The 72,089-nt window shown below is 36.8% G+C and overlaps 1 protein-coding gene across 1 annotated transcript; it reads left to right on the top strand.

The window, feature by feature from the left end:
• Positions 1-22,838: 22,838 nt before the first annotated feature.
• On the top strand, positions 22,839-71,053 carry AGTR1 (angiotensin II receptor type 1). Its single transcript, XM_074191119.1, has 2 exons — positions 22,839-22,961; positions 68,223-71,053. Exon 2 carries the CDS (start codon positions 68,272-68,274, stop codon positions 69,340-69,342), a length of 1,071 nt encoding a protein of 356 aa, XP_074047220.1. The 5' UTR covers positions 22,839-22,961; positions 68,223-68,271; the 3' UTR covers positions 69,343-71,053.
• The last annotated feature ends 1,036 nt before the right edge of the window (positions 71,054-72,089 follow it).

Here is a 72,089-nt window from a genome sequence, read left to right as displayed (position 1 = left end):
AGTTTAGGATTTTTGCTCTGTACATAGTGATTAAGAAAAAACTTTTCCATTTATTCATTCATTTTCCCCTTGAATTTGGCCCATCTCTCCCTAATCCAATTGACTTCAATTTGGTTTCAGTCATTAGTTGCTTCCTTAGATAGAATATTTCCAGTTCTGGTCCCAGGACCTCATTTACACTGACTTGATAACTAGCTGATGTTGATGTCTTTGACATGTACAAGCCTCCTAAAACCCTTCTGACCAAAGCTACTGGTTATTAACTCCTTGTCTCTCCTTGTGTTTTGGCCGGGTTCTGACACAAACTAGAGTTCCCTCCCAGTGTCTTCTCTTACACATTTCATAGATCTCAGCATAATTAGTCCCATCCTTACTAAACAGAATTTTTTGCAGCCCCCTATTGTCTATTCCAATCTCCAAATAACTAAATCTCTCTGTAGGGAATAGATAGAAGTTTTTAATAAACCTGTGGCCCCAGAGAATCAGGAATTGGAATTTCTAAATCCCACCAGTTCAGTGGGCTTTGTAACAAGTAGCCTAATCCCATCCTATAGTAAAAACCACAACCAATACATTCTCAACTAGACACTGAAAAGTCAAGTCTCTATGAAGTGTCATTAACATAAGATGAAAAGTCGATATTCTGACTCTCATCTAGCAATGGCTAGACTGACGCTGTGATTCAAAGCAATCCAAAAGGATGGACATTCAGAGTTAGCTTTTGTTTCTGGACCTCTTTTAATTTATTTGTCTTATCAAGGCAAGACTTTATTAATATGGCACAAAAATACTCAGTATCCTGGGAAATTGTCCCATCATTGCTTTAAATATTCACTTCTTTCAATTCTTTGTATTTGAACCTAGGGATCTTTATGTGTTGAATGCATTTTCTAAATAAATTAAGGAAATTACTGGCGTGGTAGGTGGCTCAATTTAACTGATGATAACTTGTTTACGGTGACATCCTACTTTCAAGATAAAACGGTTTTTCCAATTTACAGATGTATCATGCATGTGGAGAATACGATGGTATGAATTAGTAGGAAGCAAATATATCAAAGAACAAAAATGATTTAAGTAATTTATGAAAAACAAGATTCAGATTCTTCACGCTTCACTGATGACCATACTGACAGTCCTGTTGCTTGGGGGCTTTTGCAATTGTTTATTCATTGAGTTGTAGTTGCTGACCAGTTCCTGAGTTTAAATAGAAGAAAAGCAAGATGACAGGATGACGGCTTGAATTCAAGCAAGATCAATGTTAACGGTTAGGATTTTGTTGATACTTGTTTTTATTTTAATGAGCCTACTCCACACCACCAAAAGAAAATATGATATATTTACTTCTATATAACCATATATATATATATATATATATATATATATATATATATATATATATATATATGTGTGTGTGTGTGTGTGTGTGTGTGTGTGTGTGTGTGTGTGTGTTTAGGTATATATATGTAAACTATGCATTAATCTACATTTAATAGATCAGACACATGTAAAAATGACTTTAATCCTTTCCAACAAAGTAAGAATGTATCTATATATTAATTAAATGTATTCTGATTAAATATAGCATGGGTTAAATTTCCATGATTGGGGTTTAATTCATGGATCCCTTAGCAGTCTGGGTAAAAAGCACTACGCTCAATGCCAAAAATAATAAAATATTTATTTCTTCCCTTCTCAGAGCAATGTTTTTAAAAACATGGAATAAAATAAAAAAGATTGCAAAGAAAATAAATTGTAATGAAATATAGTCATCAAAATAGTAAAAAAAATAAAAACAAGTTTACAGAAAGACTCCTTGATCGAAGCAGTACTAATAAAATGATAGTTTTAGTGTAACTTCATTATTTGAGGGAGGTTTCGGTGCATTCTTTAATATATAAAATATCTTACAGACTTAAATCATTTATTTAACTTTTACCACTCAGAATTATTAAAAGACTTTCTTTAGATGTATGTATGTACATGTGATTTTTACATGCATCCTCTCCATTGCCAAGCCTTTATCCAACCTGATTGAAAATATATTTGGGAGTAGCTATAACACTTAAAACAAAACAGCTGCATGGAATTTTTTCACTACTTCCTAATAAAGGTCACTAGCTTTCATACAAGTCTGTGTCTCTAACAATTTTGAAAATTACTGGAAAAAAAATAACTAGCTATTAAGACATCATATATAGATTTAGACAGAGATAAATTATCTGTTTATTTTGCAAGATATCAGAGTTTCTCAGATTAAGACTCTTAAAAATATATTCTAGCAAGTTTGTTGATACTGTTTAGAATAGATACTGCAAAAACAATGGTAATTTTTAAAACACAAATAAATATATTGGAAAAAATCTATGTGTAGTGACAATACTAATTTGAAGGTAAGAACTAAAGACATTTTGATAGGATCATAGATAGAACTTGAATGTCCCTTAGAGACCACTGAACCTAATCCTTAGTTTTACAGATAAGGAAACTGATATATGGAATGATGATATGATTTGCCCAGGGTCATCTAGCTAAGAAATATTTGAGACAAATATGAAAGCAGGTCATCCAGACTACAGGATGTCCTGTCACCTGGTATGCTTCCCCAACAACAAAGAACACTAAATAGGGTCCATCCCATCACCCAGAATCCCTCATTAAACTAACTGGATTAAACAATTAATTAAAATATTCTGGTCTGTAATGACCACAGACAAATAAACATAAGAGTTATTTACTTCTCTTCCTAGCCTCCTTTGTGATTAGACCTATTTGGACAAGATTAAGTCAGAGGACAGCTGAGCCACAGTCTTAAAAATGATTTTTCTTCTGAACCTTCTTTCTCTATCTATTCAAGATACTGTGTTAGCACACCTCTCATTCCTTATTTCCTCCCTTCCGCTTCCAAACACAAACTGGTTTGTTAATCTTTACATGCTTAATTGCTCGCTCCAAGCACTGGTCTCTGGCCAAATCCGCCCATTTTTCCCCCATCAATAATTATGGGACAAGGTTCAGAGTTGGTAATGAAATAAAGAATAATTATAGCAAATGAGGTAAGAGTGGGCAGGTGAGAACTCTGACGAAGGAGAGTTTCACCAAAAGTCAACCTCTTCGACTCCATTCCTTGGCCCCCCACTATATACGAATTGTCCAAGAAAATTTACTCTCCGTTGACTTTGTCAGTATTTTATGTGTTTGATGTCGAGATGTCCTTTATATTAAAATACTCTAATGTTCCTTTCTCAGGTCTTTCAGTTGATCTATTATCATATAAAAATTGTAAATCAATAAGTCATTATCCCTCATTCTAACCTAGTAGAACTATAAATAGTATGTTTGAAACAGCAAGTTTATTGGTGTAAGGATATCAAAGTGACACAACTCCCTCCAGTAATACAGAGAAGCATAGCCATAGAAAGTTGCCCGGGACCCTTGTGAAGCTAAATGATCTGTCCTTTCTCCCCAAATCAGAATGGATCAGAAATAAAACTAGAACACAGATCTCCCTCACTCTGAGGTTTGTTTGCTATCCATTGGATCACAGTGCCTCATCCTCCTCATTTTCATCTTCATCTTCATTAAAAATGAATCAATCGGGGCAGCTAGGTGGTACAGTGGCCCAGGAGTCAGGAGTACCTGAGTTCAAATCCAGGCTCAGACACTTAATAATTGCCTAGCCGTGTGGCCTTGGGCAAGCCATTTAACCCCTTTGCCTTGCAAAAAAACCTAAAAAAAAAAGATGGGAAAAAAAGAGAAAAATACATCAATCACATTTACATAGTATTTTGAGGTTTATAAAATATAGAATATAAGGTACTTAAGAGAAAGGCTAATTTCTTTTTGTCATATGCTTAGCTGTGGCACAGAAACTTGCTTCTGATTAATGCTTCTAACTTGGGTTAGATAATTAAGAAACTAAGAAAATTCTCTGAGATGCAGTTCATGGTCACACTTAGTTTTTCTGGCAATAGGTTTAGCTTTCAAAGGAGAAACATGATAACCTTTCTGTTAAAAATGGTGGCTCGTTGATTCTTTCTTTGAGCACCAATGAATATTATTGAAACATCTTTAAGTCCCTGAGAAACAAGTGTGCACATAAAGGAGTCAGGGAGAGCTAGAAGCAAGTCCTATCTAAAGTAGAAACTGTCATGTACACTCTTTCCACCCCTAGAAAATTCTCCAGTGGACTTGGAGTCAGAAAGACTCAGGAAAACCTGAGTTCAATTCCACTGGTCACACTTCTGTCTCTATTACCATGGGCAAGTCACTTAAATCATCTGATCCTTGAGTTCATTTGTAAAATTGGGGGAATCTGGCAGATAATCTTTGAAGTCCCTTCTGACTGTAAATCTGTGATTCTATGCTCCTAAATTCCCTACATTTATCAGTGGAACAATTTGTCCACACTGGAAGTTCCATCACCAATGAAATTAAAGGTCCAAACCTAAAAAAAAATAAATATATGAAGAAAATAAATAGATAAATAAGTGGATAAACAAATAAATGAACCAAGAACAGCCTACTAGCCTACTGAGGCAATCACCATGATGCCATTATCTCCAGATGTCAAAGAATCACACTACATAGAGCAATTAATTCACAGAATCTCACAAGGAACAAATGAGTACACACTGAATAAGAATTCCCTTTCCATCATAAGCAACAAGTAAGACTAAAACTATGGAACTTTCTGCTTACCATTTCTATAAGGCAACTCCAAAAGTTAAAATTAAAATTAAAAATAAACATAAATCATTAAAAACAAAAGAAAATTTCAAGATACAGCAGTGCCACAAATGGATTTGCATTGCAGTATACTTTAAAACCCATTAAAGTTCCTTCCCTTTTCCCCTAGGTACAAATGTCTACTGTAATGTGTTATTAGCACAAATTGTATTTAAATTTGCTCTCTAAAAAACCCCATGCTTTATGTGAGAAAAGGACAGTCTTTAAATGATTAACTATACATTAGTCCCATACCGATTTCAGACACTATTAAGCAATGCAAACAACATCTTAGTGGTTGAGAAATCGCCCCAACCACAACTTACCCCACAGAATCCACTCTTTACAATTACCAGAACTGAAAATCACAACTGCTTTGTGCCACATGTTAAAAAAAAAAAAGAAACAAGAGGAAAATCAGTCAGATTGTTAAGATAGCAAGGATGCCTTTTAAATCAATGATAAACAGAATGAACTTCCCCTATGAAATTTATTTCTCCTTCAGTTTTCTTCAACTATAAAAAGGTATGAAAGAGTGACTATGGAGATGCAGTGATTCAAGCATTTGAGACATAAAATTTTGTTAGCTAAAACAAACATGTTCTTAGAGGTAAGTGGTCATCCTATTTTCTTGTATTCTGAATAAGCTATAGAGTTTAGGTTAAGGGTGGTTACTTGGCAAAATGAGTAAAGAACTGACCATGGAGTCCTGAAGATCTGAATCCAAATCCTCCCTCTGACTTAGCTGTATGACTCTACACAAGCCTCTAATTACCCAGGCAACACTATAAATTTCAAACAGTTGCAACTTTGCATGTAACTCATCATGGAGATCACATATTAGAAGAATACACCCAGCTCCAAGACCCTGGAGTTGCTTACGTTTCTGTAGTTGCTACCTAGTCTTAGAAGTTGGGGCTCACTTTCCCTCCTAGCTCTATCCTCAAACTGGAAATAATTCTAGGAAAGCTTGCATATTTCATTTCCATATTCCAAGAGCCAAATAAAAAAAATCTTAGACTGAAAACAGTACATTTTTAAAGAGAACAAAGATAATTCAATTTACCTATGCTTTATGGAGCTTTCTCTCTGTTCAAGGAGTGATGCCAAGCAAACATGGCCATCTAACTCTAGGGAAAGAAAATCAGTAAAAGACATTTTGTCTTTTTTTAAGATTGCTGAAAAATATTGGAGTCAGTCAGGGATGAAACTAAATTTAGAGCCCCCTTTTCTAGATCAATGGTTCATTTTATAATAAAATACCATATATATGTATATATATGGTATTTTATATATATATATATATATATACATATATATATATATATACTTTCCTTTCATCCTTCATGTCCAACACACACACAACCACACACATACACACACACACACACACACACACACACCTTAAGAAATATATGGAAATGTGACTACAATTTCAAAATAATATAACCACATATTTTAAATATATACAAATATATAGCTATAACCTCAAAATAAATAAAAATATGATCACAGTTTTAAAGCTGGAGGAGATATTAAAACCCCCCCCTGACCAAGCCTTATTTTGCAGAGAATGGTGAAGTCTGGAAAGGTCCAATCCAAAGATACAAAAGTGGTAAATGACAGAAATAAAATTTGAATCTGGGTTCTCTGATTCTAAATTCAGTTTACTGATGTCCTTCCTAAGATGTGGAGCCCCCAAAAGTAAATACAATACTCTAAATGTGATTTGATCAGAGCAAAGTACAATGGGATCTTCGTCTCCTCATCCCTCCTCCTCTTAAACAGCAACCTTTCTGACTTGTATTAGATGCTGACTCAAATGGAGGTTAAAGTCCATTTAAATCTCTAAATGGTTGGGTTTTTTGTGAGGGGAAAGCCATTTTACTGATGTTTTCAGGTAAAGTACTAATTAGCCATGACCTTCCCTCTCATTTTTTATTCCTCTTAATTTTCTCCCTAATTTAGCCCAACACTCCAACCTCTCAAGATCTTTCAAAACCCTATTAGTCTCAATCATTGAGTTGATTTGGGGACTTCTATAATTGACATGACATTGTATAAATGGAAATGATAGAAGTTACCATTGACAGGGTAACTCAACTATGTCTAAAAATCTAGATCCCAATTCCATTTCTATAACTAACTGTAACTGTAAAAAACTAGCAAGTTTGAACAAAACACCTCTCTCTAAGCCTTCATTTCCTCATCTAGAAAGTAAGAGTTAAGCTCAATCATGTTAAGGTATTTTATGTAATTCATCAGAAGGGAAATGATGCTGAATATGGAATTAGGGAAGCTTAGCCATTTAAAACCTTTGTCATCCTGGATAAGTCATTTGTTTCTTGATTTCTTTATGTATTAAATGAAGTTGGATTAGATGATCTCTAAAGTTCTTCCAGCTTTCAAGCCCATGGTAATGACTAAGTTGGCACCTTTAAAAAAAACACAAATAGTCAATCACATTTTACTTTAGGCAGGTAGTTCTGTTTTGCTTGTTTGTTTGTTTTTCCAAAATCCTCTATCATTTTGCTTTATATAGAGATTTCATTTGGTCAGTCATACCATCTGGCTATGGTTAACTGAGGAACACTAATTAAGTACAGGGAAATCTTGGTTAATTAATCCTCTGGGGATGGAGTACCTTATATTCCAAAGTTGGCCACATTAAGCTAACAAACAAAAAAAATCTTCATAAATCACCCAAAAGAGCATTGGCGTACTGCAATGAGATTAATGCTTCTGCCTTGACAGTACAGCATGTATGTGATAAAAATACCTTCATTCACAGCTTTCCTCTGCCAGGGTACAGTGGAAGGTAAACAGTAGCTGATGCTAGGCATGACTGTGAAGTCAGCATAGTTTGTCTTCAGCCCTGCTGGCTGGCCCTTTCTGAAGTCTTCCTCCCTCCTCTTGCTCAGATCTCTCCTCCATCTTCAGCTTCTCAGTACTCTCCAGTTTGTTCATTCTCTAAGATCCTAAAGTAGCTAATGGAGAAGCAGCCAGTTGTAGTCAGGATGAAAGAGTTGAAGAACCTTTGTGATCTTAGGAAAAGTCCCTTTTCTCTCATTTTCCGTTTCCTAGAATGAAGGGACTGGATTAAATGATCCCTAACCTTCTTCCTAGCTGTGACTTTGCAGTGACTATGTAGACATGAAGACATATGAAACACAAAAAATGGAGACACATAGATGTCAAGTTCACTGATTTTCAGTTGTTAAGGATATTTCAGGCTATCTGGTCCAACTGCCTCCATTTACAGTTGAGGAAACTAAGGTTCAAAGGAATTAGGTGATTAGTCAGGATCACATGGTACATCTTTGAGACAGAATTTGAACCAGGGTCATTTAATCTCCAAACTAGTTCTCTTTCCACTTGAGAAGCTATCTCTCTAGAAGTGAGTTAAAACCCCAATTAGATATTGTGCGGATGGGGAACCTTGGACAAGTGCTGCAACTTCTCTCAGCCTCAGTTTCGTCTTCTATAAAATGAAAATAATAACAGCACGTATTTCACAAAATGGTGGTGCGCATCATATGTAGATATGCATGTGTGTAGACATGCATGTATAAACATATGTGTAAATATAAGTAGAGATATTCACGGATAAACATATATGTGGCCGTGGAATTGATTTCATATACATAATCATACATACACATATTTATAATATATATTTTTCTGACTTTATCCTAAATCTAGAATGCTCTCTTTCCCCAACTCCACTGACTATCTTTGATGTAGTTCAGTCATGTCCAAATTTTCATGATCCCATGGTCTTGTCCATGAGGTTTTCTTGGAAAAGAGACTGAAGTGGTTTGTCATTTCCTCGTCCAGTATATGCCTACATTTTTTAACAGATGAGGAACTGAGACAAATAGGAGTTAAATGACCTGCCCAAGGCCACACTGGTAGTCTGGACAGATTTGAACTCAGATCTTCCTGACCTCAGACCTAGTAGCACTACCTAACTGCCCTGGCTAACTTCGGGTCCCAACTAAAATCAATTACCAATATATTTGAGAAACCAGGCTAAGGAAACTGTACTTTTCCATTGTGCTTCATAAGGAAACTATTTTAATAATTTCTTCACTTTCTTATACATAGTAATACTAATGAGTATGAAAAATAGAGTTTATATAGATGTTAATGCTTTTATTTTTTTACAAACTACCTCTGATTTAGCATTTTAGCCCATTTTAAAGTAATTTTAAATGAAAAGTTAATTTCCTTTTTCTGAGAACCATTTATGAATATTATCCTCACCATAAGATGTTTACTTTTTATGAATAATATGTTTACAAGAGATTCTATTTAAGTCAGAAGCACTGAAGAAAATAGAAAATGATGAATGGACTTCAAAGAGAGTCAAGAAAATAATTATTACAATAATCATTCCAATTTTCAAGATGTGCCAAAGGGGAGATCCAGGAAATTATCAGCCAGTTAGCTTAACATCAATACTGAAAAAAAGGAGAAGAAGTAATGATGGAATTGATCTGGACAAGAACAACTTAATGAGCAATGAGCAACAAGGTTTCAGGAAAACAAACCTGAACAAATTGTTCTTAGCTTTTTTTCGTTATAATTTAAAATATAGCAATAGTAGCATCAAATGGGTAGGTCATCGTTCTTGGAATTAGGCAGATTAGTGCTTACATTCTATCTTTGAAAAAGAATATCTCTGAGAACACAAAGCTTTTCATCATGAATAATCAGTGCTCCTGGGAAACTCTCAGCAACTATAAGTTGCATTGGAGTTGCCAATCTACATTTATGAAGGAAGTTTCCATACTGTAATTTTCTATATTGATGAAATCAAAGATGTGTTAAAACCTTTATTTTGTTCTGGTCTCCTGACTACCTCCCCATACAAACAAACACACATTTTCTTTTTTCTTTTCCTTATTTTTTTCAATTGAAATTATATTTTATTTTTTCTAGTTACTTACAATGGCAGTTTTCAACATTGATCCATTTGCAAATTTGACTTCCACATTTTTTTCTACCACCCTCCCTTCTCTCCCCCCACCATGACAACAAACAAATTGATAAAAATTGCACATGCGGAATCATACTTAACATATTTCCATATTATATAGTAAAAAAGAAATTAGAATTAATGGAAAGGGAAAAAATGAGAAAGAAAGAAAGAAAAATATCTAAAAGAGCTTTTTAAAAAGTGAACATAGTATGCTTTGATCTGCATTCAGACTCCATAGCTTTCTTCATCTGGATGTGGATGGCAATACCCATAGCAGGTCTCTCAGGATTGTCTTTGATCATTGAACTGCTGAGAGGAGTTGCATCCATCTTTGTTGATCATCTCACAATGTTGTTAATGTGTACAATGATCTATTGGTTCTGCTCCCTTCACTCAGCATCAGTTCTTGTAAGTCTTTCCATTCTTCTCTAAAGTCCAGTCACTCCAAATTTCTTACAGAATATTAATACCCTATAATATTCATATGCCATAACTTGTTTAATCATTCCCCAATTGACTGAGATTCCCTCAAATTTCAATTGTTTAATTTCTTCATTTGAAACCTGCCTTTTCATATCCTTCGACCATACATCAATTGGAGAATGACTAGTAATTTTATATATTTTCTTCAGTTCTCTCTACATATTTTAGAAATGATCCCTCTATCAGAAAACTAGCTATTGAAAATTACTTCCCAACTTTCTGCATTCTTTTTAATCTTTGCTACATTGGTTTTATTTGTGCAAAAAAACCATCCATTTTGCAATTTATAATGTTCTCTGTATCTTCTTTTGCCATAAATTTTTCTCCTCTCCATGGATTCAACAGATAGAGTATTTCTTGTTCTCTTAATTGGTCCATGATTTCACCCCTTATGTCTAAATACTAAACCCATTTTGACCCTATTTGATATAAGATGTGAGATGTGGGTCTTTGCCATACTATTTTCCAGTTTTCCCAACATTTTTTGTCAATTGTCTTATCCAAGAAGGTAATGTCTTTGGGTTTGTCAAACAAAGTTGCTATAGTCATTTATTCCTATTTCTTTCATATACCTACTCCAATTCCATTGGTCCATTACTCTATTTCTTAACAAATACTAGGAAGTTTGATGACTGTTACTTTATAAATACAGTTTTAGATCTGGTACAGATAACTGACCTTCCTTTGCACTTTTATTCATCAATTCCGTTGATTTTCTTGATCTTTTGTTAGTGGAGATGAATTTTGTTCTGGCTCTATAAAATAGGGATTTTGGTAGTTTGAGTGTTAGCATCCTGAATAAGTCATTTAATTTGGGTAAATTATCATTTTTATTATATTAGTTCAACCTAACCTTGAGCAATTGATATTTTTCCAATTAGTTTCTGAGTTTGCTTGGGAAGTTGATTCCCAATTATTTTATATTGTCTACAATTACTTTAAAGGGAATTTCTTTTTCTATCTCTTGTCCTTGGACTTTATTGTTCATATATAGAAATGCTGATGATTTTTGTGTGTTTGTTTTATATCCTGTAACTTTACTGAAGTTGGTAATTATTTCAAGTAGGTTTTAGTTGATTTTCTAGGGTTCTCTAAGTATCCATCATATCATCTGCAAAGAATTAAACTTTTGCTTCCTTATTGCCAATTATAATTCCTTCGATTTCTTTTTCTTTTCTTATTTCTTTTTTTTAAGGTTTTTGCAAGGAAAACGGGGTTAAGTGGCTTGCCCAAGGCCACACAGCTAGGCAATTATTAAATGTCTGAGACTGGATTTGAACCCACGTACTCCTGACTTCAGGGCCAGTGCTTTATCCACTACGCCACCTAGCCGCCCCTTCTTTTCTTATTTCTAAAGCTAACATTGCTAACATGATATTGCATAGTAATGGCAGACACATACTTTCTAATCCAAATAGTAAGTAATTTATATATAGCCCATATAATGGGGCAATATCAGGAAATGAGCTTGCAAAGGGAAACCTGGAATTTATTTACAAACTCCCAAAAATCAAAGGAGCATAGTTTATAGCTTGTATCACATAATGTCCAAAATTTGTATCCTGCTATATGTGTTGAATTGGATAAACTATCTTGGCATAGATATCAAGGTTTCTGGCCCTGTAATATGAAAATTCTAGACATATTGAGACATCCACAATAAAGACCAGTAGAACATCAAAAAGTGCTGATAATTTTCAGCTAAAACTTTAAAGTTTTACCAATATCTTTGGGTGATTTGGATATGTTAATGAACTAACCCTAAAATGGCACCAAAAGGAGTTGGTCTATTCCCCTCCCCCCCCAAACATAGAAAGGAGACTTCAAACCTTCCATATTCATCAGGTCCATGATACTGCTCCCAACTCTTATCCATATTTCCACAAGTGATAGTCTATCTTCCCCCCCCCCATATTACCCTCTTCCTCACACTATATTTTTTCACCATCCCATTCCCCCATATCCAAACCACTCCATTTAATTCTGTATGTTTTTTACTACTTACCTCTGTCTTTATAATCTTTTTGCCCTTAATACTTCTATATTTAATTAAATTGTGATTATCATCCCATCTCTCGTGGCCAGTTGCAGTCTTTCCTTGTGACTTTCCTAAGAACCAGGATAAGATATTGAATACTGAGGTCTTTTCTCAAGCTAAACTGCCAAACATTCAAACAGAGAGAGCAACTCCAATGAGCTGGTCCTGTTGTTCAAATGCCAGCAGTACACTTGCCAAAAAGACTATTTCATGGAGAACTCACTCAGGGCAAGTGTTCACAGTGGGGGTCAGCAAAATGATAAAAGGACACTCTCTTTCCTAAGATCTTTCTTAAGAACTTTGGAATTGATTTTGCAGCACAGGAAACACTGGCACATGACCACCCAGCATGGTGTGCCCTCATCAGAGGATGCTGTACTCTATAAGCAAGGCAGAATGGAAGCAGCGCCAAGGAACCATGAGATAGATGTACAAGTTTAGAGAACCTACCCCAAGTGTTCACGTGGATTTTCTGTGCCCAACCTGTGTAGAGCACTCCAAGTTCATATTGTTCTGATTAGCCACAGTCAGATACACTGTAACTTGTCTCTAACATAGTGATTGTCTTCTTTGATGACAAAGAGCAAGAAATAAAAATATCCATCCTAAGAGCTAGACATGTTTGCCTCCCATTTCATAATTCCATAAATGAATTACTAATTCAAGAGATATTAACTAAAAAATTAAAATAAAGTGATCACAAATATGATCATTTTAGATTATTATGGTCTTATTTCAGTAAGAATCTAACACAAAATAGAAGGACATACTTAAAATGAAAAATATGATGATTAGATTTGGATGTCAATCAAACTTCATTCTAATTAAAAACTGAGTTTGCCTCTACCTTCACCCTCCCCCCAAAAGAGAATTAATATGGGTATATGAGTGAGTTTTTCATGGAAGCAAATTACATAACAAAATATTATATGAAACTATATTATAGAATTGATTGCATTCTGTAATGTGAAAACAAAAAAAATTATTTGAAACAATTAATTAGCATTAAGCTGGGGCAGCTAGGTGGCACAGTGGATAGAGCACTGGTCCTGGAGTCAGGAGTACCTGAGTTCAAATCCGACCTCAGATACTTAATAATAACCTAGCTGTGTGGCCTTGGGCAAGCCACTTAACCTCATTTGTCTTGCAAAAACAGAAAAAAAAATAACATTAAGCTAAAGGTAGACTCTTCACATGTTCTGCCTTTGCCCATACCTTTCACTGGTGAATGACTATAGAGATTTATGGCAGTTACTGACAATACAGAAAAGTGCTTTCCAAAACATTCTGGCTTAAGCAAACTGGTGTGTCCACTGGAAATGCTATACTTTCTTGGACCTACAGGCGAGAGTAAAATGACAGGATAAACCATGTTAGGGATAACTGACAGACTTCAAACCCATCAGTGAGTTAGAGAATGTATACCCTAAACATATGAAGATGCCCTCTGACAGAATGGGCACATAACTTGTTCCATCAGCGATGAAGGTGACTGAAACAGGGGCTTAGTCAAACATTCAGAATACTGAGGTCATCCACAGAATCCTGTCATAAGAAGTCATCTTGACTTTGATAATTCTGGAAAAGAGAGTGAAACTGATGACTTTATGCAATTTTGCCTCACTAAAATTTAGTTCACATGAGACATGAGAGATAAAACCAATCTATGATGCCACTGACCCTCTTTGAAAACAAAGGATGAACTTGTACAAAAATATTCATAGCAGCCCTATTTGTGGTGGCAAAGAAACCAGGAGGGATGGGAATTCAAGGAAGCCTGGAGGGATTTGCATGAACTGATGCTGAGTGAGATGAGCAGAACCAGAAAAACATTGCACACCCTAACAGCAACATGGGGGTGTTGATCAACCTTGAGGGACTCCCTCATTCTATCAGTGCAGCAATCAGGGATAATTTGGGGCTATCTGCAATGGAGAATATCATCTGTATCCAGAGAAAGAACTGTGGAGTTTGAACAAAGACCAAGGACTATTACCTTTAATTTAGGAAAAAAACCTGACATCTTATTGTCTGATCTTGCTATCTCTTATACTTTATGTTTCTTCCTTAAGGTTATGATTTCTCTCTCATCACACTCAATCTGGATCAATGTATACCATGGAAACAATGTAAAGACTGGCAAGTTGACTTCTAGGGATTGGAGGAGGGAAGTAAGATTAGGGGAAAATTATAAAACTCAAAATAAATCAAATCTTTATAACTCAAAAAAAAAGACAAAAGAAAACAAAGGATGAGCAGATCTGTAAAGATCAGAATCTTTGAAAATACATGGCATCGGGCAGCTAGGTGGCGCAGTAGATAGAGCATCAGCCCTGGAGTCAGGAGTACGTGAGCTCAAATCCGGTCTCAGAGACTTAATAATTACCTAGCTGTGTGACCTTGGGCAAGCCATTTAGCCCCATTGCCTTGCAAAAATCTAAATAAAAGACATGGGATATCAGGTTCCTTCCAAATACATTCATAGGACTCTAATTAGAAGAAATGAGCTTCAATCACTAGAAATTATTTCTACTTCTAGAATCATAACTCTTGGAGTTGGATGACACCTGGGACTTTAAAGAATACTCTCCTACTTAGCAAGCATTCTTTTCTTGATGATGTTGAACGAGGGAGAAACCATCACCTTCTGAAGCATAACCCTTGTACTTTTACTCAGTTCTCATTCTTAAGAAGATTGTCTATCCAGAAGCTTACTTTTTTCCTTTGTATTTTGCAATCATTTTTCCTAGTTCTGGGCCAGGAAGTCAATCCCATAATCTTTCTTGCATAAAACAGTCCCAGGACTATTTTCACATTATAGAATACATGTAATCTATAGCTTAGCTTCATAAAATATTAACCTTCACATTCAATGAGAGAGACATAAAGATGTCAATGTCCTCTAATGTCTCCCATTAATTGGGGACATCTACATTGATCAAGGATCCCTTGCCTTTCTTGAATAATGGCAAGAGATAAGTGATGATTGGAGACAGTTACAAAGGCCAGAAGTATAGGCCAAGTAGATTCCCAAGCCTTTAGAGCAAACGTACAGAATCCAGAATGTTTGAACAAACCATTTTGGTGGTAGAGAAGAGGTTGCCTACTTCTTCATCTTCCCAAGCATAACTCCATTCCCACATTTTCTTTTCCTAATGTATAATTTCCATATCTGTCCTCAAACTAAATCCCTCCTGTTCTCCCACCTGTGCATGTTTGACTATTTTATGTGAAACTTTCCTTTTGAAAATCCAAAATTTAAGAATTTGAGTTTGTCTTTTGCAAGAACAGTAGGTTCCAGAGAGTGGTGCATTAAGTCATTCTTATCATTGCTCATGTAGATTTTCACTGCTTTATGAAAAGTTATCAAGGATTTTATTGTCTTTAAAATTTTTTCAGTGCTTTTTCAAGATTTTCCTAGATCTTTAGCTTTTGTTAGAAGGGGAGTTTTTCCCTTATTATATGGAGTGTAAAGGAATTTTAGTTTATTTTGTCTAACATTTTTCATCCCTTTCCCAAGTCTTTCCCATTTATTTATGTTATATCTGATTCTTTAACTTTTCTTAGAAGAGGAAATTATTTCACTATCATATAGAGTAATTAGTCCAACTATTTTATTCGGTGTCATAGAGTACTACATACAGATTCAAGAAAACCTGGATTCAAAACTTGCCTTAGATACTTGCTAACCCTTGACCACTGGACTAATAATATAATCACTCTCAAGAACAGTTTCTTCACCTATAAAATGAGGACAAAAACAATATCTATACAAAAGATTATTGCGACGAACAAATGAGATAATATAGATGCAAAGCAACGTACAAGCCTGAGAGCAAGTTATGAATGCTCATCAATACTAAATTTAAGGCTAATTCTACCATTAACTCCTAACCTCTTTCTTCAGGTATTCTCCTGTTAGAGATTTTTGGCATTTTATCCATTAGGGGTGACTTTTCTTAATATTTTTCAGTGCTTTCCCAAGATTTCTTTTGAACCGGATTCTCTTTAGCTTTTTGGTAGAAAGGGAAATTAGTTCATTATGTTATTTATTGTTCCTTCAGTTCCTCAATCTATTTCTCCTTTGGATTTAAGATTAATCACTTAACTATCTATTTTCTTTATGTTTTCCTAAGAGATCTCTTTCCTCAAATCCTGACTTAGGCAAATCTGGACTTATACCTCTCTTCTTCTCTTGCTAGTTCTAGTTGGTATTATAGTGATCTCCCTTGGAGTAGTAAGATATTTCCGAGGGGGGGAGAAGCTGGGTTTTTTCCCCGTATCTCTTTCTTTTAAGTGGTTTTTCCAAGGATCACAAAACTGCTGAGTGTTCAAGGTGGAATTTCAACTTCAAGTCTTTCTGAATCTGAGGTACAAATACAACAAATGCAAACTCCTTTGTCTAACATTTAACCCTTCTCAGAAACTGATCCCTTACATACTTCTCTAGTCTCCCTTTCTTAGAAATGCCCTGTTGCCCAGCCATCCTGGTCTAGTTGATATTCCTCATACATGAGATGGCATTCCATCTCCTGTCCATGTACCTTTGCACTGGTGGTATTCCAGTCCTGAATTTAGTAAACACATAATAAATGCTTAGTGAATTTAATTGCTACTAAAATCTGGTTTCTATTTAATTAGATTGAATTATTTTTAAATTTTTTTTTCTTTTCAACTCTCTAACTAGTATTTAAACAATCCTCAACTTAATTTGTTCTTTAATGAGAAAATTTGTTCTTTGATGCATACGTCACCATTTTAGCTTTGTTGAAAACATTTTAAGGTTCTTTTCACCTTCAGTACTTTTTGGAATATAGTCAAGGATTCCAGACCCTCCTAATCTACATAGTTATGGATATGATCACCCTACACCTCTGGGAATTAAGATGAGCAGCAGGACAAACTGTCTAATTTATAGCTTTACAATGATTGTATGTCATACAAAAAATGTTATCACTGACAAATGGGAAAATATGGGGAGAGGGGAAGTTGTAAGATAGCTGTTTACTGCACTACCTTCTAATAATATTCTGTGAGTTCATGAAATGATAATTTATTGTTTGTATGTTATTTTAAATGCCACTCTGATGCTGTAGTTCATATAATTAATCATTCTCAGTTCCTTACTCTCACTCCCTCTATATATTCAATCAGTTGTGAGATCTTACAATTTCTATCACCATGGATCTCTCACATATACCAATGATCTAGTTCAGTCCCTTATTGCCTCTTTTTTCTCTAGTATTACAATAGCCTTTCAGCTTCCACAAACTCAAAGTGACCCGACTAAAAAGTGGATTTGACCATATCATTCCCTGTTCATATAATCTCTAATGGCTTTCTATTACTTTTTTTTCAACCATGCAATTGCATTGATGTGGGAGACTCTCTTCAGTTAATAGACATCAATTGCCACTGCCCAGTGTTTTTAAGTGGTTTTCCAAGGATCACAAAACTGCTGAGTGTTCAAGGTGGAATTTCAACTTCAAGTCTTTCTGAATCTGAGGTACAAATACAACAAATGCAAACTCTGTTGTCTAACATTTAACCCTTCTCAGAAACTGATCCCTTACATACTTCTCTAGTCTCCCTTTCTTAGAAATGCCCTGTTGCCCAGCCATCCTGGTCTAGTTGATATTCCTCATACATGAGATGGCATTCCATCTCCTGTCCCTGTACCTTTGCACTGGTGGTATTCCAGTCCTGAAACATTCTCCCTCCTCAGCTTCACCTTTTGGTCTCAGTTTTTCAATTCAACTGAGACACCGTCTTCTCCAAGAAGACATTCCTGGTTCCCTCAGTCACTTGCACCTTCTCACCCCAATATAGGAATTGTGAATATTTAGAAAGGATCATGTTGACTCCCCCAGTAGAATGTTAGTTCCCTGGGGGGGGGCAGGAACTAGTTTATTTTGCATTTGTCTGTATCTCCAGTTCCTAGCACATATGCTTGTTTATCAGTTGATTGGCTTATCTCTATATCTCGACCAACAATTCATACCATTTCTCTGCCTCTGTAGAGACAGTTCTGCAAAGAAATCTTGTTTAACAGATACTTTCAGATCCTTTTTCATCTATTTGTCAATCAATTTAAAAAAAAACTCTTGTCTAAAATAATGTAAATTTATAGAGAATAAATATTGTTAGGATATACCCAGCACCTTGGAGAGTGCCTATATACCTAGTAGGTACTTCATAAATTAATGTTTATTGATTGACTGTCTTTCTAATAAGATACACTATACCTAACAAAAGATTATTTTTTAAAAGAATAAGTGTATTTGAACACTTGTACAATATTAAATACAATTTGAAATTCAAATTTTATAATTGGTGAACCATATCAACCATCTTTCCCACTTGGTCCTGTCCAAGATGGATCTTCCCAGAAGGACAATTGACTGTCCTCTATGATAAACAGGTGGCAAGACTCAACTAGTCTAGCAAGCCATGCCTGCTAGCTGATTAGGCTGGTTTGGGTTTCTTTAGTTGAGTTCTTTTTTAGTTGCTAAAGAACTCAGACTGACTGTATCTGGTCCCAGGTCAGGTAGCTGGATCTTGGCCCAGGATCAGCCTATACAGAAGATACCTAGAGACTGGTCTGAGAGCAAAAGAGATGCTGGATTCACATGCAATTCTGATCGTAAGGTTGCAAACAAAGATAGTGCCTGGTTTTAGGCTAAATTAAGATCCAAGAGTGAAGTAATAGGTCAGTAACAGAGATAGATAAAATAAGATGAAAGGACTTGGTTTGCTAAATTGAGCCCAGGATGCTTTGCTCCAAGCAGACTGCAGCAGCCAATGTTCTGAGCTGACAAACAGGGTGCCAGCCTCCCCCACACCATCGCTACCACTCTGCCTTATGAACAGCAGCTGCTTTTGCAGGCAGTAACAGACAGTGAACAAGGAATAGATCAGGGAGCCAGCTGCCTGAAACATACTATTTTGCAGAACACCTCTGGGGACACTTTGAAATATCATTCTTCATAAAATAGCAATTAGGTGGCAAAATGGATAGAGCCCTGGGCCTGGAGTTGGGAAGACCTAAGTTCAAATCTAGCCTCAGACACTAGCTGTATAACCCGGGGCAAGGCACTAAATCTGTTTGCCTTAGTTTCCTCAAATGTAAAATGGGGATAATAATAATATATCCATAAACATGCAACTAGGCTAGTTGGGCTTTTAACCATTAGATTGTGAGTTCCTTGAGGGCAGGAATCATCCTTTGCTCTTCTCTGTATCCCAGTGTTCAGCACAGGAATTGTTTCATGGGGTCACTATACTTTAGCTTACTAGTATACTAGTATGTTGTAATGTGTTGAATAAAAAAATGGGAGGAAATCAACTGGAAAAGTCCTATTTATTTGGCTAATGTTTCTATCAATTCTTGGAATTTCCTTCTCATCTGCATATTTTCTGACAGATTTACTGTGAGACCCCACCCTTTTGGGAGGGCTCGCCCATCATAACTCAGGAGCTAGCTAAAAAAACAGCCTTCTTCAGTAACACTGTCATTGGAACAGAGATGGACTGGCATCCAGGGCTGACTATAGTGATGAATTGATAGCACCAATGTCAGATTAGCGAACAAGTTTGGCTGTTTGTTTTGGTAGTCACGCGTATATCCTGACCTAAATTGTTTCCAGAAAGATGTTGGGTGACACAGGACCAAGCCCTATGACCCCATGAAGCAATCCTTAAGAAGAGTTTAACTGAAAAAAAAATTGAACAAATAAACAAATAAATAAAATGACAGCATCCGATGTTGCACTCCAGATGGAAAAAACCAAATATTCATCTAGGAAGTTATTTTACAGAGGGGGAAAACTAAAGGGGAAAAAAATAATTTCAAGGTATTTCATGCTTCGGTGTTTTTGGTTGCTGGGAAGGGTGGGAAGTTGGAAGGCAAGACCTGAAGAGGAAAGTTATTTGTTAAAAATTTACAATAATACTTAGAAATGAGATACTGAGAATTGAAATACATAGCACCAGGAAAGCAGCATGGATTTCCAGAAAGAACCTGGGGCTCTTCCTTAAAGGACGAAAATTAAAGATCTAACATAATATAATTTTAGATCTTGAACTTTAGAAATACCCTCCTTTTCCAGATTAGAAAAACAAGACCCAGAGAAGTAGGAAAGATTTGTCTAAGGTCACAAAGCTGGTGATTTTCTTCTGTAGTTCTTTTTGCTTGTGTTATCTCCGCTCATAAATCATAATTTGCTGGAGGGCAGAAACATTCATTTTATTTTTTAATGCCTGTTCATTTATTAAATGTTTATCATTTGAAGAGTGAGTCTTCTGGCTCCCATGCATTGCTCATTTCGCTGCACCAGATCACCACTTCTAGGATCTTGGACAGATAGAGAAGCCTCCTAATAAGACCTATCAAATAAGAGAAATGATCCCTTGCCCTTGATAGACCAACACACCATGTCTCTTCAGTCCTTCAGAGCAATGGAAATACATCAAATAGAAGATAGCAGGGGTGGAAAATATTGTGAAGTATTCCATAACCATTCTTAAAGGATTTTGAATTCCCTAATGGAAAGTACTCTTGAATGCCACATATAAATAATGATAAAACTCCATTCAAAGCCTCTGGCATTTTCAATTTTTTTCTGAGAATGCAATATAAACCTCTGCAACACAGTCTTTTACTTTAGTCCCTTGTAGCTTTTTTTTTAACTTCCAGCTCAAGGATCGTTTGATAGCTTACCCTTGTTTCTAACCGTTTCCGTTCTCTAGAGATGCCCAACATCTATTCTTGGGGAATTAGAAAATTAATTTGGTCCTCCTTTTTAATAACTTGGGAGGAGGTAATCTTTTTTGATTCTCTTTCCCCTACATCAATTAGCACTTTCCCTGGGCTTAGCTTTTATCAATTTCTATTATCAAGGAGAGTGAATGAACCTGTGTACCCATTAATACACAAAGCTCACCATCAGTTCAAGTTGGCATCTTCTCTGCAACTTATAGTCATTATGGCACAGTGCATAGAGCCCTGGAGTCAAGCAGACCTGAGTTCATATTCAGCCTCATATGCTTGTGACCCTGGGCAATTCATTTCACCCTGCATCCTGGGCCATCTCCAGTTGGCCTGATTCATATTTGGAACCTTTGGACTCAAATGATTCTGGAGGAGAAGGTGAGGCTCGTGACCTAGCACAGACCCCCTCACTCAAATCCATTTCATGTGTTTACCATGGCTGGCATCACCTCCTATTGTCATAGTCTTCAAGAATGAAGGGCAAACAACAACAGAACGCTAGGAGGTTAAGCTAGGTGGCAACGTGGATAGAGTGCCAGCCCTGGCATCAGGAGGTCCTGGGTCCAGCCTCAGACACTTGAGACTTCCTAGCTGTGTGACCCTGGACAAGTCCTTTAATCCTACATCAGGGTCATCTCCAGTCATCCTAATTCAAATCTGGCCACTGGACCTGGAAGACTCAGGAAGAGAAAGTGAGGCTGGTGATTTAGCACAGCACCCCCTCTCTCAAATCAAAATCAATGGCTTGTCCCTGATGTCATGGTCTTAGAGAATGAAGCACAAACATCCGAAGGTTAAGGGTCATCACTAGGGTCACTCAGCCAGGGCGTGATAGAAGCTGAATTAGAAATTGGGGGCTCCTGTGATGTCCCCAGGGTCATTCAGCCAGTATATGATAGATACTGGATTTGAAACTGGGGGCTCCTGGGGATGTTCCCAGGGTCATTCAGCCAGATAAAAATCCTGGATTTGAAACTGGGGGCTCCTGTGATGTCCCCAGGGTCATTCAGCCAGTATATGACAGATACTGGATTTGAAACTGGGGGCTCCTGGGACGTCCCCAGGGTCATTCAGCCAGTATATGATAGATACTGGATTTGAAACTGGGGGCTCCTGGGTTCTAATAAGTAATCATCATTTCTGTGTTTAAGTTGCTACTACATGGGTATCCCAAAGTCAGTGGCCTCTCCAGTTCCGAACTTAGAGAAGAAATTCCTCGATGCAGCCTAGTTGAGGAGGAAGGGGACAGAAGGTCCCGGCTCGAGCCGGGAAAGTTTCAGTTAGACCTTAGAGAGAACAGAGACACAGTGCACCACAGCCAGCCCTGGCAGGCCCGGGTAGGTGACCCCCGCCAGGTTGGCGGATGTGATTAGATGAAGCGGTTGATTAACGAGGCGTCTCGGGGCTGCGATCGCTCCTGGGATGGTCCTGGAGGGGCTCCCGGAGGAGATGGGGGAGGGGAGAGGCAGTAATCCTACCGCAAAGCCGAGCCGCGCCCCTGGGAAGCCGGCTGCGCTCCGCAGCTACGCCCCTCTCTATAAAGCCAGGCAGCGGGGGCCGCCTCGACAGCCCCTGCCCAGAAGGACCGGAGCCGGTGAGGTTGGGCCGGGCTGGACTGGGCAGCGCCCAGCTGAGGGGAGCGGAGCCAGCCCTGCCCCGGCTCGCTGCCGGGCAATGAGCGCCCGAGGGGAGCAGCCTCCTGTGCCCGGCGCCCGAGTGCGGGGGTCAGCCCAGAAGCCCCGCTGCCAGCCCAGCGCCCCGAGCCGCCGCTGCCACCGCCGCGCGGGACCCCTGCAGCCCCGCAGCTCGCCCCTTCGGGCCCCAAGAGTTTCTTAGTGAGGCTCGGTCTGACCGCCCCCCCACCCATGCTTCACTGACCAGCTGCGGGTGCCCGGGCACAGAGGGCAGTCCAGCCCCCAGAGCGGGCACTGCCAAGGCTCCTACTGCCTCAGAGCCAGGTAAGGAAGGTGTGTGTGTGTGTGTGTGTGTGTGTGTGTGTGTGTGTGTGTGTGTGTGTGTGTAACGGGGCGGGGGGGATCTTTTGCCTTGAGTTATTTCTCAGCCCCATTTTCAAGAAAAACTTAGCCCGGGGTGTGAAACAAAGTTGCTCGTAATTCCCCCCTGTCATAGGACTGAAAGGAAAAGATCAAAAGCGAGGCAGAGACTGGCCCTGCCAGGACTGAAACTGTTTCTCGCCTCGGTCAGTTCCAGTTGTCTCATCTCACCCCTCTGAACCCCTCAGCTGTTCGCTTTGGAGTGACCAGTCCAGTAGTGTTTTCGTACTTCAGAGAAGGGGCTTCTTAAGCTGGACAGATCTGCAGATTCCGGGGGCATAAGGAAGAAAACAAGCAACAACTTTTATGTTCAGCTCAGTCTGACATTTAGCGTTTCCTTTTGTTGTTTAAAAATCCTGGCCGAGAAGTCCATCCACAAGCTTCACTAGATGACCAAAGAAGCCTAGGATCCCCTAACAACATAGAGAAGAATCTGCTCTCCAGAGGGGAGCCGGACCCCTCCTCGCCCCCACAAGCCTCGAACTTTTCACATGCTAATATTTCGCAGAGTTGAATGTGAAAGCTGTTCCTTCTGTTTCTCACTGGGAGCCAGAGTTACAAGCCACATGGACTTAGTAAACATCCACCATGTAATCTGTGTAACTCTTACCTGGCCTGCACTCTGCCATGTTTGGACTGGGCTTTTATTCTCCCAGCATAACCAAGATATTTATTTATTTGTTTGTTACTTAAGACTGCCCCCCCATCTCTCTTGGGGGGGTTCTGGTAGGCCATATCTCACTACTGATAAGCCTGGAAGCCTTGGCATGTTCTGTCTCTGACCTGGACAGTCCACGTGAATCACCAGGGCTCAGTCTATTGATGCCAAACTTAAATGATCACCTGATTAACAATAACCTACTGCAGTTCAAGACTCCCAAACTCAAGTTATGTGTCTGCCTCAGTCTCCCCAACAGCCGAGAGCTACTACCTTGTCCGAGCCAAGGTTGACTATTAGCAAAAAGTGATCAGATGCCCGGACTTTATATGGTAGCTCCTTTTTTCTGCCCTGCCCCACTCTCCTGCCAGTTCTCTCAATTATACTCCTTGGCCAGATTTTAATGAGTTGTGAGTTTGAAAGAGCTTAATTTCTTCCATCTATATATCGAAACAGTGTGGTTTAAAATAAAGAATAATGGGGGGCGGCTAGGTGAAGCAGTGGATAGAGCACCGGCCCTGGAGTCAGATGTACCTGGGTTCACATCTGATCTCAGATACTTACTAATTACCTAGCTGTGTGTGGCCTTGGGCAAGCCACTTAACCCCATTTGCCTTGCAAAAAAAAAAAAAACCCATAAAAAATAAAAAAATAAAATAAAGAACAATGAATATGTAGGGACAAAACAAAACTCCACCTGGGTGACCTTGGACAAGTCTCTTTACCTTCTTCCCTGATGTTTTCTAAAAAAAAAAGAAAAAAGAAAAAGAAAAAGAAAAAAAAAGAGTGAAATTAAAGAGCATCTGAGATCTCATTTGGCTCCAAATCTATGGTTCTTATGAGGAAAAGGGGATCAGATTTCCTTTCTTTCCCCCACATCTCTGGGTTCTCATCCAACTTACTTGGGCTCCATTCCTCATCTATCTAGGACCGTTCATTAAGGGAGCCACCCACATACTCTTCTCCTATTTTCTTCCAAGGATGCACTATGCTTTTGGCAGCTGGAAGTGTGGTAGATACAGTCCTGTATCTAGTTGGGAACCACCTGAGTTTAAATCCAGCTTCAGACACTTCCTAGCTTTTTGACCCTAGGAAAATCATTTAACTTCTGTCTGCCTCAGTTTCCTCATCTGGAAAGTAGAAATAGTAATATAGGTACCCCCAAGGTTGTTGTGAATCTTAAATGTGATATTGGTTTAACTTTACAAGAAGCACTTATCGTAGCACCCGGTGCCATATAAATCTTTATTCCCTTCTTTTGTCCCTTCTCTAACTTCCTGGCAACAACAAGCTTTTATCTCTTCCTGAAAGAGATCAACAGCCTCTGTGGCTTTGCCCTCAAAATTACTCTCAGCCACACAGCTAACAAAGTTTCAAGGTCTATATTGTCAGTTTTTCCTAGGAATCTCTAGACTCAATTTTCTTTGAACTCTATCAGGGGGAAATCAGTTCTCTAGATCCTTTGCAATACAAAGACCATATGTAGTTTAATGGTATTTTCCAGCTCCATCTAAAACCATTCTAATCATGTCTGGCACCTTAGATGTTTTTCACTAATTTACTAGCAAATTGACCCTAAATGTAATGATTAGAAATTGTCACAACTTAAAGCACTTAAGTGTATCTATTTTTCCCACATAGGAATGACTTTTGTGTTGCATGTTTTAATTGTTTTAGTTTTTTGTAATGAAATCTTTGAGTCTTCTGTTTTCAAGTTCAGAGCTTGATTGTGTTTGATTTTAAAAGTTGTTTGGGGGCAGAATAGTGACAAATAAGGCAAGAAGTTTCTCCCATTCCAATATACAACTGGTTTCTCCCCACTGCCTCTTATAAGCCTATTGTCCCACATGAAACTGTAGGTGTTTCATCTTCTAACTATCATCTTTGGTTGTTTCCACTTTGGTCTTTATATGCTCACAGCATAAATTAGGGCCTCATCCTATGTCAACCTCAATTATAAGAGAGAATATGGATATCGTCTCCAATGATGCAGATTATAACCATCAATCATAGGATTTTAGATGTTAGAGTGACAAGTACCCACTGAGTCCAATCCCCTATTTGACAGATGAGAAAACCGAGGGACAGAGAGGTAGATTTGTCCAATGTCACACAGCTAGTAAGGATCTAAATCAGAATTTGAATCCAAGTTTTTCCATCTCAGAATTCAAAGCCCTATCCATTACACCAGGATATACATATTCTCTAGAGATATGAGAAGCTTGTTGGGGGGGGGGGGGGGCTATAAGGAATTAATGAACATTTTTTTCTAATATACATACACATTGCATTATATTTCCTTTCATATTAAATATCCTAAAATTTATTTTATTTCATGCCAGATGGGGGTTTACCAAAAGCCAAAGGCTACAGAAATATTTTACCCATACTCTAAACTTATCTATATCTGCCCATCCAATATAACTGTAATCTCTATCATCCCATAAATTCACTTCTGGGGCCTTCCCAACTCAGATGTTTTATTGACTTGACTATCAAACCAAGGTGTTCTTACTTGGAATCCTATGAATAGATTTCAGGTGATCAGTGAATATGAATGAGGATAAAAAGAAATTTAGCATTTCTTTCAGTTTTGTAAAAAGCATTAGTTTGAAAAGTGGGTCTGTAGGCTTCACTGTACTGTCCAAACAGACTATGATTAAAAAAAAACAACAAAGAAAGAAAAATTGGTCTAAATGTTTGTCCATACCTGGCCCTTTAGTCAATCCCAAACCTGCAAACCCACCTGCCTCCACTTTTAACTCTTCACCTGCTTAAAGAGTTGATTTTTTGATGCAGTCATTGTCTCAAGTTTTCCAATAAACTTGATAAAGTTTCATCATTCTAAGCTCTGCTTCCGGGACCTCTTTTTTAATTTTTTTTTTCCTGAGGCTCCCTTACACTTTTGTTTTCTCTATTCAAATCATCAGAAACTTGCAGTCCCGATTTGACTGTCTGCCTTAGAGTGACTGAGCCATGCCTTCTACGTTGATAAATGTGGTTGCTGCAAATTAAAAGTTTGCTTCTTTGGAAAATGGAAAACTTATTTTTGTCCTTGCCTGTCCCCTTAGCTTCATGCCACATCTTTCTTGTCCCAGCTTTCTGTATCTCAGTTCCAAGTTTTTTCAGATAAGAAAAGAGTTTCTTAAAAACTTTTCATTTATCCAGTTGTGTATTTTCCACATTTGGGACCCTTTTCTCAATACTACAAGATTCTTGGCATTTCACTTTCAAATAGTAATAAAAATATTAACTAGTCCTTGAAGTCCAATCTTCCATCCTTCACAGGTATAAGCATATATTAGACAGAAATTTGAGGGAGGAAGGTGGAGAAGAGGAAAGGATAAGGAAAGAAAGGAAATTCAAATCTCTTAAACTGGTGATAGATAAACTGTTTGGCAAGCAAGGAATTTGAAATACTTGATTAGGATAAATGTCAATAAAATGTTCCCATAATTGTATTTTTTAACACTACTAAAGTGGAAAACTCAGAGATAACTATTTTCTTTCAAACCTGTTTCTCCCAGAGCTACAGATTGGAAGGAATAAGATATATCCTGATTGGGCTGAGGTCATGTCTGTATTAAAATCCTTATTGTCTGATTGCCAGAAATTAACTCCTGCCTATGAGTCATGTAGTTATATGATTATCCCTTTTTCTTTTGCCCGCTCACTTTGCCTATTGCTGATGACCAAAAGGGACTTTTTTCAAAGCAAGGATTCTTAATTTGGGGTCTTTGAACTGGTACAGGAAAAAATAAGACTTTATTCCACTAACCCTAAGTGAAAAGTAGTATTGAAATTTTTGGTGCCTCCCAAAATATTAACTATGCTATAATTGATCTACTTAGTAATTCTATGAATTTGATTTTACATTTAAAAACATTATTCTTAGAAGGGGCCCATGGATTTTATAAGAAAGCCAAACAGAACTATGGCACAGGAAAAATATTAAGAACTCCTCTCTCAAAAGTGATCTTTCTTAAAGAATAAAAATCTTACACAGCCTGAATCTATTTAAATCAAATTGGAGATGCTTAACGTGGCATCCATGGCCACTTAGATTTCAGAGGATTAATGAAGTTGGATAAAGATAGGGAAAAGATGCAACTTTTCACTATTCCTAATTGAAATTTAACATTTCCTTTATTTAAACACTTTATTCTGAGAAGGGATCCATAGACTTCACCAGACTGTCAATGGGATCGATGTCACAATGGCTTCAAGTTAAAGTTGTAAAGAGAAAGAGACAAGGACAGGGAGGCAGAGAGACACATAGATAGACACAAAGAGACAAACACAGAGAAACAGCAGAGGGACAGAAATCAGAGACAGACACAGAGAAAAAGACAGATACTGAGATAGAAACAGAGACCCAGCAGGAGAGAGAGAGAGAGAGAGAGAGAGAGAGAGAGAGAGAGAGAGAGAGAGAGAGAGAGAGGCAAAGACAGAAACAGAGACAGAGAGGGAGAGTAAGAGAGAGAAAAAGAGACAGAGACAGAGATGGAGAGAGAGAATGAGAGAGAGAGAGAGAGATTCTGTACGGGGTCCAAGGTCAGTTCATGTCTATTTCCATCAAGTCTTGGTTTGAAGATTTGCCTGTAAACTCTTGGTTGTATGAAAAAGCTGCCTTGTCAGTACATTAGATTGAGACATGGAAAAGTTGAATTTCAAAGAAAGTTAGCAAAAGTTTAGTCAGTTGCAAGATAAGTTCGCTTTTTTCCAAAGACTCTCAAGGTGAATCTTTAGAAGTATTTTGACCAAATTCTTCTTTGGGAATAGGTGCACTTTTTAGGGTTCTGTTTTTCTTTTGTCATGTTTTCTCTGCTCCAGAATTGAATCACAAACAATATTTTCTTCCAGTTCTGTTTCCAGTCTGTTGTTTTTATTTTTTTTGTTGATGTTTTCCTATTGCCTCCATTTCTATATAATCAGAATTTCATTTCATTTCTATAAGTTGGTTTCTATCATTTAAATCTTAGTCACACAGAAAGTACTTGTCAGAATTTAAAGATGGAATCACATGGATCCAACTCAAGGTCTGATCCTTGCTCAATTCCAAACTCAATTCACTACTATTATTGTCTGATTTTTAAAATTCTTTTCTTCCAAATTATTATGTAGTCACAGGGACTTTCACAAGCTATTTACTTATTCAGTATCAAATCCAATTTAACAGTTGAGAATAGCTATAATATTTTAAAGTGTGTGTGTACATATATACACACACACACACATATATATATATATAAACTCTTTTACAAAAGAATTACTAGTAAACCTTAGTCATAATTGCCATAGCATCCAAAAGTACATTTTTTGATCCATTTCACACATTTGATGCAAAATAATCCCCAGTTGAAATCAAATTAAGTCACTAAAAACATCAGTGAAGGTCTCAAAGAACAGACAATGACCTTTCTTCCCTTTAATGTCAGAAAAATCAGAAGATTAGTAGGACAGAATATTATAAATGTCATCAGGTGTGGTTATTGTATTTTTTGCTTAATTGTTTTTTTTCTTTGTGACAAGGTAGGGCACTGCTTGGAAAACAGATGAAATAAATGATATAAAGACAAAAGACATCAATTAAATATATTTTTAGAAAATAGAATATTTTTTCATATCAAAGCTTCATGTTTTATATTTGCCAAATTCTTATTAGAATGTAACCAAGCCTCTTTGAGGATTTCATTTTATTCTAATGTAGTGGACTAATTCTAGCATATTTTTTACCACATAATCAGAGAAGAGAGAAAGACTAATTTTTTAAAGGAATAAATGTATATAACTTATTGGTCTTTTGCTAGTAACATTTATACCCCCAAAAAAACATGTTTTTATAAGTTGTTTTATAAATCCTCAAGCTTCTTTTAACGACACTATGGAAAATGGGTGAGGCATGGACATTCTGTTCTTTTCCACACTGACTACAATGTCAACTTTTAGTTTAAAGCCTTAATCACAATAGTAAAATAATATAATATTGAAAATGGAGTTCAGGTCATAGTGTTTTAAAGTTGAAACTTCAAAAATTCACTTGAATCTATATTTCTATAGCAGACTAAATCCTTGGGCTGTTCAAAGGCTACATGTTACCTGTGGAAATAAGGCTTTGTATTTGTTTCCTGCATTACATTTAAAGATTTTTGTATGGGTGTGTGTGTGTGTGTGTGTGTGTGTGTGTGTGTGTGTGTTTGTCTGTGTGTCTGTGTGTGTGTGTGTGTGTGTGTTTGTTTGTGTAACTTTTTTCCTCTCAAAACTCAACAAATGAAGGAAAGGTTTAGTTCCCTGAGTAGTAGTAAATGAAAAAGTAAGTCATGAGCAATATACAGATGAATTCTCCCAAACTGGATTTATAGAAATTGTTAAAAGTGAACTTTAGAATTTTCTTTGGATACTTAATCCTTTGTTTTCAAATCCTTTTTTAAAATAACCTCACTGCATTTCTTCCTATTCTGTCAGATAATATAAAATTCTCCAAAGGAAGTATATATGCCTATCATTGTCTACAAGTGCTCATTTATCTTCTAGGATAGTTGGGGGATGCAGTGCATAGAGCACTGACCTTGGAATCAGGGGGAACCTAAGTTCAAATTTGACCTCAGACACTAGTTGTGTGACCTCGTGTAAATCACTTAACTCTTGTCTCCTGGTCAGTCATCCTGATCCATATCTGGTCACTGGACCTAGATGACTCTAGAATCGATCTAGAATCCAAATCAATTGCTTGTCATGGCATCACCTCCCTGATGATATGGTATCCTTTGAGAATGAAGGACAAACAACACATATCTCCTACTAAATACTGATGTCATCCTATACTTTGTAGATGTAAAAACCGAAAAGATAGGACTCTTCAAGGGTTTTAAAATAGAATTTGCAAAATAGGGCATAATTTTTAATGTGCATCTATTTAGTACATACTTTTATTCAACTAGAGTTTTTTAAACTCCATGCTCCCTCTTGTATATACCTATTGTATGTATGAATTCTATCTATGTTTCTATATATAGAGAGATATTAACATATCTATATCTATATATTTTGTTTCTTTACTGAGTTCTTCTTTATGCATGATCTATTTTTTAAAATTAGAAACACTTTCTTACTAGTAAGTTCTCTGAATAAATGGTGGCCTCTATTTAAGGAATGTCCAGGCACTTAGCTATTTATATCTTCCCATAAGGATGTGTCCACTGAATTTTCTGTGATTTTTATAGGGTACTTTGGTATGGGAACATGTCTGTTGACCCACACTTGCCCTAGCTAAATTGAAAAAAAAAAGTTCATTCCCAGGTTGACCGCAGAAGAAAAATTTTCCAGGAATGGAAACTACTGAGGTTCCTATGTTATGATCCTGAAGGACTTTCATCTAAATCAGGGACTCTCCCCTCTAACACAATCAAGTCCAAGGAGCCTTGAGTCCAAATCTTGGGGCAGAGCAGAAGATTTAGGAGTGAAGTTCAAGCCCTAAAGAACATACTGAGGAAATCAGGTGTTACTTCTCATCTTATCATTCCTTGTTTTCTACTGCTTGAATACAAATCTTTAGATGGACAAACTGAGGCCATCTTGCAGGACCAGAATTTTGCTCTACAGAGCAAATTTGGTTCAGTATACAATGAAGCCTGGCCCCTACAAATCAGTCTTAGGTGTTGGAGATTATGGAAGAAGGAAATGGAAAAAAGGAAAACTATAATTCATGATGGAGAAAAGCAAAGTATAAGCATACAGCAATCAACCTTCAAGCAATGAGTAAACACTTCCTGTATACCAGGTACTCTTCAATAGAGATACATGAAGTAATTCTTATCCTCAAAGAGTTTGCCTCCCAATTGGGGAAGGGGAGAAAATTTACATAATAAATATATATATATATATATATCATCATAAACATAAAGTGAATTAATTCAAATTATTCAAATATGTCTGTATAGGCAAGATACTTTTTCTCCAAATCTCTCTTGCTCTCATTGAGCAACCAACAATGGGTTCCAAGTCAAGCCTCACTTGATCATATTTTTGGCTCAGAATGATGAACATAAATAGTAACCTTGAGGGTCTTTCCCTCCCAGATTGAGTTTTGTTCTTTTTTTTTTGACTGGGTAAAAGAGACTATTCGCTGCATCATTTCTTACCTAATCTAAATCACTGAATGGGTGATGCCTTAATCAACTGAGACCTATTAAAGACCTTAAGTTAAAAAGGTCAAGGTCTCTCACTGCATGCAGAGCCATTTATAGTCACCCTATTCATATCTGACCGCTGGACCCAGATGGTTCTGGAAGAGGAAGAAGGAATTTACACAGTCCTTCCTCACTTAGATTCAGTCATGGTCTCACCTTTCCAATGTCATGGTTCCCTTCAGGAAAAAAAAAGGACAAACAACAGTTAAATATAAGGGAGGACACTAAGAATTAGTGGGAATCAGATGGGGTGCTGAAATTTCATCTAAGAAGAAAGGGAAGGGTTCTGTGAGAGGTTGAGGTAAAGAAGGAGTTCATGCAGAAATGTGGAATAGCAGGACAAAGGCAGAGACAGAAGCTGTCCTTTGAGGAAAAGGAAGAGGGCTTGCTTGTCTCCAAATATGTTTCTCTTCTGACCCTGTACCCCTGTCCTGCCAAGTACCCTGATGGTGGGTACCATGCCTAAAAAGAACTTAAGGAAAATAACTAAATCTGCCTGGACTTTCAAAAATGGCTTCTAGATCTCAAATCTGCTTTGTCTAGTGCTAATAACAGCTGCTCATATCACACTTACTATATCCCAGGTACTACGATAAGCATTTTACAATTGTGATCTCATTTGATCCTCACCACAACACTGGGAGGGAGGTAGACAAGTCAGCCAATCTCTTTTAGCCTCGGATCCTTCATTTGAAAAATGGAGCCAATTATAGCACCTACGTCACAAGGTTGTTCAAAGGCTCAAATAAGATAATGCACATGCAGGACTCTGCAAACCTTTACTTTACATACTCCAGCTGTTATCAAATTACCCATTTTATCATCACACTTTTTTCCCACTTTAATGTCTCATCTTTTGATACTGATACATTAGTCATGCTTTTTAGATTGACCAGGTACCAAAATTAGAATGTTCTGTTAAGTTACTATTCCCTAATGTCCAAACCCTTTCTATTCAAATTTTATCTTTATCTGCAGAGTACTTTATCCAGTGATGTCTCCTGGTCCTTAAAGTAATGGCAGTAAACTGTGTGACAATTATCTAAGGATGGAAAAACATGTTAAGTGACTCCTAAGTAATAACTTTGTGCTCACCCAGTGCCCTTTAGTTTACTTAGGCAATAAAATAGCTAGGAAAGTCGAATGCACATCCATCCTACTCTACAATCACTGCCAAGGACCTCAGGTCCTGGCTGAATACGATTTGTGATGTGTGGCACGCCTCAGGTCAATCTTGTTCTTCATTGAGTTTTAGAAAGGTCTTTCTAGGAAAAGTTCATTATAATTACCTACAGGAATAAGTGGAAGAATTAGCATCTAAGTAAAATTGATATATGATGAGGTTCTTTGGGTCATGTATAAATCAATCATCTAGGAAAAAGGTTCAAATCAGGTACATTCTTTAATGAATTTTGCCTCTAACAAATAATATTATAATTAAATTTCCCATATATGTACTGCAAATATAGTTGACCAATAGTCCGTTAGGCAATTTCCTCATTCGTGGCTACTGCTGTTCATTGTCCTGTGACATCAGGAAGGTAATGTCATGACTTGCACGGGAATTGAATATTTTAAAATAATAATGGGACTGTAGGCACTCCTTGAATGTGTATAGTTAGTTAGTAGCAAATTTTCTGCATCTCCTGGAAACTGAGAGCCTAGATCTGAGATACTGTTCTTCCATTTAATTTCTGTGAGACCTTCAACAAATTATGTAATTATTTGTTAGTCTCATTATCCTCATTAATAAGATGGAGGGCTGGATCTGATGACCTCTGATGTCTTTCCCAGTTCTGTATCTAGGATCCTATGATGTCTTCATGGAAAACAACTTTTTGGTAGCAAAAACTTTATCACATTCTATCTGTGGTTAATGCAATCTACAGCCGATTGACCTGTGACAGTCTACCTAGGATAACTGATATCTACTCAGGATTTGGAAGACATTGTTGGCAACAAGGAAAGGCAAAGACCTTGGTCAAGTCACTTAATCTTTATTGCTTCTCATCCAGGGTCATCTCCAGTCATCCTGATTCATATCTGGCCATTGGAACCAGATGCCTCTGGAAGAGAAAGTGAGGTTGTTGATTTAGCACAGCATCCTTACTCATATCCAGTGCATGGGCTTACCATGTCATCACCTCCCCAATGTCATGGTCTTCTTCAAGAATGAAGGACAAACATCATAATCAAACATGCACAATTAAGTTTGTTCCTCATTCAGTAATTGATTCAGTTCCCTAACTAGGCCAAAATGCATAATATCATCAAGTGGAAAATATACAGGAATCCCTTTACATGTTTTTCCTTTTCTAGCAATTTTCCCTTGAGGCTACCATCATCGCCTTCTAGACTAGGAGGAATTATTGGACAATAATGATTCAAGGAGAATTTATGTATCAGAAACTAGTTTAAAGGATCATTTTTCTTCCAGGAACATATATCATAGAAGCAGTTTGCCATAGTAGATTGAGGTATTTGGTAGATCAGAGTTCAAATTCTGCCTTTGTCATCATTATAACAACTTTCCCTCAAGCATGGCCAAGAAAGTAAACTTTCATTTTCCTTAGGCAACCACTAAGACTCTTAAGCTATAATTGAATTATCAGTCTATCAGTTAAAATAACTCCCACATTGGAAGTCCATATGATAATAAAATCACAAATTCAAATTTTTAAAAATCTATACTTTATAGATATGAAAACACAAGAAATGTTCTCTGTGAAATTTTCTCACAAAACTGCTATTCAGAATAGCAGGGAACTTTTTCCAAGAGTTCTATCAAGGGTGCAGCTAAGTGGTACAGTAGATAGTGTACTGACCCTAGAGTCAGGAGGACCTTGAATTCAAATCCTAACTCAGACACTTAATGATTACCTAGCTATATGACCTTGGGTAAAGCACTTAACCCCATTGCTTTGCCAAAAACAAAAGAACTTAATCAAACAGTCTGAAGAACATGGTTTTAGAAAATTAAATGTTGGGACACCAAGGCACTTAACCCCATTGAGTTGTAAAAAAAAAAAAAAAGAAAGAAAAGAAAATTAAATGTCAATCAGCTAGCCTATTCTTTTATTTATAGTCATTATGACTGAACAAGACTCATGTTTTAAAATTATGCTATATTTTTTGTGCCAGATATAATATCCCTCTTATAGTATTGTTCCCATCTAAGTTGAAGATTTTATTCATAAATGGAAATTAAAGCCAGGTATCTTTAACCAATCAATGAAATTTCACTCATGCTAAGGAAGGGGTTCTGAATTTTTTAAAGTCTTTTTAAATTTATTTTTAATTAATTTCTGTTTGCATTTCAGCAAGTTAGTTTCCAAATATATGCCTTCTCCCTTCTATATTGAGTAAGTCAAAGTGAAAGGAAAAGGGACTGGACAGGACCAGTGATTTTATTGGACTATAGAATTCTCGATTGAGGAGACTCCCTCTACCACTAGATCAGTACCTTCTGTGAAGCTCAAAAGAAAATAATAATAATAATAATAAAAAGAGTGGAATAGTTCATCATCACCCATCTAAATATCAGCTGAACCTTATATAATATCTCATGTCCATCATAGGCTTTTCAAAGAAGGGAAAGAGTCCCATTTTTGCTACCCTTTTCATCAGTGATGGGTTTGATCATTTTAATTATACTATATTCATTTTGGGAGGTCTTTTGTTTCCATTTACATCACTCCAGTTCTTGTGTGTATTATTTTCTTAATGTGGGCTATATGTTTTTTTATCATAAGTAAATCACCCAACTCCAGACTTGAGAATAGTTGCTTTCTTGGAGTGTAATTGGTTGAGAAAATATAAAAAAAACAACAAAAGGCTATGAATTCTGTGAAGTGTTTTGAGGTTTCTATTTTTTACTCATCACAGTAACACATACATAACACTTAAGCAATAGAAATGCACAAATGTGACATTGAATCTGTATTACATATATTTGCTTATTTATGGATTTTCAAACCCTTTGCAAAATCTGTGGTCCCTCAGGGTTGTAAAGCTTAAAGATATGCTATATTGTTGGTAGATTTATTAGAGGAGTAAGTTACACAAAGAAAGTATTGACTTTTCATTTACTTTTAATATTACTTTTTCTATGTTTATATCATGTCTCCCATTTAAATAAAAGTTCCTTGAGAACAGTCTATGTTTATTTTATTTCTTATATCCCCAAGGTGTAGCAAAATCCCTGATATTGTGGGAAATTAATAAATACTTATTGAATTACTCAAGGCAATGAATTTTGTTTTTCTATCTGTTAATAGATAAAAGAACAGGATAAATAGTATAGTAGAGATAGAACTAAATAGTATAGTATAAACAATATAGAAAATAGATAAAAAGTAACTATATGGACAGTGGGGGGGGAAACTAGGTGTTGACAATGGGTTTTTTCTCTTTGGGAATGGAATAAATTCAATCAATCTTTCCATATATTTTGCACCCCTCTAATCCAATTTGACAAACATTTGTCATTACAGACGAGAACCAGAAATAGGTTGGGTCCGCAAGGATTTATTAATATAAAGATTAAATAAAAATAAGAAGGGACAACAAATATTTGGTACTATTTTCCAAGCACTGTGTCCATAAAGACTAAATGAAGACAAATTCTTGCCTTCAAGGAGTTTGTACTAGGCAAATTGCAAGAGCCTCGAAATTTTTGTCCTTCTAACAAGCCACCTAGAGCAAACTTCAAAACATCAAAGATAAAACTAAAGGTAGTAAGGATATTTTTATCTCCAGGATGAGAAAAAGAATTTTTAATTTAACCAGAATTCATCTGCTTTCATTATATCTGGATTGTTTGATAGTGAAGGTAAGTCTTGAATAGTCTTTCAAAAAGGAATGTACCCTGACTCTGTTATTCAAGTATCCTGGGGCATTTTTAGAACTGATCTTACTTATTAAACATCCTGGAAGTTGACTTGGAAGGCCATTCAAAATTTTGACTTTGGTTGTTGACTGCTGTAGGACTCTGAGCCCTAGCTGATTGCCACAGTGTTGTTGATTTAACCTAGAGTGAGGCAACTCAAAGAGTTTAGTTCATAAAGCCAAAAAGGATCTCTGTTGAAATCCATTTATGGTAAATAAGGAAGATCTTGCTAGTACATTTAACAGAGCTGATAGAATGTTCTCCCTAAAATTACAGGCTAGAGTTCTTTTATGTCTGCTTGGTTTTTTTTTGGGGGGGGTGAAGAACAGTCATGATGAGTATTTGCTTTTAGTTTTAGGTACATTTTTCCTCAAAGAGGTACCAGGTTTGTGGAATTCTTAACAAAAGTCTAATGTATTTGACAAATCTTTTCTTTCACAACTTGGTTTCCCCCCCATAAAGTCTACTCCCTTTGGGAGGAAAGGAGAAGAGAGGGGAGGAATAGGAAGGATTAAAATCTGATTTCACTGATGTGAGGAATTCTGGACATGGAAATTACCTCCACTGGGAAGGAACTGAGAGATTAATCCACTTGATAGGTGTCTAAGATAATGGATCAGGAACAGAATTTGAATCCAAGTTTACAGTCTCCCTAGGGATTAGGACAGCTAAGTGGCACCATATTGCAAAAAATGCTAGGTCTGAAGTCAGGAAGATTCATCTTCATGAGTTCAAATCTGACCTCAGATACTTACTTGCTGTTGGAACCTGGTCAAGTCACTTAAACTATTTACCTCAATTTACTTGTCTATAAAATGACCTGGAGATGAATGGCAGACCTCTTCCATACCTTTGCCAAGAAAACCCCAAATGGGGTCATGAAGAGTTGGACATAAAAGCCACAAATCTCCATTTTGTTTTTCCCCTACATTATATGTCTATTAATATTTAAACTAATATTTAGGGTTTTGCTATGCTTTTTTTTGGTTTTGCTTTTAAAGTTTCTTGATTTTTAAAAATGATTACTTTTCTCATCTGTGGAACAAGTAGAAGAGTAGGGCAGTTAAGTGGCAGGAACTGGAATCCAGTCTCAAATACGTACAGCTGTGTGACCTTGGACAAGTCACTTAACCTTGATTGCCTGCCTCCCATACAGGGTCATCTCCAGTCATCCAGATCCATATCTGATTATGGATGGTTCTGGAAAAGAAAGTGAGACTGGTGACTTAGCACAGTCCCCCTCACTCAAATCCAATCCACATGCTTGTCATGACATCACCACCCTGATGTCATGGTCTTCTTCGAAAACAAAGGACAAACATCATCAAAGCAAGGGGGTTGCAGCTGATGACCTTTGAATTCTCTTCCAACTCTTATGTACTGTCCCATTCAGGGAAGTGATATGGGTTTATATCTGTTGTTCTGTCTTTTTTGACACATTTTTCAAAATTGATAATAGGCAAATCAAAGAAGTATTTAGCACAATTTTAAGGAATTGCTCATTTATTTCTCTAATTCTCACTTTTTTTCAAATTGAAAAACTTATAACTAGGTAATAGAATTATTACAATGCTTTTAAGTTTGCAAACTGCTTTCTCCCTTTATCCTTTGATTAGAGATATAGCTTTCTTCCAACTAGTATCAACTTGACAATGTATTGCTTTGTATCATAGAAGGATTAGTGGACTAAGATTCAGGGGACTTGGATTTGAAGCCTATCTTTGCCAGTTATTAGCTCTGAGACTTCAAGCAAGTCACTTCAGTTATCCAGTCTCTGGTTTTCTCCTTTGTAAGAATAGTTTTGACTAACTGATCTCTAGGAGTCCTTCCACTTCTGAGTCCTGTGATCTTAGATTTCTTCAGCGTCTGTTTTCCCACTCTGACCCAATGGAGAAACAGTCCCTAAGATCATCTCTAGTATTGTAGATAATTGTGGTTTAATCTAATCATCAACTATCTTTAACTAACAAAATTCGTTTTTTTTCCTCTTGTGCTATTGTTGAAGTTCTTGGTCACCATATTTATACCAATATAATCTCATTAATAGAATGTCAACCTCAATTACTTTTCAGTCACTCATACCTAGTGGTTCAATTACATTTGGCTCCTGGACTAATGGCTGTGTGTTATTCAAGACAAGAAATTTAAAATAAATTTATCTCTGAGTCACTGAAGCATTAAGTTTGAAATATCTAAATAATTAGCTGAGGGGGATTGATGTGTGTGAATTCTTTTGTTCCAGGCTCTGGAAACATTCTTTAATGGCTTACTCTGCAACTTTTTCAGTATCAAAGTGACAAAGAGGAAAAAAAAGATTTTTGTATGTGAAATTTTTGTATGTGACTTGCAGCATTGGAGTGCAGAGCAAATTTCTCTAATGGGAAAATGTATTTTGTTGTTTTTCTATAAACAGGTTATTCTTAATAACCTATAAACATAATAAAAATGTATTGATGAGATCACTAAGCTTGGGATTGTTGTGTCCTAATGTTTAGATAGATTGCTAGCTTTGGAGCAAAAGCACCTACATTTGAATCCTATCTCAGACACTTACTAGCAGTGTGACCTTAGGTTAGAGCTTTTCTCAACCTCAGTTTCCTCATAAATGGAACCAGTAGTATCTTCTTCACAAGGCGTCATAGTGCATAGCACTCTAGACCCAGAGTCGGGGAGACTATTCAGTTCTGGTCTCAAATCCATACAAGTTGTGTGACCCTGAGTAAGTCACTTGCCTTCTGTCTGCCTCAGTTTCTTCATTTATAAAAATAGAGATAAGAGCACCTATGTTACAGGGTAATTATAAGTATAAAATGAGAAAATATTTGCATAGGACTTTTGTAAACTACCTGGAATTCAAAGACAAAAATGAAACAGTCACACCCTGTCTTTAAGAACTGAACATTCTACAAAGGGATACATCAGCTACAAAAATGAGAAAGACACAAGTTGGGTGATTTGTCTAGGGTCTGTAGTAGTAAGGGTCTGAGGCTGGATTTGAACTCAAATTTTCCTTACTTCAAGCCTAGAGCTCTCTTCACAGCAATATCTATTATAATTATCAAAATGAGATAATGGGTATGAAAAGTTTTGCACACATAAAACACTATATAACCATCAGCTAGCATTATTTCTGTTGCCATTACAAATCTATTTTTGTGTGAGACTGATTATAAATGTTTGCTATGCATATTTAAACAATTAGAAATCTTCCAAGAGCTCCCAGCTTCCAAGTTAAAAAGTTCTCTGTGGGGCAGTTTTGAATTGTAGAATACTAAGTGGCATCACTTCCAACAGCCAAGTGGTCCCTTTCAATTTGGTTTAAGATTTGACTACAAAGAACATCCTGGCTCTCTGAATCCACTAATTGTTAGATGGTCTGGTGCATGTCATAACAGAAGATAGTGTTGATCTTCAAGGTATGTAAAAAAATTAATCCATGTTTCTGGTCTTTTGGCTCATGCCCAGAAATTGAAAAAAATTGAAGCCTTTTCTCAGGACTTTATTGGACTCTCAATGGGTAGATCCCTTTCAGTGATCCCTTCATATTCTATGCAGAATCCAGAAGATGAGTATTACAAGGGGGTAGATCACCAAGAATTTTGTTGTTGTTCAGTCATCTCTCCATGACCCCATTTTGGGGGGTTTTCTTGGCCATCCGTCAGCTTCGTGCCTTCATTCTTGCTGCTGCCATGCCTCTGTCTTTCAGAGCTGACCCTCAGGGATAGGATGGGGAGTAGGATCTTACTTAAGGAAGCTTCCAGGTAGGACATCAAGGAATGATGTAATTGTAATTTCCTAATTTTTACAATAAATTAAAGTTGTTTTCTTTTGTCTCTACTTCTACAATAGATGAAACGAGAGAGGTTATAGATAGGATCTAGCAAATTTTATGAGGGGAGCACACATGAGTTGAGATTTGAAGGAAGATGGGGATTCTGAGAGGGGAAAATAAAGAGGGAGTCTGAAATGTACAAGTGGGGCATGTGAAAGAGCCTCAAGTTTAAGGCAAAGAATGCAAGAGTAGAAAACCAGAACCCGTTCCTTAAAGTGAATGAAATGTAAACAAATCAGTCATAGGTCACTCCAGAGATTAGGAGATGCAGGAAAGGAGATCAAAATTGGGCCCAGGAGTTGTGGGTTCTTTTATGAGAATAAGAAAAGTAAACCTTCATTTGTTTGGAATAAATAACCTCCAAGACCCCTTCTGACTTGGAGACTCTGTAATTCTATGTATTCGATGATTGCTATAATGTAGAGAAGAGATTAGCCCAGTTGGATAATTCAGTTGATAGACCAATGGGTTTGGATTCAAGAAGACCTTAATTCAAATCCAGGCTCAGACATTTACTAACTGTGCAACCCTGGGCAAGTTACTTAACCCAATTGTCTCCCCTTCAAAAATGGAGATGACTACCATTAGACACAAATATGTATTTGTACACACACACACACACACACACACACACACACACACATATGTATGTATGATTAGATAGATAGATGGTAGATTCTATAAATACTTACATTTATCAGTTCTTTCTCTAGAGGTGTTGCTTACTGTTTGCCAAGCTAGTATTGCCAAGCTAAGTATTGAATCAAGAATATTCTTTCTTCAGTCCTTCCTCTATTCATCTGAAAAAATAGTCTTCCTAAGTCATAGGCCTGACTATATACAGTCCCTGCTTTGATACTATCAGTCATTTCTCACTGTCTTTAGGATAAAACAAATTTCTTACCTGGATTTTATGAGATCCAAAAGACAGTGTTCCCCAACCTTTACAACCTTGATTTTTTCCAGCTTCCTTCTTGAACTCTACCTTGTAGTCAAACTGTATTGTACATTTTAACCCACATTTCACATGCCCCACTTGGACATTTCAGACTCCCTCTTTATTTTCCCCCTCTCAGAATCCCCATCTTCCTTCAAACCTCAACTCAGGTGGGTTCCCCTCATGAAATTTGCTAGAACCTATCTATAACCTCTATCATCTCATCTATTGTAGAAGTAGAGACAAAAGAAAACAACTTTAATTTATTGTAAAAATTAGAAAGTTATAATTTCCTATCATCACCAAGCAATTTGTCATAGCATTTTTTTATCTTTTAAATCTCAAATATTCTATTGTCGCAAATCTCTAGGGAAGGTAATTCCACAGCCTTCCTTGCGAGCCCATTCTAATATTAAAGAACCCTTAAGCTAAATAGAAAGATTCATCACAGAGGAAATTTTTTATTTGATGTATGTAATTAGTTTTAGTTAACTTTATTAATAAAATGTCGCAAATCAATTAGGTTTGCAATAATCAGAAGATGAGGGCCCAAGAGGTGTTATAGCTCTCACAACAGGGAAAGATAGAATTCCGTTTAGTTGGGAGGCAGATGTAATTAGATTTGATCTGAGGGATGCCACTGGTCTGAACTCATTGCTCTCTGTCCTTGGGCATATTACCCAGTCTAAGTGGGTACTTACAAGGGCTGGACACCATTAAATAGTGAGATTTGAATTTTGGACTTCTTTCTTACAGTGTTCTGCAATGGATGCTCTTCACACTAAAATAATTGTTTCATTCCATAAATTTTTCACTTATCTTTCCAATGTGTAACAAATGCTCCCCTCAGTTGGATCCTTTATTTCATTAAGGGACTGGGGGAGAGGAAATACATTTAAAAATCTCTATTCTACTCCAGACATAGACCACAAGCACAAGCTAATTAAATATCTACACACACACACACACACATACGTGATCTAGTGGTCTGATTACTGGTTCTGGTGGTAAGTTCTCAACTCCAACCTTAATATCTGGGGGACTTGGGGCAAGTGGATTAAGAAGTTTTTACTGAATTTTCAGTTGTCTCATCTGTTAAGTGAATGGACTATATCATCTTCTAAAGCCTTTCCAACACTAAATATTTTATTCTGAAATTGCATAGAGGTACCCTGTAAGCAGAAATGCGCTAGTTAGTGTTTCATAATCATCTTTCTGAGGGGGAAACTATGCTTGACGTGCCTTTAAATTTAATCTTCATTGTTAACAGTTGTTGCATCACTTTCTTAAAGTAACAAAAGAAATTCCCTAATTTGTAGTATTTACCCATTTCTTTTCCAAATATTTAACAATTAGCTCTCAAACCAGTTTGAGCTAGTTCCAGGCATACTTACATAAATCCAAAGAGTTTTGTTTCTCTTCAAAGCAAGCACTGGTAAAATTTTGGCATATTTCTTACTGAATGAACAACTCCACCTGGTTTTGCAAACGCAGGCAGAGAAGTCATTTTCAGGACTTTTGAAATTTCCTTGTCATTAATGTAACATAGTTGTTTTTGTTTGGCCATTTCTGTCATGTTTGACTCTTCGTGACCCCATTTGGGATTTTCTCAGCAAAAATACAAACGTGGTTTGCCATTTTCTTTTCCTAGCTTATTTTATAGATGAGGAAACTGAGGCGAATAAAGTTAAGTGACTTGCTCAGGGTCACACAATTTATAAGTGTTTGAGGCAGAATTTGAATTCAGGTCTTCTTGACTTCAGGTCCTGCACTCCCCACTGCTGTATGACTTAACTGGCCCTAATACAACATAGAGAACTCGCTAATTTCTTTTCCATGTCTAAAGAAACCATAGGAGAGAGATTGAGAAAGCAGAAAGTACCTGAATGTTCCTCTATTAATTTTTTTTTTTTAATTTAAGGCAATGGGATCAAGTGGCTTGCCCAAGGTCGCACAGCTAGGTAATTATTAAGTGTCTGAGGTTGGGTTTGAACTCCAGTACTCCTGACTCCAGGGCCAGTGCTCTATCCACTGTACCACCTAGCTGGCCCCAAAGGTTCCTCTAAATGAAGTAAACTTTTCCAAGAGTAAATAAGAATTACAACAACTTTATAATACTTTGTAATTTTAAAGCATTTTATCTCAATGAATTTGAGTGAGGATCAGAATTACCTGATGAAGTAAGCATTATTTATACAATTTTTTCTTGGATAAACTGGGCCTCAAATGACTTACTCAAGTGGCAACAGAAGGTTTGGCTCTTTATCTCCTACGTCATTATACTCATCACTCTTATCAATAATATCATTATCATCATTCTCATTTTATAGATGAATTAACTGACTCAGCATTTCCTCAAGTATCTTGGCAAGGGTTACATGTCTGAGACAAAAGTTAAATTCAGGTTTAGCAAATGTAAATCCAGTGCTATCCTTGACACTACCTTATTATTGTTGTGGTTATCCAGTCATACTCATCTCTTCATGACCACATTTAGGGTTTACTTAACAAAATTCCTCCTCCTCTAGCTCACTTTTCAGGTGAGGAAACCAAGGAAAATGGGTTAAGTGAACTTGTCCAGGGTCATACCGCTAGTTAGAAACTGAGAACAGATTTGAATCCAGGAAAATGAGTCTTGCTGATTCCAGACCTGGTTCTCTATCACTATGTCCCCAACTACTTGCCTTATGATACCACCTAGTGGGTCTCTAAAAATGTAGACATTACTTGATATCAAAGGGCTTGGGTATGATCAAACAAATAAAACCTCTGCCCCTCTAAAGGGCTATATGAATATAATATTTTATTGTTACAATTATACAAATATATCTGTTTATACAACTATACAATTATACAAATTATAACTTGGAACATTAAAACAGTTCAATTTCAGGGAATGAAAGGAAAGAAAAGACAACCCTCAAAAAACCGATAAGGTTTGAAACTTAGTTGTCTCTAAAACATGGTGATCCTAGAGGAGATGGATCTCAGATTTAATAGCTATAGCTCTTAATTGAACATATGAAAACAGCTACTTTCTTTGCCAGCAACACAATATTCTATGTCTCACTGCCCTCCTGTTTCTATGAGCCTGAAAACAGAATTCTTCATCCACAAAAGATCCACCAATAATATGGCAGCCAAGGATCATCCAATTATTTTCCCTCAGGTTTCAATGGAGTTTTTCTCCTTTGATAAATATTTTGGATATTAGAGATAACTTATTATTAATAGCCAGCTTGACCAGTGACCTTGTTATATATGTAGGTTGCTAAATCCCATAAAGAGGAAATAATGGACTCTATAGTCTAAGTAGTCTATAGCTGAAAACTTCCCCCAATAAAAATTATTGGAGAAGAAAGACATCTTAGAAGAGCATTGAAAATGAAATAGGTTCTTGGATATACCCATCATCCAAATGAAATCTGTTTGTCTAACCAAGGAAAATGTTAAGTGTGGCAGTAATTTCCTGGTATAATGGGAAAAGAACACTGAATTTGGAGTTAGAAGATCCCCATAGAAATTAAAGCTTTGCAATTTAACTATCTCTCTGACCTTGAGTAAGTTGTTTCTCTTTCAGAGGTTTTAATTTTCTCATCTACACAATATATCTCATTTTTAATCTCGTGGGACAAGATGACCACCTCTAATAGGTCTATAATCTTAGATTGACTAAAGAGTGCAGGCTATCCAAGATGCTCATTGCATTGTGTTAGTGGAAATACTTCAAATGCAATTAACTTTTTTTTTTAATTGTTCTGAGAAAAGTAGAGAAGCATTTGTGGGGTTGGGTGTCTCTTCCCCCAAACCCCCATGCTCTCTTCCTTTTCTAATAATCTTTAAGATTTTCTAATGAAACTCAGACGTATTTAGCAATCTGTGTTTGCAGGTTGGAAACCAGAAAATGAAGACTAATAGTTCCTCTCCTGCTAATTTGATTTCTGCCTTTTCTCTCATGCCAGCCTAGGCAAGGGGCCCTTAGTTACTGTTTCCTGCAGATGGAGACAAGAAGAAGACTAGCTGCTGGGCTCCCAAAAGGAGGCCAGCTGGATCATGGGGTTCAATTAGAGACGGCCCCAACTGCAAGGAATGGAAATAATTGTGAGCACAATGAAAACAGCTCAACTTCCCATACACCAACAAGGCAAAGGGACCCAGTCCCCTGGAATATGGCTGGTGTAGGCAGCTATCAGAAAATGGTTGATTCCTCTACACATCCTTCCTGCTATGGGCCTTTGAAAGATTTTAGAATCATGTTCCTGATCAGTCTAAATTGAGGTCAATAGGAAACCTAAACCATAGGTAATCTATGACAGGCACAATGCTAGCGTCTTGGGCTTGGACAAAATGGAAATGGGGGTAGACAATGCCTTCAATCCCATCCCTTTTATCATTCTTCTGGATCTCTCTACTTTCCTTCTTCTCTTCTCCCCCCCATCTCTTTTCTTTTTTCCCCCTACCCCATAGTCTAACTTGCCTGGTTCTTAACTAGCAATTACAATAGAGAGCCCTATAATTAACCAATTCATAATTAACCAATTCAGACTAACTCCTTAATGACTACTGAGGCTTAATGACCTGCCCCTCCCAGGATTATTTGCATTTTAAAGTAAACATTGCTTCCTAAACCAAAGGAATGTATCTAATGGTGGAACCTCAGGCATTGAGGTAGAACTAAAGGGGAGATGTTGCTTTTTAAGGACCGAAAGGGAAAGGGGATAGTGACTTTCTGAGCATTCTTCAAATCACTTCCTATTTGTATTGAGAAATAAAACATAATAATCTGAAAGAAATACATTGCAAGGAAACCTCAGACTTTTCAGTTACATTAGAAAAAAAAGTTTTTCCTCTCTTGTGCTAAGGAGACCAAAAAAATGTTGACCTCTGATAAACTAGCTCTTATTACGAGACACATCCCTTCCTCTCTTTCTCCCATATGCACAAGGAGAGAATATTCTAAGGTCAATGAAAATGGAAAGCAACTAAGACATGGGTTTTATTGTTGGAAGGTCCTAATTATTTTTTTTTAATTGGAAAAAGCTTTGAAAAAATTCCTTAGGTTCTACAAGAATACAAGAAACTAGAAGGAGTGTCAGAGTTCATTCAGACCAAACTCCTCATTTTGTATTCAGACTCCAAATCTACTCTTAGTCCCCCTGACTCCTGGGCCAATACATTCTGCTATTGGCCCTCATATTCATAAAGACACTTGAACAATAAACAAACAGGTTCAGTGATATAGGCTTGGATATATTGAATGGCAATGAGGGAATGGTGCTATTCTATCAGGGGCATCAAATTCTCAGCCCTTATAGCTTTGTAAAACTCCTGAATTGGTTCAAGTCATATTAAAATGCAATTGAGAAATATTTGTCAAAAATAAATGAAAATGCAATGCAACATAGGTGATGTGAATGTGTGACATTCTAAGTCAATATGCAGTGGCAGGGATCTCTCCCAATTTGAGTTTGACACTACTACTATATATGATAATAAATGAAGGATGCAGTTTAGGGAAACCATAGGTGATGTTCTGCCAGTAAACAGGCATTTATTAACCACCCACTGTATGCCAGATATTATGCCATGCATCCATAGCCTTCCTCCTTGGAAAAGTAAGCAAGGAAGAAATTGCATTAGTGAAATACAACCAATCAGAAACAAAGATGGAAGAGGGAAAGAAGAAAGCTGACCTCATAGAAATCAGTTTATTCTGGGTCTCCCTCTAGTAGATTTGTCAGATTGTAGGAAAGCAATGTAGAACATTTCTAAAATTGGACAAGATTCCTGTCTCTCAGCTCTGTGTAAAGACATTGAATTTCTTTTGGATGACATAGGATGACACTGGCAAGGGAGCTGGGATGGGTTGGGTTTCTCTCCCAGTGAAACATTAGCCTTGGAAATGAACCCAGCTCATCTTCTAAATAGCACTCGTAAATTGTTCTGTTTTACTAAAAGCCACAGACTTAGCAAGCTGCCCTGGATTTGCTTGTCCTCCTAAAGATATTACCGGCAGAACCATCACGCGATACCTTTTAACCGAAGAGGAAAAACCTTTTAGTTCTCCACCTTGCCTGGCAACGAATGGCACTGGAGCTACTTATAGGCAATGTGATAGTAATTGGGGTCTATGAAACCATTGGGGAAGGTTCAAGACTCTGACTCTGAATGTCTAATGAGGAAAAAGACATTTAGGAGAAAGTCTGGCCTAGGGGAAGCCACTTGATTATAGGAACTTATTTTAGATTACTGAAAGCCAAAAGTTGATTTTGAGGAAACTGAGGCAGAGAGAGCTTAAGTGAGGTATCCAAGATCCCCATTAGTAACTGTTGGAGGAAGGATTAACTTAGAGTCTCTCTACCTCAAGTTGGAGCTGTACTTTGGAAAAAACCCAGGTCTGAAGCTTCATCATTCTCTGGAAAACCAATGTGGGATAATGAGTAAGGAACCGGACCCAAAGCCAGACAGATTTGGATTCCAATCTCAGCTTGGACAATTGATCCTGACTCAGTTTCCTCATCCTTAAAATTACTTGAGGGCATGTAAGACTTTTTCTAGTTCTAAATCTAGGCTCTTTATTAAAGTTGAATGTTTCCCTGGTACCCTCTTATGATCAAATATAAATTCTTCTCCTTGATCTTTAAGTTCTCTCAGAGTGTGACTCTAATTGACCTTTTCCATCATTATATTTTCTTCTTTTTCACACTCTACAATCCCAGACAAACTGGCTTCAGTCTCTCCTTTCCATGGAAGTATTCCGCCCATACTGAAAATGCACTTTCTCCTTACTTCTGACTCTTAGGAGTCCTATTTTCCTTGAAAGTAATTCAAGCAGGGGTGGCTAGGTGGAGCAGTGGATAGAGCACAGGCCCTGGAGTCAAGAGTCCCTGAGTTCAAATTCGACCTCAGACACTTAATAATTACCTAGCTGTGTGGCCTTGGGCAAGCTACTTAACCCCATTGCCTTGCAAAAAAAAAAAAAAAAAAAACCTAAAAAAAGAAAGTAATTCAAGTAATGCGGCACTACATAAAATGCTCCCTTATGCCCTCAGCAAATAGAACCCCTCCCCATTTAACTTGTATTTATTTCATCTATATCGTGTATTTATTTATACATGTGATATTCCCCCAATCCCTTTCTAATGACTATTCCATTTTTTTTGTCTGTATATCCCTGGAGCTTTTCATACAATAAATAATTGTCCATTGATCCTAGATCTTGTGATTCCAAGTCCAGAGCTCCTTCCATTGTCTCTGGGGGTCATTTTCATGTGTGAGCTTCCCTTTGGCCCTTGACTTTCTCCTGGAGTCTGGTCCTGGGAAATGAATCTTCTGTTTTCTGATTTGAGCCAGACTGGTCCAAGCCATACAACTTTGAAGGGACTGGCCATCCCAGGACAGACCAACAAGGCTTGAAATCACTTAGTTTGGCAGGTTCCCCCTCTTCTATCCTCATTGCTGAAGCAGAAGCTAATTATTTCAAGATTCTTATTAACAGACCAAATCAATCAGAATATAAGCCCTGTTAAAATTGCCATTGAGGTTGACTAGATTCAAAGGAGCTATGTAAAAGGTCAACTGCTCCCTCTAGTGGTCCCTACATTAAGCTGCCTTGACAAAGTCCCTGAGGTACCACCATTTCTCAGAATTATGGGATACCAAAATCTGAGTCCCTAGAAAGGACCTCAGATGCCATCCCTGGCAAGTTGGTTTCTGCATATGAATCCCACACTACCATATTCAAGATAATTCATCAAGAATGTGCTAAATAACATTGAGCTACCCTCAAACATCCTAATCAGCCAGTTCTTCAGTCTGCTCAGGAGTGGCTAGTTGGTGCCATGGATGGAGGACCAGCCCTAGAATTGGGAAGCACTAAATTCAAATCTAACCTTAGACATTTTACACTTACTAACTGTGTGACTTTGGGCAGGTCACTTAACCCTGATTGCCTCACATTGACTCACAACTGGCCATGTCCGGTTGTCTTGGTCCCATATCTTAGTCCCAAATGACTCCAGAGGAGAAAAAGAAGCTGGTGACTCAACACAGCCCGCCCGAGTCCAATTTGTGTTTTTCATGGCATCACCTCCCTGATGATATTCTTTGAGAATAAAGGACAAAATTATCATCATCATCATCATCATCATCATCATCATCATCATCATCATGCTACCTTCTCTGCCACCTTATCTCAGAGACACATAAAGACAGTCAAGCTTGTAAATCAACTGCAAATGGACCACCTACACATTCAAAAATTCAGAAATCCTCTTATGACTTCTCATCTCTCTCTCTCTCTCTCTCTCTCTCATCTTCCTTTATAAACTCTACACAATGATTCCAATCCTTGACCCCTCAGGTCTTTCCCAGGTCATCTCCCTTACAGTAATCAACAGCTCTCTTTTCTCTTCCTCATCTTTGTTCTCTTTGTGTACCAATTCAACTTGACCCTGGATTCTTTTCTTGATTTTTTCCTGCTTTCTTCACCATTTTGCAAAAACCTTGAAAAATCTAAGCTTGTATCACTTACACAATTCACCTTCTTCCCTCCATCACTCCTACCCATGGGTAGCTGAAGGAAGATGGAGAGAGTCAGACAATCATCTTACTGGATTCACCACAAATTGTGTAATTCATTTCCAACTGAGTGCTCATGGCTACAATGCAATCCTTGTTGTTCAGTGGTTTTCAGTCTTGTTTGCCTCTGTAGCAGCATTGGGGTTTGCTTGGCAAAGACACTGCAGTGGCTTGCCATTTCTATCTCATGTTGCAGATGAGGAAATTGAGGCAAACAAAAGTGACTTGCCCAGCCAATAAGCATCTGAGCCAGATTTGAACTCACAAAGATGAATGTTCCTGACTCCAGACCTGGCACCGGACCACCTAGCTGCCTTGGCAATCCTCCTACACCTCCTTTATCAACTCACTGTTCCACTCTCTGTAGTGGCACTTAACCCCTCCCTAAATATTTCTTGCCTCCCCCTTCGCCCCATCATCTCAAAAATCTTGCCTCATATTTTAAAGTCAATTGAAGTCATTTACCATAAACTCCCTCTTCTCCCCTCTTCCTCATTTCATGTCACTGTCATTCATTCTTCATTCACCCCTAAATATTAAAAAAGTTTTAAAAAGTTAATCAGGGTAGGGAAAGCAACATCACAGAATCTGAGGACTGGATGGCCCTCAGGGGCTGTCTAGTCCAACCACTATGTGAAAGAAATCCTCACTGTAATGTATTTTTTTAAAAGTGTTGATCCAGTCTCTTCTGTATCCTAATTTGGTGTATTCCTTTCACTTTTTAATCTGTATTATAAAATTCATATTTTAATTAACAAGTATCTACTTTGCTTTCTCATTACTTCCTTCATATATTTTGTCAAAGAAAATAAAGTGGTAATTTTCTTTTTTTATTGGTTAAAGGAAATAATATTTTTTAAATTTATTTATTTTTTCAACTACATGCAAAGGAAGTTCTCAACATTCAGTTTTTGAAAGATTTTGACTTCCACATTTTTCTCTCTCCCTCCTTTCCTTCCCATCTCCCCTTTCTCTCCCCCTTCCCCTTGACAGCAAGTAATTTGATATAGGTTATAGATATGTACCTATATTAAACACATTTCTATATTGGCTATTAAACAAGCAATTTGTAAGGGAAGAAATCAAGTCTATAAACAGCCATATTTTAAAAAATGCTCCAAATCCCTAATTATTAGGGAAATGCAAATTAAAACAATGCTGTTATTTTTACTTTTTTTTCAAGTTTTGAAGTAGAAGGCACAGTATGGAGATCAACATGATGCTTAGAATGAAAAGTAGATGACAGGTAAAAGACAGAAGGAGACCTGGCTTTACTTAAATTCTCTGAGTCAATGAGACTCAATGGTAAGCAATTCAAAGATCAACAAAGGCTTCAAGCCCTAGTTTCAATTGAACTAGAGAAGGAATTCAAATTTAAACATTTATCACCCCAAATTTAGATATATTGGGCCTAAAATATTTCTATTAAATATCTGAATATTTTAATTTCTCCAAATGATACATACTTTGTATCTAAAAGAAGGTTCACTTTATATGAGTGGATAGATTTAGCACCGATTTAAAGTCCACCACTCCTCCTTGTATATACACACAAACACACACACACACACATGCATATATATATATATATATATATATATATATATATATATATATATATATATATATATATGTATGTATATGTACTCTTACCCTGCCAGGAGAATAACTCTTAGATGAGAATAAAATCCACATGGCATTAAAGCAGACTAATTTATGAGATTAACCAGGAAAAAAACATGAATATTTTGGTGTGGTGTAAGGGATCTAAGATGATCTGGTATCTGGAGTCAGTGGACTCTTTAAACAGTGTTCTTTGGACCAATGGGCTTCTTGGTGGGGAGCTGAAAGAGAAGTGGAAAGCATTAGGTTAGATGAGATATGATGAAGAACTATAAGGTTAAACTTAGCCTCTAGCCTCCTTCCTGGTTTAGTCTAGAACCAATTTTGGCTGATGTATATCATCTCAAAAATGACATCAGGTTTTTAAAAAAACAAGATTTTAAGGGGGGATCATTTTTAATCCAATCTCAAGTAAATTAGAAGAGAAAAATTTATAGCACCTCAACAATTCCAAATAAACAGGCAAAACCCTCTAAATAGTAAAATGAATGTCTGTATAATATAAACCTAGAATTAACTAAAATTAACTTTCAGTTTTTTCTTTTGTTAGAATAAGGGAAAATTTCTATATAATTAATAAATTACACAGAAGCCTTAAATCACACTTAAAAAAATAACCGCAATATGTAGGCGTCAGTATTTTTCACTTGCAATTTCAAAGAAAACATTTATCAATGCACAAATTCATTTTTCTTCATTTGCCTAGAAAAGTTCAGGGGAAAAAATAGTCTATTCTAGCAAAAATAGAACAAAAACAGCAAATAAATTTCTGCTATCTATTTAATTATTGACCATTGATTTATAGATTATAACAGTCTGAATGGAGAAGTACCCAGCAATAAAAGAAACTAGAGGAAAGATCCAACAAAATATGCTTCCTAAAGGAAACTTTTCCATATCATTCTCATCAAGTTCCTTAAGAGTTTCATACTTTCCATTTTTTTTCTTTTCTTTTTCTCTCAATTATTTTTCTTGAGATTTCTCTGTCTTTGTGGGAGGAGAGGGATTATGTTTACTTTTACAACCAAACTATTGTAGTAATGTGAAAATAGATAATTTTTTAAAATAGTTTCATACTTTTGTGCCTTAAAGAGATTTTTTTTTCCATTTTAACGATTGGATTATATTTTCTGTTTGAGGGCTGACACAAAAGTGTTGGTTGCTAGAAATGTTTTAAAAATAGGTAATACAGACCTCTAGTGGTTGAAATATATAATTTGAAAGGGGGGAAAAGCTATATTTCCCCTGTTCTTGATTTTAAAAAAGAAATAACTTTTACCTTGAAAGAATTTATTTTCCAAAATAAATGTATTGGAAAGAAAATTCATTTATTTACTTCTAACTCTTTGTCATCCTTTTAAAACAATAGCTTTACTTATCCAGGGGAAGATAAATATTTTCCCACTAGCCTTGCTGGTCTCATTATTCAATTCGGATGGCAAGAGGAGAAAGAAGGGAAGAATCTGTTTTTGGTTGGGAGTGTGTGGTGGAGTTCCATATTATGCATATATTTATAAGCTCGTTATTAAGGTCCAAGGTAATTAGGCCTACATTATAAAATTAAAACACATATGTATGTGCATATGCATATATATATAGATAGATAAATGGAACATGAAAGCATAATAATCAACAGATGAAGCTAGAAAATATTCAAACTTACATTTTGAGATAAAGCTATTATAATTCATTTAGCTAGAGAAATTCCTATTGTTGGTTTAAAATTTGAAAATCAATTTAAATGCATATCATAGAATTGTCATAAAATCATCTTACAGACTTTAATGATTTATTATAAAAAAAATCCAGCTTGGTAATAAACTGTGTCCAGAGAGGAGTTCACAAATTATCATTATGGCCCGGGATGGGCAGTAATTCACTCTGTTCAGGCATGACTAGATGAAATAATTAATTCTGCATAATACTTAATGATGTACAAGTAATTAGTCTAAGTAGCTTATGTCTACATGGACTAAATAAATACCAGTCTCGAAGAAATACATACCCTTGTGATTTTGTGATTCTTCTGGTTACCCCCCAAAATGCCAGCTAATAAATTGGTATTTTAATGATTGTTAAGCTAGAGGTGTGGTTTTTTTTTACCTGTTTCTCCTTTTTTTTATTTTTAAATATTAATTTCATTATCTATTTAAACAGTTTCCATCTTACTATTTCTATGGGCAAATTCCTCCATCAATATTTATAATGTGTTTTTTCTTCAATTTTACAGTCCCATCACTGATTCAAAATCATTTAACCCCTCCTAGCTCTAAGCAATTTTCTAAGACTAGAGGTTGTAGAGTATATGGGACTTTGTGTTGATTGATGGAATTTCCTCCCCTGAAAGTTTTGTCAGTGAAATTAAAAGTCCAGTCCCAATGCTTAGCTCTTAAAAAATGTTATGAAAATCACCTGATGTCATTGTGGAATGCCTTTAAATCCATCAAAAACCAAATAGTATTTGTGTGGAAAGGGAATAAAATACATTGGCAGTGATCACACTCTGTCTTCAGCCTCAATGATGAGGAGTCCCATGCTGGCAGTGGAAAGGATGCTGGTATGTCTTTGCCAAAGAGAAATCAGAGCATTTTACACAAGGAACTTCCTAGAGGTCAGGGTATCTGCCATTAGCTATCCCATTATAGATGCACATTGTTTGTTAGATGTAGGGGATGTAATCTTGGACCTGGCCTTCCATTCCAGAAGATTGGAGTTCAAACTCTGCTTCAAACACTTGCTGGCTATGGGACAAGACTCTGTCTCAGTTACCTCATCTTTTAGTGGGAATAATACCTTCCAGGATTGTTGGGAAAAATAAAAATAAAAATGAGCTTTGCAAGCCTTAAAATGGTACATAAATGTGAGATATAGATTGGTCTGAAAGTGACCTTTAAAGATGATTGACTTTCTTAAGTCTTATAGATGAAGAAAATGACCTTCAGAAAATTATGGGCCCTTCTCATATCCAGATTTCAAACTCAAGTCTCTTCCCTCCTTGGTCAATGTACATTCCATTCAATGAAGCAAGGACCCACAAGCTCTAAGGGTAAGGTTGCTTCTAAGGGAGAGGGAAGTAGAGAGATCAGGAATTTTAGAGGCAGAGGATCAGAGTGCAAATTTGGGCTCAGTTACAGGCTCATATATCTCAGCAACCCCCTTCATTTTACTTAGGAAGGAATAAAGACTCCAAAAGATTAGGTTGGTAAAGCCACAGGTGGTAAAAAGAAAAATACAGATTTGAACCCATCTATAATTTAGATATTTAGATGATCTAGGTGATAGGTCTGGAATCAGGAAAATCTGAGTTCCCATTCTGCCTTAGACTTGCTTGTTGTGTGACTTTGGGCAAGGCATTTAAGTTGTCTGCTTCAGTTTCCCTATCTGCAAATGGTCAAGATTATCATAACTATCTCCTAGGATTTTTGTGAGGATCCAATGAGATATTTATAAAGTTCTTTGCAAACCCTAAAGCATTTTGTAAATGATAACTCTATCATTATTATCATCATCCCGACTACTCCTATTACTTCTATTTCTCTTCTTTCTCTTCCTTTCCCTTTTCCATCTTCTACTTCTATCATTACCATTAAAGAGTGAGGAATAGAAGACTGAACAGCATGACCAAGCAAGTCAGGAAGATCTGAGTTCTAATGTGACCTGAGATACCTCCCAGCTGTGTGACCCTGGGCAAGCCACTTAATCCCTATTTGCTTCAGTTTCCTCATATGTAAAGTAAACTGGAAAAGGAAATTGCAAGCCATTCCAGTATCTTTGCCAAGAAAATCTCAAATGGAGTCTTGAGTTTATAAGATGTAGAGGATAGAATTAAATTTTATAATATCTACAAATTACATGATCTGCTGATAGGAATAGATATGGGCCTTTCCAGCATCTATTGAAGCATGACTTACGTGAAAAATAGATTTATTCTGTGAATAAGAGGTTCCTCAGATACATCTATATATTATTTATTCAATTGTTTTGGTTGTGTCTGACTTTTTGTGATACCATTTGGAGGTTTCTTGGCAAAGATGCTGGAGTGGTTTTTCCCTTTTCCTTCAACAGCTCATTTTACAGATGCTGAAACTAAAGCCAACAGAGCAAAGTGACATGCCCAGGGTCATACAACTTGTTAAGTAACTGAGGTCAAATTTGAATCCAGAAAGATGAGTTTTCCACATTCCAAACCAGACCCTCTAGCCACTCAACTGCCCAACCATTGTTCCTGGGTTATTCAGAGGGAAAGCAGTTGGGGAAGAGGCAGTATTAGAAGACAGTCAGATTGTATGTCTCCCTGTGACATAAATGCTAGAAAATGTTTCCCATTTAATCCAGCGACACTGACCGTAGTTCTAAGATTGCCCTAGAAAAGTCTGATACCAGTTCATCCCTGGTTGAGCCACAGATTAATGAAATTTTTGGTCATGTCATTCTTTAAGCCCAACTACTAAGTCACCAGAGGAATGGTGATTGGAGTTGGAAGAACAAATGCTCCACTGACATAGACATCCCTAAAGTTTGACTTTTGTCCCAACCCTAGAACAGTACCTGGCACTAGGAGGTATTCCAGCAATGCTGAGTAATTAATCTACCCACTTACTGTGCCAATGGGTTATGTGACCTTATAATACTTTAAAGTATAAAAAGCACTTCTTTAGAGGAAAATAACTATAAGGAAAAGCTGAAGAGAGTTAGTTAGGGTTCTTCAAACTTGGTCTTATTTAAGAAAATCCCATTTATTGGTCTCTCCCATTTCCTAGTTGGTGTTTGTAAAATTCTAGAATAATTCCTTGAGAGAGGTCCAGCATGACTTCATAAAACTGTCCAAACAAGTTATTTTTTTTAGCTGTGAAATGCTAATCCATTACAACTTCTCTCTGAAGATTTGTTAAGTGATTTACCCACTCTGGGCCTTGGTTTCTTTATTTGTCAAATGACAGCATTGGGTTAAATGAGCCCTAACATCTCTTTCGACTCTAGTCTCTGAATCTCTAAAGCGCATCTAATTCTGTGACTCTAAGTGGCTCAAGGAACAATAGATAGAGGGAACATGGACTGGGGAAGCAACTTGGTAGAATCAGCAATCAGACAAGGAACAGAGCTGGGGAATTGAACGTCTTGTATTTTGTTCCCAGATCTCTTGGTTACAAATTCTGTCATACCCCAGCTGGTTTAATTCAGTCTCTCTTTCCCTTCTTACTTTTCCCCTAGACATCAATTAAGCAACATTTTTATTTAGTGCATGAAGTAGCAGAAGAATAGAGAACTCATCTGAAATTATAAAGACTCTTCTTGTCTTTGATAATGAGATCTGAGCTTCTGCATCAACAGCAAGGTTTAACCTGAGTGGTTCAGACCACAGACCTTAGAGATGATCTGGTCCAGCCCTTCACCATCTTCCTCTGTTGCACAGGTCATTTTATTGAAACCAGACTTATCTAAGATCGCATGCATAGTAAGTGACCAAGTCAGGATCTCTGGTTTAAGATGCAGTAGTGTCCCCCATATCACACTAACAATGAACATATTAGTTCAGAGAAGAGAGAAGATAAAGAACTAAAATCAATGATAAATTTTAACAATTGATTCTTTAAAAAAAAATAGCTCACAACATTTTTAAGTTTAACCTGTCCACAACACACTTTTTAAAGCTGAATCTTAAATTTAACATTTTCACCATCACTTTCTTAAGTCTAAACAAGCAACAAAATGATAAATCGAACCTTGACTTATAGCATTTGCCAATTTGCCAATTTCTGAGGTGCAAATGTTCATACTGACCCAGGATAGTCAAAGAAGATTCCCCAGGACTTGAGATTTGAAAGGACATATTGGATTTAGGACAAGGAGATAAGGAGTCTGAAGCCCAGAGGGTTAACAAACAACAGAGTAATAGGGTTACATCTGCCATTGATGGATAACTTAGGATCTTGCAATTTAGAGATTGTCTACTTCAACCCCTTCACTTTATGGATAAGAAAACTGTGTCACAGAGAAAGGGGATGACTCCTTAAGTCATTTAGATGTAAGGAGCAAGGTCAAGGGCTTGGATATAAAGTGCAGTGCTCTTTCCTTCCTCTTTTCAATGCCTATCTTCCAATAAGCCCAATCACATAACCTATCCAGATCTAACTTGGCAAATTTTTGTAATAAAATAGATGAGTTACATAATTTCTAAGGCTCCTTGCAGCTCTAAACACTATATAAAATCCCATGACATATCCAACCAGTGAAAGGTTCTGAGTGTAAGTTATTTAGTCCAAATGAACACCGTAGGAATGACCATTAAAACAATTCCAATAAATGATGATTCAACCCCATCTAAAGACCTCCACCAAAGAATCCAGCCCCTCTCGACATGACCTGATAGTTCCAAGTTGATCTTCAATTTGCCTCTCTGCAACTTCCCTTCACTCCTCCTTGCACCTGATTGTGACTTCTTGAGATAAGTGGGACACAAACATCCTTCAAATACTTTCCATTCAATTCAATAATTAATTTCGATAAACATGTATTAAATACCATACACTGCTAACCACACAGAAAAGGGGCAAAAAATGCCCCAAATCTTGTCTTCCAGGAGCCATCATTTCTCACTAGCCTCCAACTTTTCAAGCTAAAAATTTTTTAGTTTTGGGGGTGGGGGGCATAAAATTTTTCTGAATGGTTTCTTAACAGGCTTTCTCAAAACATGACTCACAGTGTAGAAATGGAAAGAACAGGTACAAAAATGAGGAAGAGAGGAAAAAAACAATAAAAAAAACCCAAGCTTCTAACAATTCTCTGAATTTCCCCCTCTGACTAGAACAGAGCGAGATTTTGAAACTGAAAAGAGTTGCAGGACACTTTGTGCCAAAATACTTGTTTATAAAACTGGAGCATGTTAGATTAACCAGCTAAGCAGACTTTATCATTTGACATTTCTGCTGGCTGGAGGAAGACTCTATTGAATATTCTAGAGTATGGTTCCCTTGTTCCTGCCTTGTGTCTGTTTTACAAAGGTGGTCTTGTTAGTTTTAGGATGAGAATAGAGTACACTCAGTAGCTAGAAGAACAAGGGAGTAAAACTAATATCTTATAGAAGAAGGGGGAGGAAATTGAATAGTTCAGGAATAATGGAGGTAAATTGTGGGTTTTAACAGCTCTGTTGCAAGTACTTATATACATATATTTTTTATATCCATAAATATATATAAAATATTTATAGATTTATATAAACACACTTATGGGTAGATCTATATACTTTATATATACAAATTTTATATATATATATATATATATATATGTGTATATTTATGTATATAGGTGTATATATATATGTGTGTGTGTGTGTGTGTGTGTGTTTGTGTGTATTTGTATGTATATGTCCAGTCCACATACATATATGAATGTGAAAGTGATGGTAAAAGGGGGAAATAGCTTTGGGGAGGGGGAGGAATAAAAACAGGAGGAAACAGCATTTGGGATGGAGAACAGAATGTTCAAAAACATTCCCTGCTTGTCCTTAAGGATTTGTTGCTCCATGAGAAATATATTGCTTCACTGTACAAAAATCATTTGTTGCCACTTCAGGAAGAGAGGAATTTCTCTCCTTTTATATTCAAGAAGAAAAATAGAAGATTCTGCTCCCAGAAAGGGAAGAGAATGGGGTGCTCCATTAGGCAGCTCCCCTGAAATGGTCCCTGTTCTGTTTGGTTTTATCCTGCTCAGACAGAGGACCAATACAAGGAATATATTTTAATTTCAAATCTGATGTGTGACATCTGGTAACTCATTTATCGCTAATGAAGTTTTCACAGGAAGCAGGCATCCTCTGTACCTCATCTTGTTTTTCAGTTGGCAAAGTGTTGTTTACTTTTTTATGGGCCCAGCATCCTTGCCTCTTACTGTAGGTAGTTTAATTAGAAAGTGCACAAGTCCAACTTAGGAAATGAATGGAGTGGCAAATAATAGTCTAAAGAAGGGGCTGAGCCCTTCATTATAATCAATGGCTTATTATCATCATTGTCACTTGTAATTTAATGTTTTAAGGATTTAGAAGGATGCTGTTACCACTTTCTTTCCCTTGTTGTACTATCTTCTTTCCTCTGACGTTTCCTTCTCCTTCCTTATCTCAACCAACATCATGATTCGCACTCCATCTCCTAAAACATGAAAACCCATTGTCAGAGATGATCTGACATGGATCACTTTTATACCTTTCCTATGAATTTAACCCAGTGTTAAATCAAAAGAGCAGTAAAGAGGATATCAAAGAAATGTATGACTGGAAAAATCTCCGGATGAGAAATGTGCCATATTGGCACAAGAAAATTGAGAAGAGAGTCTTTCATCTCAGGTAGTGATTTATTAGGAGTATTTAGACCTAAATCATACAGGATGGGCAGCCATGGATTTGGGTCTGCATTCTTGAAAGGGCTCATTCAATTATAAAACTGTAAGTAGACATGTTAACCCTTGATGCAAAAAGCCTTCTTTGCCCTGACCTAGTTAAAGCCCCATCCAAATGGTTGAGTTTGCAAAAGCATTCAAATATCAGAGTGATCTTTCCCAAAGATCATTTGACCCTTGTGAAGTCAAATTCATTCTTGGAAGGTCTTTGTCACCTTAATGGAATTTGAACATTATCAAGAATCTAGAGCAGGTATTTTCTAGATAACCGAGGAGACCTTCCTCACTACTCTTGAAACTCTAGAGACAACAGTCTATACCATTGGCTCTCAATATGAATTGGAAGGACTAATGGATCCTTTAAAACTGATTCTCAACATAGACTTTTTTTTAGGTTTTTGCAAGGCAAACGGGGTTAAGTGGCTTGCCCAAGGCCACACAGCTAGGTAATTATTAAGTGTCTGAGGTCAGATTTGAACTCAGGTACTCCTGACTCCAGGGCCAGTGCTCTATCCACTGTACCACCTAGCACCCCAAAACTGATTCTCAAGAATCATCTTTGGTTGCTTTTTGTTGGACACACTGTCTCATCCAGAATGACTCTGATGGTTTGCTCTTTCTTCATTTCCCTAGGACCATCAAAGTTTCATTCAGATGCTAACTCTTTCAGTGTAAGAGATAAAAGTTGTAACTTATAATATTTTAGCATTAAACCATTTAATTCCTCAATTGAGTTTGTGCTATTTCTCAATGAGACTGAGTTCATGTTATTTTCTTTCAATTTAGCAAACAGCTGCTTCTTTCATCATTGGAAATATCCTTTCAAACCTTCAGAAAATTTGGTTTATTTCCTTTTGTACTCTGATTTTAATGTTTTACAGTTTTTGGTGACTACATCTTTTACTAACTTCATTTTATCCTCAGAACAACCCTAGGGGGGGGGTGAGGGAGTGAAGGGATAGGTACAGGTGATAATATTCCCATAGTAGTTAATAATTTCTAGTTTGAAAGAGAATGTGGACTTATAGAATGTCTTATCCTTGTGTATTTCTTAAAGATAGAATAAAATGTAAGTTCTCTGTGTACTGAATATTAGCCAACCATTTCTTCTAACTTAGGCCCAATTTAAACAGTTAACTTAGGGTAAAATGTATAGGCATTAAAATGAATGAAAAAAAAACATTATTCTGATTATGTAATTGGCTCCCTATTTAAGTTGCTTTGTTTTAGTTTTGTATTTGTTTAGGGGGTGATGTTAGAGATATATAAGGCATAGTAAAATCCTATAATCAGTGTCATAAGTATAGTCCTATAATCAAGGTCATTATAGAGCACATTTCTAACCTTCAAAATTATTAAAAAAGATAAAATAGGATGTAAAATGATGTTATTGAACTTTTCAGATGGCTACCCTGGCCTCTCATCTTGGGAACAAAGTTTAATGGAAAAGATAGACCTTGGATCTGAAATCTCAGAGGACCTCTGAGTTCAAATCAAGTCTCTGCAACTTTCTACCTTTGCGAGGCCAGGAAAATCTCTTAAAATCTGAAGATCTCTATTTTCTTCTCTGAAAAATGGGCCCACTTCAGATCTAATTCCTGTGATTCTGATTTTATTTCTTAAAAACATCTTAAAATTATACAAATTTCCTTTTCATTGTAGAAAGACTAGTTTTCCATATACTGTGTTTAGAGAGCTCATCTCTATGCAGTCCCTTTTCTATGGAAAGGGGTCTTAAGTAGGAAACTTGACCAGTGTCACCCAGTTGGTTTATAGGTCCTAACTCTATTCATATAATAACAACATTCCAAAGAGTATCCCTTTGATGTTAGAATACAGAAGTAATTGGACCTAACATGTGGGATCTCCCTTTACAAATGAAAAGATCTCCCTGATCCAGAGAGAAGATAAACATATGTATAAATATAAACATATCAAAGTTCTCATATGAAACCATAATAATATTATTATTATACTTTTTAATGCTTTATATGAGATTAGCAAGTGCCTGTCTAATAAACTTCCTTTATATATACTTTACTGAAAAACATGGTAATATCTATATTTGTTCCAAATTGAACCTCTGAGTCAGTGATATTTCTTAGTGATTTCCCCTAAATATTTTAGGATTGCTTCGCAATCTAAAGAGAGCAGCTGCCATCCCGAGACTATACCTCCTCCATAGAGTCATCAAGCCCAAGAATGCGGCCAAGTTGTAAAGGAGACCCTGAATGTCAGATTAATCATTGGAAAGATGCTTTGGGTCTGACAGAAAATGCTGAATGATCTGAATGCTACCTAATGCTAGTGTAGGGATTTTGAGAGAAACAATGAAGTATTTGGGGATCCAACAGGTCAAAGATCTCATTTCTATCCATTATTTTAGTTCAAATGATATATTGCTTGCAAGAAGATGCCCTAGATTCCCATTCTAAACTTTATTCTTGCTGTGGCATAAACATACACTCACACACAAACACACACACACACACACACACACACACACACACACACACACACACACACAAATATACTACCAAAATCCTTCCACAGTGTTCTCCAGTTAGCATGACATGAACCTTTCACACTCAAACCAAGAAGTTAAAGATACCACTGAGTCCTGTTAGACTCAATCTGCCTTCTTTGCCCCCTGATACAAACATAGTTTGCTTTTCCTTTTGAGGAAAAGGAAAATGGTGACAAAAATAACTGAGAGTTTGGAGGAGTAAAGAGAATGAGAGGAGGGAGTTAATCTCATGTGGGTGTGGGGGTTGGGGGGAGGAAAGGAGGCATCCATAACAATTGAGGTGCTTAAACTATAATTTACAATAAGTAGGAGTTACTAGAATTGAGAGGAATTTAATTGTAGTCATTGACAAAAGTTTTGTACTACATTTAATTAGATATTCCAGTCTTGATATAATTCCTAAGAAGCTGAAATTTGGTGTTGACTTTTCACTGAAATTCATCAGCATAACTCTAGAGCTGAAGAAAAGGAAGGTTTTAGGAAAATTGCTCATGGAAAAGAATTTCTCATGAGTTCTCTGTTTGATATCTCTTGGGTCATGGCCAAAGTTGGCTTGTATTGAGGAGAACAGAGGATCTAGAAAAATGTTCCATCTCTCTTCACCTCCCTCCTGACCAATTATACCAAACAGAAACTGAACTAAGACAGCAAGCCCAGTGAAGGGTATATTCACATGTTGAGATGATAAACTAATTGTTCTCATCCAACCACAGCCCCAGATAGTAGGTTCCAAGAAACTAATAAAATTAGCTGACATCTGTGTGATGTTAAGATTTGTACAATGGGATCCCAGTTTTAAAGGGAAGCCTGGGGTCATTTATTCTCACATAAGCTGAAAATTCTCATCTGGTATTGCTTTTTTTTTTTTTTTTTTTAGTTTTTACAAGACAGTGCAGTTAAGTGACTTACCCAAGATCATGCATCTAGGTAATTATTATGTGTCAGATTTAAACTCATGCTGTATCCACTGAGCTACCTAGCTTCCCCCTGCTTTTTTAACTCCATTATTCTATAAATGAGATTCATGAGTATTAAGTTGCCTGCCTAGGATCATACAGGCAAGGAGTTAGGTATAAGTTTTGAACCCAGATCCCCCAGACTCCAAAAACAGAATTAATTCCTCTGAGCCATGCTGTCTTTCTTGCTTATCATATTTGAGCCTCATGTTACCTCCATAATGGACTTAGCCCCATTTTACAGCTGAGAAAAGTGGGGTCTGTTGATTTATTAACTTCCACAGGGTCATATCCCTAGTAAACACTGGAGATGGTGTCCTTTATTCCAAACCTAGCCCTATATCCACTGGGTCACATGTCCTCTTAAATCAAGATTGCACAGATTCAGTGGGGTATTAGATGACGGCAAGAAATCATAGAGACTGCTATATGACATTCACTTAGCCTCTATAAAATGACAGGATCATACTTAGATGATCTCTCAAGATCCCTCCCATATGACTCGCTTCTCTTCATAGTTATTTATTATTTTCCAGGCAATGACTGCTAAGGGCTCAGCAAGACCCTGCCCTCCAGAAACTTACATTCCAATGGGAGAATCTAGTATATAAAGACAAAAGAACTTGGAGGGACATATCTGGGACATGGCGGACATAAAGATCAAAGCTAGCCCCTGACCACAAGAAGTTTATATTCTCATTGAGGAATTTTATTTTTTTCATCACAATTATTGTTCTATATGCCTTTTTGAAGAGTCCAAATCAAAAGCAAATACTTTACTAGTATTACTAGTATTAAAGAAAAAATGATAGCTAATTATTCCAAAAAAAAAAAAAAGAATTACTTGGATTTTTTAAGTTTCCTATTTATTTTTATAAGAAATGTAGAATAGTTATTTTTCTCCTTCAGATTGCAAACTCATTAAAAAGGAGCTTGTAATGAACAATTTAATTAGATTAGGTTTAGCTTGGCTATAAGCTAAAGAAGGTATTAATATTCTAATCAAAAGTCTTGAGAAAAAAAACTTTTTTTAAAATGAGAATGTCTTCTGTATATTTTGTTTACTTTTTAAAGTCCTAGGAAAGGAAACCTTAAAAGAGTTCACAATGACCTCCTAAGGAAAAATGACATCACTAAAAGTCATTCCACAGTGTTTGCAGCAGGCTGTCAATTCTCACCTGATATATCGTTAATTTATTCAGCTGCTTAGAATCACTTTTTCCCTCATACTTTGAAGGGACAAAGCTCAGATAATTTTAGACTTAGTTTAGCCATAGAAGGAACTAGAGGATGGGGCTACAATTTTAGAAACCTTATTTGATGTATTGGTTATTTGTCACTGGTGGCTATTTCAACAGATGGTCCATTTAAAAATAATGATTAAAGAATCTGAATGGGAGAAAAAAGGAACAAAATAGCTATATTTTTAGTCCCTTTCCTTGTCTAGGAGAGGCTGTTGTTGTGCTATGGAGATACACAAACTCATGTTGAGGAAGAGCCTGGCTACCTGGTTGTCCTGGGTTCCATGAATGTGTCTTAAAAATTTTTTATAACTATTTCAATACGACTAGGTTGCTCTGTATTCCTTTTTATCTTATTTTATGCATTTAAAAATTCCGTTCATAAATTTCAACAGACTGTCAAGGGAATCCATGAAATAAAAAAAATGCCAAGAATTCTTGGCTATATGTATAGTCCTGCAAGAAAGAAAAAAAATCAGATGATATTGGTGATACCCATTCTCAAAGGTATAACACATCTTGCTGGGCTCTCCAATAGGATCAGGATCATGGTCTTACAGATAGTGACAGTTGAGATTCAAATTCAGGTTCGCTTGTATGAACATTCTCCTGTGTTCCCTTCCATTGATCAGTGGAATAGCAATTGATGGGTAGGATGAAGGAATCTACCTTTGTTGCTCTCGTCACCTTTCTCTGTGTGGACTTTCACTCTCCCCCTTTAGAATTTTACTGCCCAATCTCAGATTGTGTTTTTACCTCCACCCCATATGGATCCCTTTGAGCTTTCAGAAAATTTGGACTGTTACCCAGATGGTCCCTCAATCCCTATAACCATGAGCATGATACTCAGACAATACCCATGCACTGTTCTGCAAGATATTTTAGTCATTCATTCAGTGATTTTCATTATCTGTTTTTCCTGTTCCCTTCCCCTTCTGCACTACCATTCCAACCCTAATGCCCACATAGGGATTTGAATTAGTGAGAAGGAAGCATGTCTCTGGCAGCTCTCTAAATGCAATTATGGACCCAGACCTGTGATGTTATTGTACGTAACTCTCTGTCCATGCACGTCCATACCTCCTCTGTAACTTGTATAGAGTTTTACGGAATTGTCTGCGACACAGAGAGATTGAGCGATTGGCAGCCAGTAGGTTGCAGAGGCTTGTCTTTTTTTTCAAATCTAACTCTCCATCCACCACTTGTTCAACTATTTCAGTCTGGTCCAACTCTTCATGACCCCATCCAGGGTTTTCTTGGCAAAGATACTAAAGCAGCTTGATATTTTCTTCTCAAACTCATTTCACAGATGAGAAAACTGAGGCAAACAGGGTGGAGTGACTTGCCCAATGTCACACAACTGATTAGTCTGTGAGGCCGAATCTGAATTCAGAAAGATGAGTCTTTCTAAACCCAGGCCCAGTGCTCCATCCACCACACCCTAGCTCCAGCAGAGTGCTAGACCCACAGTAAACACCTCAACATTGACTTGATATTTTTTTAAATAAGTGATCTGTTTAAACTACAAATGAAAACAGTGTAGTGAAGCAATGGAAGCAGTATAAACAGTGAGGTGTGACTAGAAATGGCAAGACTAATTCCATACAAAATGAATCTCCTTGATTCATGGCCTTGCTATGGCTTATAACAGGTAATTCTTATCTCCCCTATGTCTCTTCACCCTCACCCTCCCTACTCCCCCCAAAAAATTACCATTTAAGAGGAACAAAATGTGATTCGTCAAAGGCTTTAGACTGAAAGTAATAGGGAAACAGAGCCAGAAAAAACCTTAACAAGAATAAAATGGGAACTCCTGCCCAGAAAGTGCCTTTTCAGATTCAAACAAGGAAACTAAGACCTAGAGAAATAATGTAGTAAAGCAGAGGTAAGACTCCAACTTATGTTTTCTGATTTCAGATCCAGTGTGTTTCCCATGATACAATGCTGATTCTTGATATCTCCTTTGCCAAAGATCACAAGAAATATCTCCATTTCTTAAACTGTTTCTAGTTCCTTTTTGCCAGTAGTAGTAGTAGTAGTAGTAGTGGTGGTGGTGATGGTGGTGGTGGTGGTGGTAGACAAAATAGTAATAGTAATAGTCATAGACTAGTAATAATAGTAGTAGTGGTAGTAGTAGCCATAGTAGTAGTAGCAGTAGTGGTAGTAATAGTAGTAGCAGTAATAGTAATAATAGTAGACTAGGAAGACCAGTAGTGGGAGTAGTAGTAATAGTCATGTTAGTAGTAGTTGTAATAGTGGTGCTGGAAGTTATAATAGTAATAGTAATGATTATAATAATAATAAGCCTACTAAACATTTATATAGCATTTTATGCTTTGCCAAGTACTTTACTATACTATCCCATTTCATTCTTACAGCAACCCTGTGAGTAGATTCTAGCATTGATATGAATATTTTGGAGTAAATGAGACTTGATTCTGTAACTTCCTTAGGCTATGCAGCCAAATGAATATAAACATTTTGTTTGCCTTAAATACACACACACACACACACACACACACACACACAGAAATTCCAAATTTCTTTCCAGAATGATTAGACTAATTCTCGTCTTTTTGTAGCCCCTCTAACATCCACTAGTTTCATCTTTTTGCTAAATTTGTTGAAACCTTGAAGTAATTTTCATGTTATTTCATTTATTATTAATTGTTTGGAACCATTTTCTTATATTTTTGTAGGTAGTTAGCTGTTCTTTTGAGAACAGTTTGTTCTTATCCTTTGACCGTCTGTGACACTTTTCAATGAACATGTTTGACACTGTCAGGAGAAGGGACTGTGTATTCAATTGGAACATCACCCCGGAAGCTGATAATGTACCAGTAAAGAAAATACAAAGAAATAGGGTAGTTTGATTTGCTTCCATGTCTTCTCACTTGTGCTAGACCTTTGTTCCTTTTGAAACTGATTTACTTTCTTCTAGGAAAAAGATGACATTTTTACTAAAAAAAAAAAATCACTTGCTTGGAAAGCTTTATAGCAATTCATAATTTCCATTCCCATAAATCAGAATTGGTTCATGGTTTTTTCCTTAGTAATGGGATTAAGAATGAGCTGGAAATGTGAGTTAATTAACAGACCAGGTGAGTATCAGAAAAGGGATTTGAACCTGTGATCCTAGGGCTCTATTCTCTAACTTAGCTATCTGGGACAGTGTGGTATAAATAGAGAAAAGAACTCTGGACTTGAAGTCTGGGAAGATATGGTAACTATGGGTAGTTCATCTTTGCTTCAGTTTCCTCATCTGAAAAAAAAAGAGAGCAATATTAAAACTTTACATAAAAATGAACTATTAGTCATTACTTTCTTTTCTCTTTTTCTCAAGATGAAGCTGGCATAGCTCCTGAAACTGATCTCCCACCCAGAAGATCAAGATGAATCTAAATTCTTCCACTCAAGAGACTATTAAAAGAATCCAAGATGACTGCCCCAAATCAGGACGACACAGCTATATATTCATTATGGTTCCCACTTTGTACAGCATCATCTTTGTGGTGGGAATCTTTGGCAATAGTTTGGTGGTAATTGTCATTTACTTCTACATGAAGCTGAAGACAGTTGCCAGTGTTTTCCTAATGAATTTGGCTCTGGCTGACTTGTGTTTCTTAATGACTTTGCCCCTCTGGGCTGTCTACACTGCCATGGAATACCGCTGGCCTTTTGGAAACTGCCTGTGTAAGATCGCATCAGCCGGCATCAGTTTTAATCTCTATGCCAGTGTATTTCTTCTCACCTCCTTGAGCATCGACCGCTATCTGGCTATTGTACATCCCATGAAGTCCCGCCTCCGGCGCACCATGCTCATGGCCAAGGTGACCTGCATCATCATCTGGCTGCTCGCCGGCTTGGCCAGTCTGCCAGTTGTAATCCACCGCAATGTTTTTTTCATTGAAAATGCCAATATCACAGTCTGTGCTTTTTATTATAAAACCCACAACTCCACCCTCCTGGTGGGGCTGGGGCTGAGCAAAAACATTTTGGGTTTCTTGATTCCTTTTCTGGTGATCCTGACAAGTTATACTCTAATCTGGAAGACCCTGAAAAAAGCCTATGAGATTCAGAAAAACAGGCCAAGAAATGATGATATTTTCAAGATCATTATGGCAATAGTCCTCTTCTTTTTCTTTTCCTGGATTCCACACCAAATATTTACATTTCTGGATGTACTAATTCAGCTGGGGATCATAAAGGACTGCAAAATCATAGATATCGTGGATACAGCAATGCCCATAACCATCTGCATAGCATATTTTAACAACTGCCTGAATCCCCTCTTTTATGGCTTTTTGGGAAAGAAGTTTAAAAAATATTTTCTTCAGCTCCTGAAAAACATACCACCAAATTTCCGATCTCAGTCTACAAAAATGAGCACCCTTTCCTATCGGACATCAGATAACTTAAGCTTATCTGCTAAAAAGTCAGTTGCCTGTTTTGAAGTTGAGTGATGGCCTTGAACGATGGTGCTGTAGTGATCATATGAGCTAAACAAAATGGAAATGGTTTACATCCTCGGGTGGTATTCCACATCTTTATGGAACATTGGCAGTTTTCCCAACTCTAATAAAAAACATGCAACTAGTTGATTGGTGTGAACAGCCTTTCTAAACCTCTGAACAAAAGTCTTCATTCCTTTTCATGATAAAAGAAACAAAGGAGAGATAGCATGGCATGGAGAATAAATATTGGACTTGATGTTAAAAGACCTTGTATTCTAATCCTGCCTTAACCACCTACTGGCTGTGTGGCACTGGGAAAATCATCTGACCTTTCTGAGACTCCAATTCTTTATCCAAAAAAAAAATGAGGTAGCTAGACTAGATATAAAGTCCCTTCCATCTCTAAATCTTTGACTCAATTCAACTTTTATCTTCTCAAGCCAAACTGAGTACCATTTTCCAGTGAGTATTGCAGAGAGATGTCAAAATAGGAGTCAGTCAGGCAGTAATTTTTCAAAATTCTGGTGGCAAAATAAGATTTTGCTCATTCTCCTTTCTTTTAAAATTTGGGTTTTATTGTAATGGAGAATTTTTAGTATGAAAATCCTCTCTACCAGTGTAGATGAGCAACTTGACTGTAATTCAGAATATTTGAGATTTCCCTGGGAGAAATTTGTCAGAGACCCTGCCCTCCCTCTATCAACTTATCTAACTCCCCAAAGAATGTAAATGGGACTTGGAATAGGCTGTGAAGCTTCAAAAGAAGCAAGTAGGAGAGAAAAACAGGCTTATATTGCCACACTCAATTTCTAACATGGGGTATTTGGGTTCGTGTTTGGGTTAAATAGTATCTAGAGTTGATTTGTAAATGGAACGCCAAATTTTCTTTTCAAGACTCAGAAATCTTTTGTGAAGCTCAGCTGGTGTGTCTTGTAGATTTGTCACTGCCAATACAATTATAACTAAACTCCATCTTTGTGTAAAATCGTGGTACAGTGTTCATATATAAAAGGTAAACTACCCATGTGTATTAAAGTATTACTCTGATCCTGAACAGAAAGTGAGTGTGTTCCCTGTAATACTTGCTTTCTTTTGTATCTGAAAATAAAACCGAGAAATCTCCCTTCTGGCACAAATCCCACATCCCTTTAAAACTCTAGATGTTCTGCCTACGTACTTAATGGTTTTCTGTTGTTCAGTGAAAATATGACAAAATTGTAACTTACATAAAATGAAACAATTTTATTTTCATGTATTTTATCTTTTATTATTTTAATATATTCATCTTTAGAGTTAACACAACTGTGAATAAGTGTACATAATTTACACTTAATTATATCCATATTAATATAGTTTCTTGGTAACTCAACAATTGCCATATAGATGCTTCCATGTGAATGTGTACAAACATATATGTATTTACACACGCACACATACCATCAATGGAAAGCTTTAGACAGTAGCTGGTTATTTACACTGGAAAATAAGAGCACCAACATATACCTTCCTGAATATTCTAAATAGCTTTCATGTAGCACTTAAAACCATCTTCTAGTGTTAAAATGTTAAATTTCTCTTCTATTCAGGTTGTTTCTTTATGTTTGTTTTTCCTTTTAAAAAACAGCATTTTGTGACCAAATATTGGAATGTATCTTTTTATTTCTTTAATAAAAGCATCATCAACAAGCAGCTCAACTCTGTTGCCATATTTCTTTCCACAAAACAGTCATCATTGATGGGGGGAAAAAATCAACCTAATCCCTTCTTAGAATGCAAATAGATCAACATTAATTCATATGGGATCAATTTATGACATTTCTCAATTTTGTTCACACTGCTACTTTAATATATATCAGTCTAAGAAATTACCAATCTTTAGTACCTTCTGGCATGTCATTTACCACAGAGTCATACAGATCGTGGTAGACTGTTTAAAATGTACTTCCTGTTGCTAGCACATCTCATTTTGAGATCATTTCATCATTTTTCTTAAGGCAGGTCAGAGCAGAAATAGCCTTATTGATTTTGGATGACCAGATGAGTGACTGGAACCAGGGTAAGTATGTGTATTTTATGTGGGAATAGATCTAGCTTCGTTCTTTAATATCCGAGGCCTCTTAAGGACCATAAAAACCATTTGTTTAACTTTTTCCATTAAAAATTACTAAGGGACTTTAATGCAAGGATATATAAGTATGTAAAGTCTTAGGATTTATACATTTATTTGTATTTTCTCAAGCATGAGGCAAGACAGCATTGTGGTAAGAAAGCTGGTCTTGGAATGGAAGAACGTTGGGAGCACCTACTACATACAGAGCTCATTAATTTGTATCTGGATACTCACAAAATACTATCTCATTTAATTCTCACATCAAACCTGTGAGATGGATGCTATTATCCCCATTATACAGTTAAGAGACTGAGACAAACAGCGACTAAGTGATTTGAAGATCCAGAAAGGTTTGGGTTCAAGCTCTGCCTCTGATACATACTGTATCTAGGATAGGAAAAATCATGTAATCTCTCAGTGTTATAGAAAAGCCTTTAAGACAATAAACTGCAGAAAAAGGTTCCAACTTATGTTCGTAGAGGGAGTTTCCTTGCCTATAATTTCCTTTTACTAATGAAATCATAGGTTTAATTCCTATTATTACAAGTAACTGGTTTTATTCATTATTGATTATAAAATGCAAAGGAATTTGAATATTGAAGTTTATGAAAAGGCACATTTGGTACTTTTTTCCTCCTTCCCCTGT

This window comes from Macrotis lagotis, chromosome 6 (genome assembly GCF_037893015.1).
Source record: "Macrotis lagotis isolate mMagLag1 chromosome 6, bilby.v1.9.chrom.fasta, whole genome shotgun sequence".
Lineage (NCBI taxonomy): Eukaryota > Metazoa > Chordata > Mammalia > Peramelemorphia > Peramelidae > Macrotis > Macrotis lagotis.
The sequence above is the reverse complement of the archived record's forward strand: the minus strand, read 5'-3'. Positions and strand labels throughout refer to the sequence as shown.

What these genes read in the sequence shown, in the direction of transcription:
- AGTR1 (XM_074191119.1), top strand. Translation starts at nt 68,272, where the DNA reads ATGAATCTAAATTCTTCCACTCAAGAGACTATTAAAAGAATCCAAGAT.